Source organism: Cryptomeria japonica, chromosome 10, assembly GCF_030272615.1.
Source record: "Cryptomeria japonica chromosome 10, Sugi_1.0, whole genome shotgun sequence".
Classification (NCBI taxonomy): Eukaryota; Viridiplantae; Streptophyta; class Pinopsida; order Cupressales; family Cupressaceae; genus Cryptomeria; species Cryptomeria japonica.
The window spans coordinates 314,896,832-314,968,920 of NC_081414.1; the positions used below are offsets into that span (position 1 = coordinate 314,896,832).

Here is a 72,089-nt window from a genome sequence, read left to right on the forward strand (position 1 = left end):
CCCTCAATTGGAAAAGGCTAGCTTGATAATGCAACACTACCATCACACTAAGATACATCGGAAAGTTTTGTAAGATATCGGATGAACTTGTTTCCAAGTGAAAAATAAGAAGTCGGGGTGTTTCACGTTATCCACTTAGTTCCCAACCCAATAATTAGACTTGAATGTTTGAAAGTTGCTTAAAAGGTTACTAAAGAAATAAGTCCTTCTATATTCCATGATGTTTTCAAAAAAGGAAAAAGGAAAAGAAAATAAATGATCCTCTTAAAGCAACTAAACTTGGGTGTTTCAAGTAACCTCCACCAGGGCTATGGACGCCTGGCTGGCAGTGGAGCACTGCTTGATGGAAACCAGAGGTATCTCTGTCGAGTCTATGAACACCTGGCTGGTAGCAAAGTTATGCCCACGATGACCTTGCATGAAACACATTGGTTGATTTCACCTACATAGCTTGGGCCCAGTTTCCTTTGTTTATCTTCATTATTGAAAATGATGGAGTAATAAATCATGCGCACACACTTAAGAGTTAATCTTGTTCAGTTCTGGACTTGGTTGTTTGTTCATTAGTAAACTCATCTTTTGCTCTTATGCATCCTTTTGAATGATAGTAGACTTAAGCGTCAAGTTAACCAGATATTCTGAAGCTCTAAATTTCCTAGAGTCATTTTTTCCAGATAGTCGTCATTTCTTATGCCCTGCATACCTAACCCCCATTAGTTTCCTTGTGTTTAAAATATGGGTCCCTCTTTTGCTTTGCTTTGTTTTTAATTTTGTTTTAGTTTTGTCTGGCAACCTCGAAACCCCAGAACCCCAAAGTTTTGAGGTCTCCTTTGTTTGTTTTTGCTTTTCCCTACCCCAGAACCCCAGAGTCCCGAGGTAGGTCTCCTTTGTTTGTTGGTGCACAACCCCTGAACCCAGGATCCCTGGAGTTCTGAAGTTGTGCCTTGTTCTTTTTTTTTGTTGAAGCCTCAGAACTTTAGAGTCTCGAATTCCTAATTTCTTCGTGCCTTGGTCTTGTCTTTCACCTCGAAACCCCAGAGTCCTGAGGTTGTCTTGTCTTTCACCTCGAAACCCCAGAAACTCGAAGTCCCGAGGTTGTCCTGTCTTTCACCTCGAAACCCCGGAACCCCAAAGTCCCGAGGTTGTCTTGTCTTTCACCTCGGAACCCTGGAACCCCAAAGTCCCAAGGTCCTTTTTGTCTTTTACCTCGAAGCCTCAGATCCCTAGAGTCCCGAGGTCTTTTGCTTATTTTGTGTGTTTCTTTTATATCCACCCAAGAACCCCGGAGTCCTGAGGTGTATTTTCGGTGTTTGTTTTGCTTTGACCTCGGAACTCCGGAACCCTGGAGTCCCGAGGTCCTGTTTAAGGCATTCGTATGGAAGAGGTTCAGGGGGGTATAAATGAGGATGAACTTTTCAAAGCTCATTTGTGCATTCAACTTTCCAGAGCTCTTAGCTGCGACTTCCCGACTTTGTGCTTTCATCTTGCCAAGTTTTTCTTTCATGTTCTTCCATGATTTTCCTCACCAAGTTGGTGAATTCTTTCTTTTTCTTGTTGATTTCTACCTTAAATATTTTTTTTTGTGAGTTTCTTGTTTTTCCTTTTTGGTTTTTTTGTCTCGTTTTGGTTTTTCGTGTACCCTAGATTATCGACACCGGACCCCTGAAGTTTTCGGTTAGGTTGTTCTTCCCATCAACCTCGAAACCCCAGAGTCCCGAGGTCGATCCCATTCCTTGTGAATATTTACCTTAGAACCCTAGAGTTTCAGATTGGCTTTACGAAGAGCATACCCAGACCCCGAAACCCCGGAGTCCCAAGGTCCTCCTTTTGGTCGCTGTGTTTAAAACCTGGAACCCCAGAGTCCCTAAATTAACCTCATCTATCTACCCCAGAGTTCCAGACTCCATCCAGTTTACCCATCCCGGAACCTAGGAGTTATGGACTTTATGTTTCAAGCCTAGCTACCCCAGAGTTCCAACGTCACTTCTCTAAAAAGGAGTTATCTACCCCGGAACCCCGAAGTCCCGAGGTGAATGATGTTTTCAATATTTTGTGTGAGGGATTAATGCTTGGTTCTTTCTTGTAGGTTAAAGCGATTAGATGGACTCAACTCCCAACAAGAGAGGCAAAGAGATAGACAAATTTCTTGTAACAATGAAGTACCAATACTAGGGACAAGTCTATGTATCAAAACTAGATGATCAGATCAAATGGGTTACAGACACTGAGATAGGTCATATTGAAATTGAAGACATCATAACACATCTAGATAGGCCAAGGCAAAAGGCCCCATTGAGAAGAATCAAGAGATCAGGCCTAGTGGATGCCACCATCTTCTCCCAATCAGTCCAGGCCCCCGAGTTCATCATGACAATTGCACAATTCTATAAAGTAGATACCAAGAAATGCAAAGATGCACAGTGTAGGATGGTGATTGATTTATCCCTAGACATGTTAGGATTTGCATTTGGCATCCCCACAAGGGATGAAGTACTCCTTACCATCGAAGAAGAAGCCCTAGGAATGTGGAATAATAATGTGACCTCAAACAAGAGGCACATGAATGAAAACTGGCTGGAAGAGGAAAGAAAAATAGGGCTAAAGGCCACAAATGTATTAAGGGAAAATTTCAAGGAGCCATGGAGGGATTTAATCATCATCCTAAGCAAGGCCTTTGGCAAGCCTAATTGCAAGAATTTCCATCCTTGGATGTTCCATTTTATGACTACCATCCTCATAGGGAAGCAGTATTTTGACTGGGCCCAAATCCTCTTAGATAATATATGTAAACAGATGAATGAGGTGCACCAAACCAAGAAGTTATTTTTCACTTATTATGTCATCTAGGTGGTTGCTCGAGTAGGTAAGTTCCTAGGCTTACAGGTGGAAGGCCAGCTGGGAGACGAAGAAGGCCAGAAGAAATTTTGGGAATATTATTCCCAACTCCCTCTAACTAACGCAAAGGCACACTCCAAAAGAATCAATGATGCCTTCCTCTTCCCTGTGATCATTAAACTAAGAGGTGATATAGGGTATAGAATAAGCCTTGAAGCTATGGTAATCATCCAAGAATGGGCGTGCTCGTGTATTCAAAACCAACATTCCACATACATAAGGGTTAGTGGGTTTACAAGGAACCCGATGCTGCTGCCAAGATATTGCAATGACCACATCATTTTGCTGGAGTATATCAGACAATTGCTCAGCCTCAAATCCCTATTGTCATCAAAACATAAGATAGGGATAGATTTTTCAGTTTCTATCAGGTATTTTTCTTGTTCTAAAATCCAGGTGGCAAAGATGGTGGAGCAAGAGCTCGAAGATTTAAACCTAAAGGAATTTGATTATGCTAGGGAGTATTATGATCCCTATGGGAAACTTAAATTGACTATGCCTAAGGCATATGAGGGGCACAAGCCCATACTAGAGGATTTTTGGGCCAACCTCCAAGACAGTTTTGAGGTAAGAGAAAAGAATTATAACAGACTGTCAGTTCCTCAAATCAGAGATTTTGAAATAGAAACTAATCTCCCCAAAGACCTGAGGGATGATGGAGATATATTAGACACCATGTATAAAGAACAGGGAATTGATAAAAGGGCCCTCTATCCTATAAGATGGTCAAAACACGAAGATGTGAAGATAGACCAAGTAACCCAAGTAGTAATAAATAGAACTAGACAGTGGCACAACTTGAGAGTCAGGCCAAGTGCTTCAAAGGGGAAGCAGAAGGATTCCACCTCAAGGGTGCCCCAATCAAGGGGTTATAAGGAGTATGCTCACAAAATAAGATCGATCTCTAGGAAAAATACATCTACTGACCCAGATGAAGCAGTTGGGCCTGAAGAAAGCACTAATGAATTAATAACAAAGCTTCATGTGCAGATGAGAAAATCTGAATTATTGAAGAAAGTTGCAAACCTTGGAGTAATAGATGCACCCACTTAGCCTCCCCCAATAGCTGCAGCATAGTTCCCAGTTACCAATGCCCCTATGCCACCACCAGTTGATACAACCATGAAGCCGCCCAAGACTCAGGCATTTAGGCCTACCACTGAGACTGTAATTGTTTGAAATATTGAATCAGACTCTAATCAGGAAGAGGAACAGCCTAGGGAACAACAGTCACTTGGAGGGGAGAAAGAAAGAAGTGAGGTTGAAGATTTTTTGAATGAAAGATTAGTTTTAACCCCTCAGGACCAAGAAGACCTCCTTAAAGATATAGTTGTCGAACAAGGTATGAGAGAGACAGATAAGGAGGGAAGGACATTTGGAGAAGAGGTCACTGATAGGTTGGGAGAGTTGCACAAGCAACAACAACTGAATATTAACATTTCTCTCCAAACTAATCTAGCCTGCCAAGTTGCTTCTCCTTAGGGTCCTAAATATACAGAAGCAAAAGAGAAAGATGAAGCAGAAGAACAGGCTCATGTCCATATTGTAACTGTCGACATAATGTCACATGAAGGTGACAAGGATAAAGATGTACCACAATGGCTCGAATTCACCTTTGAGAGGAAGAAAAGGAAAGTAGTGCTACCTAAGGTTTCACTACAACATGCAATCATGAAGGAACCAAGGAAAGTCAAAAAACCTAAGACTATGCATCATCTGTCGAGAATGGGTTCTGGTGAAATGGTTGCGGATGTTGCAGTTCCACTACAAATAGAAGGTCAAGCCTCCCTGAAGTACCAGGTATCTCAAGTAAAATTGGGTAAGCAAACAAAGTGGGGGGAGTTGGATACTTTGGAACTAGCTACCAACCTCGTCAGGGGACAAATAGAGAAAGAAAATACCTCTCATGTTGAGGTCAAGGCATAGCTGGAGAAGTACAAGTAGCTACTAGTAGCTATTAGATACTTGCAGAAATGATAATCTACCTTCAACCTCATCACTCCCAGAGGTAGAGGTAAAAGCATTAATGGAGGTAAGACAAGTAGTTGCTACAACAAAGTCATGGGCCCAAATAAATGCCTTGAAAATTAGATTGTGTTTGCAAAATACTATGAAGGAGTATAAGGATGCATTACAGGTAGGAGGAGAATTAGCTTCTTCTTCTCAGCAATGGGAGTGGAAGCTCAATGTGTTTAGTAAACAATTCCAGATATTAAGTAAAGTTTTGCACCTAGGAGAGGAAGTAACAATAGAGGAAGACCTCTTGGGTGGTGATAGTTGTAAGAACTTGCAGTCTTACACATACATTTTGGAACTTAAGATAAAGATGCTTTTGCAGTATGTGAAAGATGTAGCAGACATCTGAGTTCCTCTCCTCAAGGTAGTTTTGAAATATGAGGATTTTGTAAAACATTTGCTCGGAGTTTTTGGATTAGGGATAACTGATATAGGGATTATGGAGGAAGAGCAAGTACTCAGTCAGTGGGATGCATATGAGGCTGAGCATTTGGGACCTCGGGCTCAGTTCAATGTCGCACTGATGGATAGATATACTTAATTACACAATGTCAAGAGGCAACAGAAACAATAGGGGAGTTGGAGAAGAAAAGGGAGAATGCAGAGGAAATTTTGAAAAAGTATAAATTCAGAATCAAGCATGTTGTTGATACTCCTGCTGAAGTAGTTGCATGCATCATTAATAATTATAAATCTTATAAAAATAAGTAGAAGATGAACCTATAGTTACTAAAAATAGAAGGACTTTTGAAGAGAGGTTTTGCATGACTTTTCCATTGGTACTCCAACTACAGCTCCAACTCATGTTCCAGTTTTGTACAAAATTTTGCATGACTACGAAAGCCTGGCTCATACAACATGCTCTTATTAGTGCTCACCTAACCTCCGTTTTGTAGTAGTTAACTGGAGTCTAGAGGCAGAAACTTGCAAGTTAACTGTGACCCGTAGCTTTTAAGTTCTTAATTTAGATTAGGTTTATTTCCTAGAAAGTAGGGTAGAAAACTCTATAAATTGAGAAGTTTGATTCATTTGTAAGGATCCACAAATTGATGATTTGAGGCCCACTTAGAAATTTTAGATTATTCTTTTAGATTGTTATGAACTTGAGTTATTTGTGTTATACATTCTTTGAAATTAATACAAGAAGCAGTTTATAGATTGCCTGATCTATGCATATGTTCTACGAGTTTATTCTTCGTAATCCATTAATGTCTATTGTCTAAAATTAGCAACGTGTTATGATCTTTCTTTTATTGCTTTATGATTCATGCTATGCACACAAGTGGTGTATGAGAATTACTGTGATAGGCAATATTATGCTGATATTCTTTCCATAAGTTTGCAAGATTGTTGACTTTGCAGATTTACTAGAGGTCCGTTGTTGAAAGCTGATTTAGATAATATTTGATAATCTTTTCGATTGCAGGGTAGTAATTAAGTAGTTCATTAAGTTGTCATTGAATTAGTTTCATTGTTATTTTCTTTTTTCCCTATCTCTCGCAATTTATTTCCAGAAGAATCTTGAAATCATAAAAATACAAAAAAAGGAAGTTAAGTTATTAACGATTAGTGGGATTTAGTTTTAACCAGCAGGTCCCTTAACAAGTACAACCACATCAACCATTGGGTTTCCCATCACCGTCGAGACCTAACCATAGAGACCTTGGAGTGATTAATTCCTCATAACTTATTGCTTTTCAGGAGAGGTGGTGAGTGTTCACATTGGCTACTTGACTATTGGCGAGTGTGTCAAAACAGTTATCAACAACACCCCTCAAGGTGTCCCTACACTTGAGTTGACGGAGATTCCAGGTTGTGGGCTGAAGTTACCACCATGAGAACATTGACCTTAGGATAAGAAAGTCTTTGATGTGTTTTCGATTGTGTTTAGACCCTTGAAAATTGGGCTGAATTTGGCCTCTGAACATACACATTGGTCATGTTAATTTTTAGAGTATCACTAGTTGTAACGACCATTGTGTCTTCTTGTTTGTGATGTTTGATCTAAATGGCTACAAAACATTTATGTATATGTGTTTAGATATATATGTATATATGTACATGTGTGTGTTTATGTGTGTGTATGCATGCATGTGTGTATGAGTACATGTGCGTATGTGTATGTATGTGTATGTGTATACATGTATGTTTGTATATGCATGTGCACGCATGTGTGTGCATATGTGTGTGTCTGTATATGTATATATGTGTATGTGTGTGTGTGTATGTATGCATGTGTGTGCGTGTGCATGTGTGTATGTGTGTATGTATGCGTGCATGTGTGTATGTGTGAGCATATATGTACACGAGTGCATATGTGTGTATGTATGTATGTGTATGCGCATGTACATGTGTATGTGAATGTGCAATTATATACATTTATGTATGTATATGTGTGTGAGTATGTGTGTATGTGTATGTATGTCTACATGTGTGAGTATGTGTGTATGTATGTATGTATGTATGTGTGTATGTGTGTGTATGTGTTTGTATGTATGTGTATGCATGTGTGTGTATGTATGTATGTGTATGTGTGTGAGTATGTGTGTATGTGTATGTGTGAGTATGTATGTGTATGTGTGTATGATTGTATGTGTGTGTGTATATATGTGTATGTGAGTGTATGAGTGTATGTGTATGTGTATGTGTATGTGTATGTGTATGTGTATGTGTATGTGTATGTGTATGTGTATGTGTATCTATGTATGTGTATGTATGCATGTGTGTATGTGTATGTGTGAGTATGTGTGTGTAAGTGTGTATGAGTGTATGTGTGTGTATGTATGTATGTATGTATGTATGTATGTATGTATGTGTGTGTGTGTATGTATGTGTGTGTGTGTGTATGTATGTGTGAATGTGTGTATGAGTGTATGTGTGTGAATGTATGTGTGAATGTCTGTGCATGTATGGGTGTGTATGTGTGTTTATGTACGTGCGTGTGTATGTATGTGTGTGTGTATGTGTGTGTGTATGTATGTATGTGTGCATGTGTGTATGTATGTGTGTGTGCATGTGTATCTATGTGTATGTGTGTGTGTGTATGTGTGAGTATGTGTGAGTATGTGTGTGTATGTGTGTATGAGTGTATGAGTGTATGTATGTTTGTGTGCATGTGTGTGTATGTGCGTATGAGTGTATGTCTATGTATGTATGTGTGAATGTGTGTATGTATGGGTGTATGTATGTATGTGTATGTGTGTGTATGTATGTGTGTATGTGTGTGTGTATGTGTATGTGTATGTGTATGTGTATGTGTATGTGTATGTGTATGTGTATGTGTATGTGTATGTGTATGTGTATGTGTATGTGTATGTGTATGTGTATGTATGTATGTGTGTATTGTGTATGTGTATGTGTATGTGTATGTGTATGTGTATGTGTCTGTGTATGTGTATGTGTATGTGTCTATGTATGTGTGTGTATATGTGTATGTGTATGTGTATGTGTATGTGTATGTGTATGTGTATGTGTATGTGTGTGTGTATGTGTGTATGTATGTGTGTATGTGTATGTGTATGTGTATGTGTATGTGTATGTGTATGTGTATGTGTATGTGTATGTGTATGTGTATGTATGTGTATATATTATGTATGTGTATGTGTATGTGTATATACTATGTATATGTGTATGTATGTGTATGTGTGTATAATGTGTATATATTGTGTATATGTGTGTATTTATGTGTATGCATGTGTATATACTATGTATATGTGTGTATTTATGTGTGTGTATGTGTATGTGAATGTATGTATTTATGTGTATGTATGGGTAATATATGTGTGTATGTGTGTGTGTGTATGTGTATGTGTATGTGTATGTGTATGTGTATGTATATGTGTATGTGTATGTGTATGTGTATGTGTATGTGTATCTGTATGTGTATCTGTATGTATGTGTGTATGTGTTTATGTATGTGTGTATGCGTATGTGTATGTGTATGTGTATGTGTATGTGTATGTATGTGTGTGTGTGTGTGCGTCTATGTATATGTGTATGTGTATGTGCGTCTATGTATATGCGTATGTGTATGTTTGTGTATATACTATGTATATGTGTATGTATGTGTGTGTGTGTGTCTGCATGTATGTTTATGTGTCTATTTATGTGTCTGCATGTATGTGTGTGTCTGCATGCATGTCTGTATATACTATGTATATGTGTATATTTATATTTAAAGCTAGGTCCAATTGACTTGACATATATGTGCATGTGGGCATGTGTATGTGTATGTGTATGTGTATGTGTATGTGTATGTGTATGTGTATGTGTATGTGTATGTGTATGTTTGTGTATATACTATGTATATGTGTATGTATGTATGTGTGTGTGTTTGCATGTAGGTTTATGTGTCTACATGTATGTGTGTGTCTGCATGTATGTATCTACATGTATGTTTCTGTGTCAGCATGTATGCATATGTGTGTGTGCCTGCATGTATGTATCTACATGTATGTTTCTATGTCGGCATGTATGTGTATGTGTCTGCATGTATGTGTGTATATATTGTGTATATGTGTATATTTATAAATAAAGTTGGGTCCAATTGACTTGACATATATGTGCATGTGAGAATGTGTATTTAGGGGTTTGCAGATTCTAATTGCTTCTTAATATCAGTTTGTTCTGGCCAATAAAAGGGCTAGATTACATAAGTATGATCGAATAAAAGAAATAAAAAAAAGCGATACAACACCTGCTCAAGATCAAGTTCCCATTGACAATGAAGTGACCCTGATTCAGGAAAGAGAAGTAACCGGTCCTAGTCAATCCAGGAATTTTTTCTTTAGTATGGCCAATCTGATGGAAATGGATGAAGACACTCTTTTTGATGAGATTTCAGCTAAGGATATGGTACCAGAAAGCACATTAAAATTACACTCCAAAAAAATTTGGGACGAATATTTTCAAGATAAATCTCTAATTGGAAGAGCACAATTGTTTGCAAAGTTTTTTAGGAGAAAATAAATGACCCCCGTTTTGGAGTTGATGGGTGTTTATAACAAGAAGAAATCATCAAAGGGATCAGTAAATTAGACAATGGTTGAAAATTTGCAAGAAGCTCTTAAATGTATCAAGAGCACAAGTCGAACTATTGATTTAAGTGTTGCATGGAGAGCATTAATGACTATGATTTCTAGTAAGAAATTATCACAGAGAAGACAAAATCAAGCAATTGCTCAATTATTGAATGTGTCTAGAAGAACTATCCAGAGATATATTTGGAAAAGAAACAGGTTGGATGAGAATATTGAAAAGAATTGGGTCAATATTTGCAGGGTTTCTCGAATAGATAGAATCGTTGAAGACGTAAGAAGACTTGTTATTGAATGTTGGACCAGTCACTCTCGTGTTTCTTCCAATATAAGAGACACTATACATATTAGAGATGGAGATGGTAAAAAAATTGCACATCCAAAATAGTTTATAGACACAACACAAATTGAAACAAGAATTTCCGGATTACGACCATGTTTTGTGCGTATCAATAAGGTATGTGAAACTTGTTGTTGTCTAAATCACTTTGAATTTCAACTACATCTCCAGTCATATAAAAAGGCAACGACAGAAAGTAATCCAAATGTACTCATCCCTACAAATACAACATAATTTGTGAAGTCTATTTTATGTGATAGATTAGAAGGTTAAGATGAATACAATGTATAATGTATAAAAAATACATGTGCTGACTGTGGAGATTTGAAGAAATTTGTACAAATTGACAATGTTGATCTTTCAATGTAAATTCTATGGAAAAGATTTGAATATGAAAAATACTAGACAAAGTCAGGAGTTGAATAGAAAAAAATTGTGTTAAAAGAGAGTGAATTGCCTTACAAAGAGTTCATGTGTACATTTCAGATTATGATATATCCACATATCCTACACTATCATGGTGCAAGATGGCAAGCAAAACAGTTTCGTATCTCAAAAAATTGCTTTCCTCTAGGTTGTATTCTTTCCATATTAGACTTCTCTAAGAACTATACGTTTAGTCCTCGCACAAAGATTCAAAGTCAATACTATCATTCTGAGCAGGTTGCAATTTTCGTACAAGTTTTGTATAGACATGCAGAGTTTTATGTGGATGGTCTAGAATCTGATGAAGATGAACGCATTATCATTAAGGAAGTTCATTTTTATATCAGTGATGATACTTGTCATGATAGGAGTTATGTAGCACATTGTTTTGAGATTTTTTTTTAAAATATCATATATCGTCGGATAAGTGCTTCACAACATTGGATTTGGTCTGATGGATGTGTTGGCAAGCATAATTAAGTTTTACTTAAGCCTTTTAATTATCTAGTATAATTAAGTTTTCTAAACTAATAAATATTATATTTGATTGTAACTTCACAGGACAATTTAAATCTGCAAAAGCATTCAATTGGTTGTCACAACAACATGCTAAACCTGATCTAAAGTTTTTGTGAAACTTTTTTGAGAGTGGACATGGAAAAGGAGAGCATGATGGAGCAGGAGCCTATGTGAAGTGTGCACTTCACCAACATGAACTTGGAGGTACATGTTCAACATTTATAGGAGAGCATGTATCTTATGGGTCAGAGTTAAATTGCTAAAATAAGTTAATGTGTAGGTAACAACATAAAAAATTCAAGTGAGATAGTAGAATGGTGCAAAATTCATTTTGGTGCTCGTGACATGATATACAACAAACACTATTTTTGGGAAGTTAAAGATATTGATGGATCCAATCCTTAGAATTGCTAAACAATTAATGGCATTAGAAAATTGCAACAAGTGATAACTACAGGACATAGAAAACCTCTTGTGATTCAAGTAAGAGAACGTACAACTTATTTTTCTACGAAATTGCATTGAAAATAAGTCACATCTACAGAAATTAACAAATCTCTTATGATTTGGGTAAGAGAAAAATCATGTTTTTGTGTTGACTGCATTGAAAACAATACAAATATTCAATAATGTCATAACATTAGAGATGGATTTGTTTCACAATGGAAGATGAAAAATTTATTCACAATGCCTCCTTATGAAGATAGTGACATTGTAGATATTCATGATCCTTTATATTCAACAGATTATGAACGTGTTACTGATTTAGTTGTGTCAGGTACAATTTATATTTTTAATTTAATTTGAGTTCATTTTACATTTGACCATACACTTTATAATTTAATTGTTTGTAATTTGTGGTGTATAGGTGATATTTTTGTCGTAGTTGCAGATCCTGACAATGTAGAAGACTATTACCTACTACGATGCACAAAACCAAAATGTAAATTATCAGAATCAGTGGAAGATGTTGATGGGCAACAATATCCCACTGGACCAGTCGTTGTTGAAGGTATTTATTATCAACAAACGAAGATAGATAACAACGATGTTACATTTACTGAATACATGCCCAACCAAAAAGTTTTGCAGTATAGTCACTTAGTTATAGCAACAAGACTACAATTTGAAACTTTACAAAAAAGAGGTCGTGGCCCCAAAAGTGGAGGTTGCCCATTGAAGATCATGAAAAGATATTAGAGATAGTAAAAGACAGAGAGGATCCAAAATTTATGTATGATGAACTTACTTAACTTTAGAATAAAAGGGGTAAAAACTTTATTGAAGATCAAGCACAAAAATTACAAGGAGGACTAGAGCCCCAAGGCCACAAAAAAAGCCCTAGGCCCAGACCAAGATCATCCAACATCATAACTATCCATGTCCTCAGCAAGAATCCTCCGCAAAACTTGATAGTAATCCGGGGAGAGATGCTCCCAACCTTCAATCTTCCAATCACTATCGTGTTCTGAAGCCCACTTAGCCAAACAATCAACTGCTCTATTCCATTCACGAGGAATGTGGATGAAGGACACCTGCTCCATTAAAGAACTAATCTAAAGAATCTAATGAACAGTCCTTGCCAGCTGCCAGTTAATCCCACTCACCTTCTGCTCAGTTAGCAACTTAACAATAATTTGTGAATCTGACTCACAAATAACCTTCCTACTACCCAACTCCCAAGCCCGCTCCAAGGCATAGAGAATAGCCAGTCCCTCCATATAATTATTGGAATGCCTCCCTTTATGCATTGAAAAGAAGAAAACCGCCTCTCCCATATAGTTCCTACCCACCCCACCAACCCCTGCAGGGCCTGGGTTACCCCTAGAGGAGCCATCGGTGTTAATCTTGATAATCTCATCCTGAGGGGGTCTCCACTTTCCCACCCTTTGGACCTTCTTCATAGCACATCTACCTCTTCTGACACAAGCGGAGACCAGAGACAACTCATGCCAGCCCAACCTACTCACAATATCTGCCTCATCTCTATGCAAAGGAAAATTCACCTCACATTTAGCTTCCACCGTCTCCCAAATCATAACCATGGTTCTATTCCACACTTGTTGCACTAACAGTCTAGCCTCACAAAAGATCCTTCTGTTTCTCTCCAGCCAAATCTACCAGAGTATGAAGATGGGCCCAATATACCAGACCGTCTGGAGGAAGGAAGACAAGATAGGGAGTCTGCCCAAACTGCTCCAAAATTCCACCAAAGAGTCAGCGTGAACACACGGACTCTTCCACACCCCCACCAGTAGTCCCAAATAAGCATAGAGAAGGGGCATCTGAAGAACAGATGTGAGGAGTCTTCCTCCCCATTACCACACAAAGCACAAATAGAAGGCCCCAAGAATCCCCGCTTGCAAATATTATCCCAAGTTAGGCATCTGTTCAAGGCCAGAGTCTAAGCGAAGCAGTTGCACTTCGGCCAAGAAAAACTGTTCCAAACCTGTTTCCACCAGTGCACCTCTCTTCCCTCCAATCTTCAGTTCAAGAGTTCCCTATACCCACTAGTCATAGTAAAGATTCCCTTAGGATTCAGAGACCAGGCAAGTCCATCCCTACCCTTGAGGGCACTACAATATCTACTCACCAGGATGTCTTGCAACTTAGCACACTCTTCCTCCATCCCAACAACCAGCCACTCACTAGGAGCCTTCCACCTTTCCAGCTCCAGCCGCCCACACTGGTAAACAGCCTTGAAGTCACTCACACTTGACCACCCTGCCTCCAAAAATCTCTGGCTAAGGTTCCCAAGATTAGGAAACTGGACAAGGATGGGGGGGTACCCATCCCAAGAGTTGTTCCAGAAAAGGACCTCTTCCCCCTCCTGCAGATCCAAAAGAGTCCCTCCTTAATGAGAGATGCCCCCTTCTTGAGAATAGACCAAATCATTGAGCCTTTTCCCTCAAGTGGATATATTGGAACCTCTTGTACGGGGATCCTCTGCATATATTTGTAGGCCAAAAGCTTAGCCCAACCACGATCCTACTCGACACACCACCTCCAATACAATATAGCTGCCAAGGCCTCCCCAAATAAGATAGCTTTCCTTAAACCAAGCCCCCCCGACTGCTTTGGGCTACACACCAGGTCCCAATTGACAAGACTCCATTTGGAGGAGATAGATTGCCTGCCCATAGGAACTACCTTGCCAAAGAGTCCAAACCCTTCAAGAACCACATAGGAGCCACTTGAAGCATAAAACGATAGATCAGAAGGGCCTGAACCACCGACTGAATCAGTTGCACCCTCCCAGTGAAGGATAACCATCTGTGAGTCCAATGTTCCACCTTCGAGTGAAATTTATCCAAGAGACCCTGCCATGACTCCCGAGGAGGGTTACCAGGAGAGATAGGAATACCAAGGTAAGTCAATGGCAAAGTACCCACTTGGAACCTCAAGATAAGAGCAATCCTCCTTTAAATAGCTCCAGGAGTGTTGAAGAAAAGAATAGATGACTTATCTTCATTGATCAACTGACCTGAGGCTGCCAAATAAACATCCAAAACCTTCCAAAGATTAGTAGCTTCTCTGATCCGAGCAAGCCCCATCAAGGTCATGTCATCAACAAACTACAGATGAGACTGAGGCTGCAAGTCATTACCCCAACTCCACCCCTAAATACTACCCAGACCCACATTATGCTTGATCAGCCTCCCCAAACCCTCAACCAGGAGAATGAATAAGTAAGGGGAGAGGGGTTCCCCCTGGCAGAGGCCCCTAGATGCACCAAACAGCTCAGTGTGATCACCATTGATTAGCACTGAGAAAGAGGTGGATGAAACACAACTCATAACCCATTGGATCCATTCCTCAGCAAAGCCAAAAGCCCTAAGGATCCTTTGGAGGAAGGACCAACGAACTCTATCGTAAGCCTTAGCCATATCCAACTTGATAAACATAGCTTTTTCCTTGGATGAAGCCATAGAATGAATGGTCTCCGTAGCAATGGCCACTCCATCCAAAATTTGATGCCCTTCCACAAACCCGCTCTGTTCCTCTGAGATAACTACCCCTAGACACTTCTTCAGCCTCTCTGCAATCAACTTAGGGATGATCTTGTAAATCACATTACTGAGAGACATAGGGTGGAATTGGCCTAACCTATCGGCCCCATCACACTTAGGGATTAGCGCAATGAAGATTGCATTCAAGGCCCGCAACATCTGTTTGTTCCTCTAGGACTCTTGGACTACCTCCAGTAAGTCCAATTTGATGATTTCCTAGAACTCTTGGAAGAATTCAACTGGGAACCCATCAGGTCCAGGAGCTTTTCCTTTCCTCATGTGAAAAACAATCCTCTCGAGTTCTTCCAACAAAATGGGGCCCATAAGCTGCTCATTCATTTCCCTAGTAACGAGAGGAGGAATGCAAGCAAGAACCTGGTTCTCCTCCACCAGTTCCCCTTGAGAATCCTCACTGAAGAGGGATCAGAAATACTAAAGAGCCTCCCTAGAAATCTCCTTCAAGGATAATAACATCTCACCTCTATCATTGACCAGAGTAGAAATGGAGTTTCCATGGTGTCTCGCTTTCACAAAATTGAAAAAGAAAGCAGTGTTCTTGTCACCCGCTTGAAGCCAATCATTACGAGCTCTCTGTTTCCAGTAAATTTCTTCCCTGAGTTCCCATTCCTCTAAAACCTTGAGAGCCCTGTCCTCCTTCCTAAGCAAGGCTTCAGACAAACCCCGCTCTTTGATTTCATTGGTGATGTTGTTTAACACTGTTTGGGCAACTTTCTTAGCATGAAAAATGTTCGCGAAACCCTACTTGTTCCACTATTTCAGCTGAAACTTGACAAACTGCAGTTGCTTGGAAAAAGTATACATAGCAATGCCAAAGGTCGGCCTCCCCTTCCTCCACCACTGCTCAACAAGATCATGCAGATCGAGATTCCATAGCCACATAAGCTAAAATTTGAAGGAAGGAGAGCGAGCAACCCGGGCAGAAGAAGAGACTAGCTTGATAGGCCAGTGGTCAGACCCTCTCCAATCAAGAATCTCAGAACTTGTGGACCACCCCCCACCGACCCAAGAACTAGAAACCAGGAATCTATCCAACCACTCAGCAATCCAATATTCTCCCATTCTCCTATTGTTCCAAGTGAACAAACCATTGCCAGGCTTAATGTCAACCAAATGCAACAAAGATATACTATCCCAAAAGAGAAAAGAAGAAGGATCCAACCACATGACACCCCCCTTCTTCTCACTCAACTCAATGATAGCATTGAAGTCTCCTGCCATAATCCAAGGATAAAAAGGGACCAGTCTTGGCATACAAGAAATATAGACCATAAGTTTTGCTTACCCTGAAAAATTGGTGGGGGCTAAGATATTAGTAAACAAGATAAGATCTTCGGTCTCAAGGCTAGAGGCAACCCCGGATAATGAAGATCTGGAAGCCACCCACCAGACAAGGCGGATATTTGAAGGATTCCAAAGACATGCCACCCCTCCGAAGGAGCCAGCTGCCCCAATACACTGACACTCGCCTCACCCCCAGAGCTTCGACACCAACCCCATCATACTCTCCACCGAGACTTTAGTTTCTTGCAAGAACAGGACATCAGGTGAATGATTCCTAATCAATTCCTGAACAACTTTTTGTCTAGGGCCATTGTTCAAGCCCCTCACATTCCATGAAAGCACAATCATTTAGGAGGGTTGGAAAAGTGAGAATCCAAAGTCTTTACAGACCCTGACTAAACCAAATTCTCTCCCATCAATTTGATTTTATCCAAGTCCTTCTTTCTGCCAACCTTGGAATTTTTCTCCGAAGCACTTTTCTTAATATCTTTCTGATGAAGACCCAGGTGAACATAAGACTTATTAGTTTTAGCTCCAACCGGTTCCAATTTCAGAGCAATTGGGGAACCCTCCCCCCCCCAACAAAATTCACCTCTGCAATAGGAGTAGGTCCCACCTCGGCCCCTACTATCTGCTCCATCTCCATTTGTTGACTTCCAATCCCTAGCAAGGCCTGGGTAAAATCCTCCATAACTCCTTCCGGACCCCCCCTCAAGCACCTTGGTCCAAAGAGGTTAACCCCGGATTCACTTCTTGTTGGTTGAGGTCATCCAATACTTCAAATCTGTTAAAGGTGTCCTCCTCCTGTCTCTCCTGAAGGTACCTCTTCTGGCCACGATTTCTGTTCCTTGTCTTAACTAAAACAAACCCATCAGCACCCACAACCTCGGCCGACATAGTAGCTTTTTGTTTATCAGCCTTATCTTGACTCTGGGCCAGTTGTTGAGGTTGGCCCACCACTGGTTTATATCTAGAGCACTTATGCTGTAAATGACCATACTCATGACACAAATGACAATGGAAGGGTAAGGTCTCATAGTCTAACGGCTGCACCCATGAGTAAGAGCCCGCATACATATCTATAGCATCTGGCAAAGGTTTACTGAGATCAATTTCAACACAGATGCATGCAAAGGTCATTACCTTTCTCCCTAGGGTTTGCGATGAAGATCCCACTAGCTTCCCAAGAAGAGCGGCCAACATACATAACACATCCTCCCGACAGCACTCCACTGGAAAACGTGGTAACCAAACCCACACAGGAACTCTATTTGGGAGTTCCTTCGAAGGGTTAAACTCCGCATGCCAAGGTTTGACGAACAGCCCCACCTGGTTGTAAAAATACGGGCCTCCTTCAAAAACCCTATTGTGATCCTCCATGCAGTTGAAAGTAACCATGAAATAGTTGTTTGCCAGTAGCATGATCTCCATCTCCCCATCCGGTGCCCAAGTCCTCTGCGCCCAGTTTTCCAGGAACTGCGAGGATACCCTCATTCCCAAAAATTTGCAATATAGCAAGTGTTTTGAGTAGTACTCAACGTCCTCAGCTATCATCTCAGCAGGAATAACCAGCTTCGACCTTTCACTGCATCTCTCCAGACACCCATTAACCTTCATAAGGTGAGAACTACCAACACTCCCAGCCCCTGGTTATGATGAAAAAAGATTATTGGTAAATGTCTTCATACTCTGAGGTAGGGGTTTTGAGCCCACCGCAGCATGAAAGTCCATGGCAGGAGCCGCCTGCGAAGCCTCGCCACCAGAACCCGACATCAAAACGCACAAATAATTAAAAGGCAAAAAAGGAGAGCCAAGGACCCCAACCCGAAGGGCCCCTAACGAATGCGCAGCCTCCAAGGCGCCACCCCTCCCAAGCAACTCCAAAGGGAGAGGCCCATCGAAACCCCCAAAGCCACGTGAGACCCACGAGATGCCCACGAATCGCAGCAGACCGGAGCCCTTCTCCCGCGCCACCCGAATGCCACCCGACGACCACCGCACCAGCCCACTCACCCCCAGCCGAATCCTACCCTCTGCACTTCCCTGACTCCCTGCACTGCCCACACCCGCCACACCTGCATAGTTGCCTCCCGCGAGCTAGGGCCTCGAAACCCTAGCTCTACCTCTCGCGATCTCCTGCACGCGCGTCATCCCCCATGAACTTACTTAACTTATTAGAACAAGTGAACTCGTATTTTTTTACCATGATACATGTCTATATATGCAAACATATATGTATACATGCATGTATATATATATGCATAGATATGTATGTACTATTTTTTTGGATTGTCATACATATGTACGTATGTGCATTCGAGCTATTTTTTAGATCATCATACATATGTACGTATGTACATTCAAGCTATTTTTTGGATCCTCATACATATGTACGTATGTACATTCGAGCTATTTTTTGGATCGCTATACATATGTACACATTTACATTTGAGTTGTTTTTTGCAACATATGTACACATATACATATACATCCGAGTTATTTTTTGCAATATATACATATGTACACATGTACATTTGAGTTATTTTTATTGATTTGATTTAATTTGATTAATTCATTTGATTGATTTGAATCACTTAATATATTTGAATTGAATTAATTAATTGATTTGAATTGAGTTGATTAATTGATTTGATTAATTGATTTGAATTGAGTTGATTAATTCATTTGATTGATTTGAATCACATAATACAATTGAATGGAATTAATTAATTGATTGATTTGAATTGAGTTGATTAATTCATTTAATTTAATTTGATTAATTCATTTGATTGATTTGAATCACTTAATATAATTGATTTAATTAATTGATTGGATTGATTTTTTTTAAGGTAAAAATGTATACTCATTTTATTATAGAGCAAAGGGTATGTGCAAGATCAAGGGGGGCCAAAAAGTGGCAATGGAGAAAAAAATGTGTTTTCAACCTTTCCAAACACACCAAAATCCGCTTTGACTTTTTCTTTGGGTTGAGCGAAATTTGAATTTGGTTTGGTAATACCAAACCAAATCGGATATCCGATTTGTGATGTCACCATTGTGATGTCACTATTGTGATATCATACTTTTCAAATCGGATATCCGATTTTATCAACATAAAAAATATAGTTTAGTAAAATGGTCATAACTTTTGTGTTTCTTATCGAAATTTTGATTTTTTACAGTCATTGGAAAGGTAATTCATATACTTATCAAATAGATGAGGTAGTTTGATGATATTATGGACCAAAAATTAATTATAATCATTTGAAGTTAGTCCTTCAATTTTAAAACTTTAAATACTCATAAATTTTGCATACAAAGTCTCATTTTTTTTCCTATCACCTCCTTTGCCTATCACTTGTCTATCTATACTTATATAATATAATTTATATATCTCTTTCTTCTCTACTTATGTCACTTATTTTCTCATTCCATGTAGATAAATAAATTCCCAAGTTACATGCATCTCTGCATATATCTCCATCTTTGTATTCATATCTCTCCCTCTCCCACTCCATCATTGTCACTCCTTATTTCTATATTTCTCTCTAATAATCTCTCTTCTCTCTATTTATCTCCCTCCTTTACCTTATACTACCTATACTTATATATTACTTGTCTCTATCACCTCCTTTCTCTCCCTATCTTGTCCCCTCTCTCTCTATATCCCTATAGATCTATCTTCATGTATATTTATATCTCATTATCTCTAAATCTCACTTATTCACTCCATCTCTCCCTCCATTTGTCTTACTCTCTCTATCACGTTCTATCCATATCTATCTCTATCTCCATCTTCACATCTCCATCTCTTTCCCTATCAATCTCTCTTTTTATATGTTCCTCTATCTTTATATATATTCCTCTATACATGATTAATCTACTTCTTTGTCTCTTCCTCTATCGCCCTCTTGAAGTATCTTTCCCTTTCTCTACTTTTATCTCTTTATTTACTCCATCTATATATATATATATATATATATTTCTCTCTCCCCACATCCTTCTCTATAGTGCCTTTATATATCTCTATATCTTCCTCTTTTTCTCTCTCCCTCTCTATCTATCCCTGTCTATAATCTCTATCTCTCTTTCTCACTCTCTTGCACTATCTATATATCTCTATCTATCGATATTTCTCTTCCTTTACATCTCTCTATCTCTTCCTTTTTTTAATCTCTCTCTTTACCCCTCTCTATCCATTTTTCTCCATCTCTTCATATATTTATCTTTGTCTTTACCTCTCTCTTTCTCCCTATCTATTCACCTCCCTCTCCCTTTATCTTCATTTTTTTATCTCTATCTTCCTCTCTCCTTTTCAATATCTAGATATGTCTACCTCTTTCTATCCATCCTTGTCCTTTAGTTTTTCTCTCTCTCACTTCATACTGCTTAATATCTATATCTCTATTTATGTCCTTGTCCTTTAGTTCTTTTCCCTCTCTTTAGTTCTTCATCTCTCTTCACCCTTATATCTCTCCTTATTTGAAAATTAGTATATATGGTCTCCTATCGGGTTATATCGTGTCCTAAGGGGTCATAGAACATCATATGACCCCTTAGGACACAATATGACCTCTAACGACACCATATGGTCTCCTAAGGGGTCATATGGTGTCATAAGGGGTCATAAAACACCATATGACCCCTTAAGACACAATAAGACCCCTAATGACACCATATGGTGTCCTAAGGGGTCATAAGACACCAAATGACCCCTTCGGATATCATACAACCCCTAATGACACAATGTGGCATCCTAAAGGGTCATATGGTGTCCTAAGGGGTCATATGACACCATATGACCCCTTAAGACACCATACCACCCACAGCACCATATAGTGTCCCAAGGGGTCATATGGTGTCTTAAGGGGTCAAAGAACGTCATATGACCAATTAGGACACAATACGACCCATGACAACACCTAAGGGGTCATATAGTGTCATAAGGGGTCACAAGACACCATATGACCCCTTATAACACCATACAATGCCTTACGACACCATATGGTGTCCTAAGGGGTCATATAACACCATATAACCCCTTAGGACACCATATGACCCCTTAGGTATCATTAGGGGTCATATGGTGTCAGGAGACACCATATGACCCCTAATGATACCTAAGGGGTCATATGGTGTCTTAAGGGGTTATATGATGTCCTAGGAACCTTTAGGACATAATATGACCCCTTAGCACACCATACAACCCTTAATGACACCATATGATGTCCTAAGGGGTCATAGGACACCATATGACCCGTTAGGACACAATATGACCCCTAACAACACCTAAGGGGTCATAGGACAACATATGACCCCTAAGCATACTATATGGTGTCTTAAGGGGTCATATTGTGTCCTAAGGGTTCATAGGAGACCATATGACTTGTAATGACACAAAATGACACCTAACGATACCTAAGGGGTCATATGGTGTTCTAAGGGGTCATAAGACACCATATGACCCCTTAGCACACCATACAACCCCTAATGACACCATATGGTGTCTTAAGGGGTCATATGACACAATATTACCCCTTAGGACATAATATGACCCCTAACGATGTCATATAGTGTCCCAATGGGTCATAGGACACCATATGACCCCTTAGGACACCATACAACATCATACCACCCTTTACGACACCATATGGTGTCCTAAGGCATCATATGGTATCCTAAGGGGTCATATAACACCATATGACCCCTTAGAACACAAGAAGACCCATAACGACACGATATGGTGTCCTAAAGGGTCATATGGTGTCATGAGACACCATATGACCCCTTAGGAAATAATATGACCCCTAACGATACCTAAGGGGTCATATGGTGTCCTAAGGGGTTATATGATGTCCTGGGAACCTTTAGGACACAATATGACCCCTTAGAACACCATACAGCCCCTAATGACACCATATGGTGTCTTAAGGGGTCGTCGAGAACCATATAACCCGTTAGGACACAATATAACCCCTAACAACACCTAAGGGGTCATATCATATCCTAAGGGGTCATATAACACCATATGACCCCTTATAACACAAGAAGACCCATAACAACATGATATGGTGTCCTAAGGGGTCATATGGTGTTAGGAGACACCATATGACCCGTTAGGACACAATATGACCCCTAACGATACTGAAGGGGTCATATGGTGTCCTAAGGGGTTATATGATGTCCTAGAAACCTTTAGGACACAATATGACCCCTTAGCACACCATACAACCCCTAACAACACCATATGGTGTCCTAAGGGGTCATAGGACACCATATGACCCGTTAGGACACAATATGACCCCTAACAACACCTAAGGGGTCATATTATGTCGTAAGGGGTCATAGGACACCATATGACCCCTAACGACACTATATGGTGTCTTAAGGGGTCATATTGTGTCCTAAGGGGTCATAGGACACCATATGACCCCTAATGACACAAAATGACACCTAACGATACCTAAGGGGTCATATGGTGTTCTAAGTGATCATAGGACACCATTTGACCCCTTAGCACACCATATGACCCCTAATGACACCATATGGTATCCTAAGGAGTCATATGGTGTCCTAAGGGGTCATAGAACACCATATGACCCCTTAGGACACCATACAATACATAATGATACTATATGGTGTCCTAAGGGGTCATAGGACACCATGTGACCCCTTAGAGGACCATACAACCCATAACAACATAATATGGTGTCTTAGAGGGTCATAGAACACCATATGACCCCTTAGAACACCATACGACCCATAACGACACCATGTGGTGTCTTAAGGGGTCATAGGACACCATTTGACCCCTTAGCACACCATATGACCCCTAATGACACCATATGGTGTCCTAAGGTGTCATAGAACACCATATGACCCCTTAGGATACCATATGATGCATAATGACATTATATGGTGTCCTAAGGAGTAATATGGTGTCCTAAGGGGTCATAGAACACCATATGACCCCTTAGGACACCATACAATGCATAATGACACTATATGGTGTCCTAAGGGGTCATAGGACACCATATGACCTCTTAGAGGACTATACAACCCATAACAACATAATATGGTGTCTTAGAGGGTAATAGAACACCATATGACCCCTTAGAATACCATAGGACCCATAACGACACCATGTGGTGTCTTAAGGGGTCATAAGACACAATATTACCCCTTAGGACATAATATGACCCCTAACAACGTCATATAGTGTCCCAAGGGGTCATAGGACACCATATGACCCCTTAGGACACCATACGACCCCTTGCGACACCATACCACCCTTTACGACACCATATGGTTTCCTAAGGGGTCATATGGTATCCTAACGGGTCATATAATACCATATAAGCCCTTAGAACACAAGAATACCCATAACCACATGATATGGTGTCCTAAGGGGTCATATGGTGTCATGAGACACCATATGAATCCTTAGGACACAATATGACCCCTAACAATACCTAAGGGGTCATATGGTGTCCTAAGGGGTTATATGATGTCCTAGGAACCTTTAGAACATAATATGACCCCTTAGCACACCATACAACCCCTAATGACACCATATGGTGTCCTAAGGGGTTTTAGGACACCATATAACCTGTTAGGACATAATATGACCCCTAACAACACCTAAGGGGTCATATTATGTCCTAAGGGGTCATAGGACACCATATGACCCCTAAGGACACTATATGGTGCACTAAGGGATCACATTATGTGCTAAGGGGTCATAGGACACCATATGACCCCTTAGCACTCCATACGACCCCTAACGACACCATATGGTGTCCTAAGGGGTCATATGGTGTCCTAAGGGGTCATAGGACACTATATGACTCCTTAGGAGACCATACGACCCATAACAACATAATATAATGTCCTAGAGGGTCATAGAACACCATATGACCCCTTAGAACACCATACGACCCATAACAACACCATGTGGTGTCCTAAGGGGTCATAAGACACAATATGACCCCTTAGGACATAATATGACCCCCAACGATGTTATATAGTGTCCTAAGGGGTCATACAAAACTATATGACCCCATAGAACACCATATGACCCCATAGAACACCATACGACCCTTTACGACACCATATGGTGTTCTAAAGCATCATATGGTATCCTAAGGGGTCACATAAAACCATATGACCCCTTCGAACACCATATGACCCCTTAGAACACAAGAAGACCCATAACGACACGATATGGTGTCCTAAGGGGTCATATGGTGTCATGAGACACCATATGACCCCTTAGGACACAATATGACCCCTAATGATATCTAAGGGGTCATATGGTGTCTTGAGAGGTTATATTATGTCCTAGGAATCTTTAGGACACAATATGACCCCTTAGCACACCATACAATCCCAAATGACACCATATGGTGTCCTAAGGGGTTGTAGGACACTATATGACCCGTTAGGACACAATATGACCCCTAACAACACCTAAGGGGTCATAGGACATCATATGACCCCTAACGACACAAAATAATGCCTAACAATACCTAAGGGGTCATATGGTGTTATAAAGGGTCATAGGACACCATATGACCCCTTAGCACACCATACGACCCTTAATGACACCATATGGTGTCCTAAGGGGTCATAGAACACCATATGACCCCTTAGGAAACCATACGACGCATAATGAAACCATATGGTGTCCTAAGTGGTCATAAGACACCATATGACCCCTTAGGAGACCATACAACCCATACCAACATAAAAATGGTGTCCTAAGGGGTCATAGAATACCATATGACCCCTTAGAACACCATATGACCCATAGAGACACCTTGTGGTGTTCTAAGGGGTCATAAGACACAATATGACCCCTAACGACGTCATATAGTGTCCTAAGGGGTCATAGGATATCGTATGACCCCTTAGGACACAATACGACTCCTTAGGACATAAAATAAACCCTAATGACACCTAAGGGGTCATAGGACACCATATGACACATAACAACACCAAATGGTATCCTAAGGGGTCATATGGTGTCCTAAGGTGTCATAGGACACTATACGACCCATAGCACCATATAATCTCCAAGCATATGGTGTCCTAAGGGGTCATACGACACCATATGACCCATTAGGACACAATAAGACCCCTGATGACACCTAATGGGTCATATAGTGTCCTAAGGGTTCATAGGACACCATATGACCCCTTAGGACACCATACGACTCCTTGCGACACCATATGGTGTCCCAAGGTATCGTATGGTATCCTAAGGGGTCATATAATGTCCTAAGGGGTCATATGGTGTCCTAAGGGGTTATAGAACACCATATGACCCCTTAGGACACCATAAGACCCATAACAACACCATATGAGGTCCTAAGGGGTCATATGGTGTCCTAAAGGGTCATGGGACACCATATGACCTCTTAGGACATAGTATGAGCCCTAACAAAACCTAATGGATCATATGGTGTCTAAGGGGTCATACGATGTCTTGTGACCCATTAGGACACAATATGACCCCTTAGCACACCATACAACCCCCAATGACACCATATGACCCGTTCGGACACAATATGACCCCTAACAATACCTAAGGGGTCATATGGTGTCCTAAGGGGTCATAGGATACCATATGACCCCTTAACACACCATACGACCCCTAATGACACCATATAATGTCCTAAAGGCTCATAGAACACCATAAGAATTATAACAACATCATATGGTGTCCTAACAGTTCATGAGACACCATATGACCCTTTAGGACACCATATTCTCTCTCACATTATTTGTTTTCCTCAATTACCCTTGATCACCTCTGTCCTTCTATGGGTTTATAGATACTTCCCTCTCCCCCTCTACCCACCCCCTAATTACTCTCTATGTCTCTCTTCACCTCTGTCCCCATCTCTCTTCTCTCTTTGTTGATACTTTCCCCTCTCCCCCTCTCCTCCTACCCCCTAATAATCTCAAACTCTCCCTCTCATTCTCTCTTCACCCCAATCACCCCCTCTCTCTCTCTCTCTTCGCCTTCCACCTAATTACCTATAGCTCTCTCTCTCACACTCTCTCTTCCCCCCAATTAATCTCTCCTTCTCACCTCTCTCCCCCTCTCTTTTTTTTGATACTTCCCTATGCCTCTCCTTGTCCCCTCTGAATTTTGTTGCTAGAGATGAGAAGGAAATGCAGAGAGACTAGTCTAGATCTTAGGGAAGAGAGAGTGACATAGAGGAGAAAATTATGAAGAGGTAGAATATAAGCACATTGTAGAGCTTGAGAGATTTAATGAGGTATTCATTGATAGTTAGAGATATAGGTCTAGAGAGAGATGTATAAATATGGACAAAAGAGAGGGAGGAAGAAACAAATAGGTGGAGTGATAGGTTTAGGAGAGAGAGGTGGATAAAGGAAAAAACATAGATAACATGGTTTATCAAAATTTATCGAACTCAATAAAATTCATAAATTTTCTATTATTAATTAATTACTTATTTAGTTTATTTTGAGATGATTGTTACAAAAATTCATGCAATAGGGAAATCATATGAAAAAGTCACAAGTTTTTTATGTTTTAAAAATAAAGGATGAATTTAAATGAATTATAATTATTTTTTAAAACAAATAATTGAAAATTTACCTATTCCATATCATAGAGCTCTTAATTGCCTTTCCAACGCCTGTAAAAAATCAAAATTTCGATATAAAACGCAAAAGTTATGCCCAATTACTAAAATATATATATTTTTTTTTTCAAAAATCGGATATCCAATTTTATCGGATATCCAATTTTAAAACATGATTTTTTCCCTCCATATTTTGGTTCGGGTTTGCTTTGGGATTTGGCTTGGAAGTGACAAGCTTGGAAAGTCAACTGAAAAAACGTGTTTTTCAGTATTCCTTGATTTTCCAAACTTTACACTGGTGGCTGACGACTTTTTTTATAGCCAAAATTGATAAAATGAAAAGGGTTTTTAAAGGACATTCTTAGCTTTCCAACAATATAAGGCTTGTCTTATTTCAACTTTAATAAATAATTATTATTTATTTTCTAATTGAATTCTAACAAAAGTCCCGATTGATAGACTGATTGAAAAATACTCATAACTTTCAAACCGCATAACATTTTTTGAATCTGAAACATGCGTCACATCCTATGCTTCATCTACTATAGGGAAAAATTAAAAAAAATTAAATTTCATATGGTTTTGACCAAGTTAAGGTGGTCAGACGTGGGAGTTTCTGAATTTATGAAAAGTTGTAGTAGAAAATTCATAAATAATTATTTACTTTATAAAAAATTATAAAAAAATATGTATCACATCCGGACATGAGTCTAATACTGATATTATAATTCTTATAAAAAAATATCATGATTTGATTGTGATTAGGGTGGTCAGACATACACCTACTTCTTATCTTTTTCCTGAAATTTTTGTACCACTGAATTGAAATTTGAAATTTTCATCAAATAGGATTTTTTTTTTCAAAAAACAACTAGTAGCTTAGAAACTACATTCAATTTTCTATAGATTCTCTTCTTTTACATATTTTAAAAATAATGTTCATAACTTATTCAAGTTTTCATGTCAAGTTGCATAACTCTGATTTTTTGAAATTTCATTGCCACTTAAGGGTCTGTTTTGGCACACCATGATCCTGCACATACCCCAAAGAGAGTATACATTGAAACCTAAGGCCGTAGCTCGAGAGGCAAACCTAAGACCTACTCATACAATAGGATGGACATCAACCATACCCTTACAATCACTTAATTAAATGATTAAAATTTGTTGGATTGATTAATTCATTGGATTGATTGATTCATTGGATTGATTCGAATCACTTAATTGAATTGATTTAATTTTATTGATTCATTGGTTTGATTTGAATTGATTTGATCAAATTGATTTGAATTTCCATTGGATTGATTAAAATCACTTAATTAATTGATTTGAATCACTTAATTGAATTGAATTAATTAATTGATTTTATTTAAGTTGATTAATTCATTTGGTTGATTTGAATCACTTAATACAATTGAATTGAATTAATTGATTGATTTGAATTGAGTTGATTGATTGCTTTGAATCACTCAATACAATTGAATTGAATTGATTCATTGGTTTGATTTGAATTGATTTGAATTTTTATTGGATTGATTAGAATCACTTAATTGATTTAATTCAACTAAATAGATCAAAAGAACAATTAACAATTCAACTAACTAATTAATCGATCAATTGATTTAATTAATTAATTAATTCAAGTAACTAAATCAAACCAATAACTAACAATTCAACTAACTAGTTGATTTAATAATTAAATTTATTAAATCATCAACCCAACTAACTAATATCAAGATTTATCATCTACAATAATGTATCATCAATTCTATATGTAGCTTGAACTAATTATAAAAATATAATATGGGCTCATAAACACATGTAATAAACAAAAAAGTAATCTCATCAAACAAGTGTCAGGTACAAGTGTCTCATATGTACATATAATTTCATCAAACAAGTGTCAGATACATATAAGTGAAAAAAGTACATGCACTCTACATATAATATCATCAAATGCACAAGAAAGTACATGCACATGTTTAGCACACATATATATACGAGCACATGCAAATATTATCTAACTATAAGTATGGAAAATTTACTTTAACATAAGTACATGCAAAATTTACTTGGTCTGATCCACCATGTGCACCAAATCCACTATTTAAAAATAATTAAATAATATGACCTTACAGAAAAAAAAAAACAAAAAAAAAAACAATGTGCACCTGACTGTGACCATGTGTAGGAGTAGAAGAAGGCTGCAAATCTCCTAATGTCTCCAATTTAGTAGGACGCTATAAATAATTCAAAATTCAAATTGTGTTAATAATTTTGAAGTTGAAATCCACTATTTAAAATCAAATAAATGATATGACCTTACAGAAAAAATAATGTGTACCTCACGAGACTCGAAGACTCTCCCAATCCTGCTGATCTCAAATGAATGGAAGGACATGTCGTCAATATCTAGATCCAGCGATGCATCCTCTAAACCGTGACCGAGCATACTGGTAAAGTGACCATGAGCTCGAGCATGAGGTATAAAAGTCACAGGCCATAACAGTGTAGGTCGTGGTGGCTTAGGTGTCAGATCAACTAGTGTAGGCCGAGGAGGAGGTGTGGGATCAACATCGGTATGTGGTCGAGCGGTTGTAGGGTGCACTAGAACTCGCTCCTCTCTGCCCATATCACCCTGAGACACTCTACCACCATCGTCTCCATGTACAAGTCATCTCACTTGTGCCGGTACATCCTCGAGTGAGATCCCAAGAAGCGAAGAAAGAGTTGTATATGAATCCAATAAGTCATTGGACAACAATGCACTCATCCGTTGTATAGGATCAACCTTTGTCAATCATGCAACATCAAGTGCAGATGGTATATCCACACAGGCATAAGGATCAGTGCCACTGCTAGATGTCGCATCTATAGCCCGCATAATGGTAGTCCGTGACCGTAAGAGATATCTCCCAACACGATCAGATGTCATATGGCTGACCTGACTAGCAATCTTTGTAATGCTCAAGTAGATATCTCGCTTGGCATCATCAACTGCTGCATCGACTACCTGTGATAACTCCAAACATTTTGGTAGAACCAAAAGGTTTGGACCAACTAATGCTCGTTTATTAACGAGTGCCGATGCATCAGGCCATCTATATTTATCACTGAGACTCCCTCTGCCTTGTCCAATATTCACTGCTATTCTAGTATAATCAACATCTAGGCCCATATGAAACTCTGCAAACAATTGTTTGTAGAAATAAAGTGGCAACTCCTCCTTTTGTGGCCACATATGATGAGCTTCCAACCGTCTAGGATATATGAATGGGGCAACAATCGGATTAGTGAATCTGATAACTAAATAGCCCCTAATCTTCTTTTGTCTCATACCCTGATAATCAAGGAACATGGTATGGACCTGTGTGGAAGATACATCTTTGTTCACAGTGTCCCATTTCATCGTGCCAATCACACTACGAGAAATGGATATATAGAAGGAATCAACATACATATCATCATAAGGATTATATGTCTGAATAGTGTCAATCATACAAAACAACTGATCCCTAATAGTCTGTGCCCTTTCCTTATTTGGTTGGGCGATGGCGACAAGTAACGTGGAATCAAGATGATCTAGTGCCTGTTGTAAGGCAATAATGGTCTCGGCAAAAAGTTGTGCCCTGCACTGACTATCAGTGGAGGGCACTGCACGAGACTGTCTAGATGTCTGGTTGATGCCCTCATGATGAACACTAGCATCTGATGTATGATCATCCATGTGGAAAATATATGTATGTGTAATAAAAACAAATATTTTAAATTAAAATTAACTATTCAAAACTATTTTTAAATAATTCAAACTAATTCTGAAAACTATTTTAAACTAATTCAAACATATTTGAAAATGATACAATTCGAAGTAATTGAAACATTTGATACAAATTAATTTAATGAAACATTAAAATTAAATACATGTACATACACATACATATACACATACATGTACACATACACACACATACATACTGTACAGGTACATACATACATACACATGTGCACATATAAACACACACACACACACACACACACACACACACACACACACACACACACACACACACACACACACACACACACACACACACACACATGCATGCATGCATACATATTGTACACACATACGTGCACGCATACAAGCATACATGTACACACATACATACACCCACACATGTGCGTGTATGCATGTGTATGTGCACATATGTGTATTGCATGCATGTGTATGTGTATGTGTGTATGTGAGTGTATGTGTATGTGTGTATGTGAGTGTATGTGTATGTGAGTGTGTGTGTGTGAATGTATGTGTGTATGTGTGCATGTATGTAGGCATGCACGTGTGTATGTATGCATGTGTGTATATATGTGTGTATGTGCATGTATGTGTACATGTATGTAAGTATGCATGCATGTGCATGTGTATGTGTGTATGGACCGTGTATGTGTGTACATACACACACACACATACATACATGTGTACACACACACACACACATACATACATACATACATACATACATACATGTGTACACACACACACACATACATACATACATTTGTACACACACATACACCCACATATACATATACACGGTCCATACACACATACACATACACATGCATGCATAGGTACATACATGTACACATACACACATACATGCACATACACACATATATACACAAATACATACATATACTCGTGCATACATATACACGTACATATATACATACACATGGACATGCACACACACATACACATGCACAAACATGTACATCTATGTATGCATGTGTATGTATATTTGTATGTATACATGCATGTGAGTCTAGGTGTGGGTGGGTGTGTAGGTGTAGGTCTCTGTGTTTATGTCTTTCTATGAGTAGGATGATTTATTTTTTAATATGTAGTGTATTGATTATAATTTTTTATAGTTTATATGTAAGGGTAATGAGAATTTTTTTTTTTTTTTAATTTAATAGGTATATGTGCATATTTTTTTAAAACATTTTTCTAATGTTTGGATTTTAAATTTTTTCAAAAAATTAATAAACTACAAAATAAAAAAATTATAACAATAAATATATTAATTTTTTAAATTATAAATACAAAACAAAAAAAGCAAAAAAAATGAACCTACTTGGAAAACTGGGGGCTAGGAATAAGCTCCTTAGGTAGTCCGGCCATACTCCCAAAGCTCCTCAAGGTGCAAATGAGGGGGGTCGGCCAAATTTTTGGTTTATAAAACCAATAGTCCGGTCGGACTCTTACAACCACAAAGGCGCCAAATAGGCATCACATAGTGCCACGCGGTGCCAGGTGGCCCCCGAGTAGTCTAACCGGACTACCTCTTGTTGGCCCAAAGTGTGCCACAGATTTGTGCTTTGGCCCATATATGAAATTAAAACCAAGAGGTACTCTTTGGGACAATATGTGAAGAAAAAAGTAAAAGATTAATATTACCATTCATTAAAAGAAAAAACATGTTTACAAATGAGGAACACCCTATAATTAAAATCTAAAGGGAGGAATCAATCTTAAACATTGATAAAACAGAGTAAGATAAGGACCAAAATAACTAGCATGTCACTCATAAAAAATAGACATCTCTTTTACTTAAGTTTCCCTATACTGCTCATATGGTTGAGGGAGGGGGGGTTTGTGGTTTACATTAAATATTGAAGGAAGCCACACCAAAATATAACTAAATAACATGGGGGTATCTAGGTTAAACATGAGTTAGTTGGCAATGATTCCACTTTAAATATGAGGTAGACATTTTTGGTATATCACTAAATTTAAATCCTCTATTCTACCAAAGTTTGAAAGATTATCATGAAATGGTTTAATAACGTATATCTCTAATTTATTAGACTAACTACAATATTCCATGTAATAATGCTTGTCTAGTGTAAAACATCATTTTGATTTTTTCATGTATTCATGAAATGGGATTTTTTTTGTCTACATTGAATAAAGCTTTGAAATTTATCTACAACGATAAAAAGACATGCAACCACAATTAATGCAAGTTCACAATATATTAATAACTCCTAGTCACATGATTCAACCAATGATACCATAAGGAGTTATCCTCCTCCAACCACACCTCATATTGATCTTGAAGATGATTGGGCTTCTCTCAACTCTACACAACCATGTGGTAAATAACTCAAAGTGGACAATAAAGATCATAACATTTGCCTTGTCAAGTATATAGATCCTACTACACATGGTTACTCACCACTATTAACTTTATAAATATAATATTTCAAGTGGAGATGTTATATCAAAGGGTATTGATAACTTCAATTATGATTTATCTCCGTCTAAACTAGTTAGATCCAATATGATAAAGGATTGTTATTCTATAAAAAAATGATATACATGAAAATACATAGGTTCTAAATAATAAGAGATATTAGAACCTACTCAAATGAGGCAAAAATAAGACATCAAGGGTATGCTCTATTCTCATACAAGAGATAAGAACATGAGAGGAAGGTTAAAGAACATTTCCAACTAGATTGCATGATTAATATTAATATTAGTTTAGAATTAGTACATCTCAAGTTCATTTACAAGGACTTGCATGATCACATTGTATACAAAACACTTAAAATGGAAAATTTCAACAGTTTTGGATGAACTATATGTCAAAATTACTTCAACAATATGGATAATTATCCATGCAAACTTAACAAGCCATTCTAAGGATACCTAAAGATATTGTTGTTAAAAAAGGCTATAAAAATGGATCTAAAAATAACATTCATGGTTAAAGAAGAATTACAAAAGATGTTAAAGGCTAATTTCAACAAACCAATTGTTTATCTCGCACAGGTTTAAAATCTGGTATTACTAGTTGAACCCAACGGGAATGCCCACATATGTACTAAATTTTAGCCTAAATAGCGCATCACTTAGATATGACTTCCCATAGACCAATATTGATATGATTATAGATTCTACTACTAGGAATGAGATGATATCATTCATGGATGGCTTTATAGGATATAATTTGATTATTAATAATCCTCAATACTAACATAAGACTACTTTCAATATTCTTTAGGAAAAAATTGTTACATTTCCATTCCCTTCCATTAAAGAATGTTGGTGTCACCTATTAGTGGGCCATTCAAACCTCATTTTCCATGATTTAATGAAAAACATCTTAAAAGACTATAGATGACATCTTAGGAAAATCCAAGAAACAAACTAACCATCTTTAAGACTTAATAAATGTTATTACAAGATTGTAAAAGTCCCAAAATTACATATCTAGTGTAGATAGTGGTAATTTATTAGGTCTCATTATTTATGGATGAGGCATTGAGGTTGACATTAAGAAAAAATATGTTATTATTGATATGCCTCCTAAATATATTTTACAACTTTGTAGCCTCTAAGGGAAAATACAAGTCATTCAACACTTTATTGCACAATTAGTCGATCATACATTGCCTTGCACCACCAACAACAAATCTATTAATATATAAGGTGATTCACAAATAGTATCTTAACAACTTACAAGAAGTTAAAAACTAAAGAAGATAAACTTATCCAACACCATAATTTAGCTATGCACTTATTTAACTATTTTGAATCATGGATGATTGATTTTATTTTTAGAAAGGATAATATACATGTTGATGTTATGTTGTGGGTAGTGTTGTACAATCAATAAGCATGATGGTGAAAGTCCTCACTTTACCTTTTCTACAAATTGTGAGAGCCTAATGTACAATATAATTCCTTATTGATATGTTCCATACTGAACATATGCATCCAAAAATCAACTAACAAATGCATGATTATAATTAGAGTTCTTTACACATATGGTTATAATTGTCTATTCCCTAATTATCTTAATGATGGTGAAGAATCAATGACCTTAAAGAATCCCATGGGGGCATACTTTATGAGCATGTTAGTGACAAATTGTCAATTTGAAAACTATTATGATGTATTATTATTTGAGGAAAATGGAAAAAGGTTCACATAATTTTATCCAAAATAGTGTAACAGGCAAAATGCATATCAACCTAAAGCATGCATCTACCCATGATGGCATTGTTAAGCATCAACATAGTTTTTTGTACTACACATGTAACACAACTTGCTTCATTCCCTTTGCCTTTGATCGAACCCTTGGATCAAACTACTATTTTTTGTCCATGTTGGAAGACATAAAAAAATGTAAATGCCTTGATCATGATATCATACTTTGTTTAAAATGAATTAGGATTTGTCCTTTAATACCAACATGTAATTATTTAAATATTTCATATTCAAATCGATGGATCAATAACTAGTAGATGGCTTGGGCAAGGTTTAAATTTGATTTTGGACTTAAAACCATAGCTATAGCTCTAAGCTATGTTTAGGCTTGCACCTATGTATTTGCGTTGAAGTATGCAATGAATAATCTAAAAATTGTGTTGATGTAATTACCAACACCACTGCAAAGGTGTGATGAGGTAGAGGTAACCAATAAGGTAGGGATAATCGATAAGATATAGATAATTGATATCTAACCACCAACTATAAATTTTAAATGCACTATGCAATTCTTAAATAGTATGTAACTAATATCTAATATCATACTTTGTTTAAAATGATTTAGGATTTATCCTTTAATAGCAACGTGCAATTATTTAAATATTTTATATTCAAATCGATGGATCAATAACTAGTAGTTGGCTTGGGGAAGGCTTAAATTTGATGTTGGACTTAAAACCATAGCTGTAGTTCTAAGCTATGTTTAGGCTTGTGCCTATGAATTTGAGCTGAAGTATGGAATGGATAATCTAAAGATTGTGTTGGTGTAATTACCAACACCACCACAAAGGTGTGATGAGGTAGAGATAACCAACAAGGTAGAGATAACCGATAAGATGGAGATAATCGGTATCTAACCACCAACTACAGATATTAAATGCACTATGCAATTCTTAAATAGTATGTAACTAATATCTAATAAAGTGTTATGTCGGCTACCTAAGTAAAATTTAAGTCTATATAAATGAGATAAAACCACATTTACTTCAAGATAACAAGATAACTCCAAAATTAATAATAATTAAAATATACTTTTCAGCCTTACAATTATAGATCGAAAGTTTCAATTAATCATTTTGTTTTTAACTTTTTTATTTATTTTTGTGACTAATCCATACCATATCAATTTCCAATACCCTTTCCAAATCCTTGACCCAAAACCTTTATTTACCAAATGACTTGACAAGATCCACCAAAGTAGATCCAAATCTTCACCAAATTGCTTTGATATTTCTGCAGGCGGTTACCCCGCCCGAAAAGGAAGGTACAAGCTAACCCTGATAGGGTCATTGCTTTCCAGCTAACTCTCATTGGAACCTGCAAAAGAAGAGCCTTTAATATGACCCCAACCTGAAACACTTTTCGATGAAAAAAAACACATTTCACCTCATTTCATGGTGCGGGTCCCAATATCATGATAAAACAATCCTTTCAACGGTCCTCTCATGACTCCCTTCATGCTGCCTGCCCCTTTTAAAAGCCCCTCATCTATGCCCATTAAAATAAGCCACGGGGAAGCAATTATTCCTTCCATATAAGTTGTTGGATTCAACCTAGGATAAAATCTCATACCCACTCTGAAAATTAGTACTGGGTATTCCTGAGAATAGCTCCGCATTTACACTATGCCGATGCTGAGATTTATCTTCTGTTGGCTCCTCCTGGCCTTCTTAGGATGTTTCTCAGATGTTTGCTGTAAGTACTTTTTTTTATATTGCTCAGATATGTTCTGGTTTCCCGTGTGTTTACAATTCTTGCAGTTTCTTGTAATGATACTATGGTTTTCGGAGGATGTTCTCATGTATAGTTGCGTCTAATTTTATTGGGTTTTCTTGGTTTCCAAGAAATGGTGCTGCACATGAACATAAGAAGTTTATATCCCCTTGATTTGTCTTACTTTTCTTAAGTATCTTCCATAATGCTTCTGATAACATTGTTATTAACGACCCCTGCACGAGAATTGACTTGCATAATGAATCTATGCTCTGATGTCTTCCTACCAGTGTTTCTGTAATTTTTGCTGGGTTTGTTTTAAAGTCCAGACTTTAACTCGTGTTACAATATCCTGCTATTTTCTTAGGCTCTTTTATGGATACTGTCCTTATTTCGCTGGATAAATTGGGTTCTTATTACAATTTACAGTGTGTTTCTCACAGTTTATGACATCTCTGCCTAAAGAACCTGTCACCTGGGCATAGCATCCTTTGTTCACAGATGTTGCATTATCACAAAGACCACTTATATCGTTATCATATATTTGACTCTAGCTCTGAGTGTGTTGCTGAGTTCCAACCTATGCCTGTGATACCTTGGACCATTATTATTCTTTACTACAAGTTTGACCCTTCCATCTGGATGTCCTGTCATCATCACCATAATTTTGACCCCTTCATGTGTTGGGCATCATTACCAAAGTTTGACATCTCTCTCAACTCAATCCCTGCATTTTAGTATACAATTGCAGCAGAGATGTGAAAGCTGAAGACTCAGGATCCTAACACAGATATGTTATGGGTTGGTTCTGGTTACATGTTTGCAAGAGTCTTAAGCATAGCTGTATACCTTAATGGATCTTTGCTTTGGGGTGTTATACTCTTCATTCCTTGCAACTTTGCACCAGAGCTACTGGGTTTTGTTTCAGATGTCTATGGTTTCCTTGTTTTGAATAAAAAAATGAACTAATTAAAGGTTGCAGAGCATAACCCATGGCATGCCATAGATTTCCTGCCTCAAGCTTTGTATCTATTACTCATTGGCTATCCCTTAGTTGAGATGAGATCATTGCTATAATAGAGCAAACTTACAGGATAAGCTTCAATGGTTCTTCTTAGTGCTCTGCAAGTTATTGTTTACAGTTTGAGTTTACCTTATATGTATCCTACTTGAATTTCACTACTTTAAAAAGTTACTCTTCCCTTTCCTTGGTATTGTGCAGATACAATGAAGTATAAGATTGGGGTCAACTATGGGCAACTTGGCAACGACCTGCCCTCTCCACAGGAGGTAGTCCCCATGCTCCAGAAAATGAATGTCGGCATGGTGAAACTCTATGATGCAAATCCAGAAATTCTCAAGGCCCTCTCGAACACTGGTATCAAGGTCTCTGTGATGGTTAGAAATGAGGACATAGCCAATGTCTCAAGCAACCAGTCATTTGCAAACAACTGGGTTAAGCGCAATGTTATTTACTTCTACCCTGGAACCAGAATTATTACTGTACTGGTAGGGAATGAGATTTTATCAGACTACGGCCACAATCAAACATGGTATCAGCTAGTACCTGCAATGCGCAAAATCAGGCAAGCCCTGCTTAGGTATAATCTGCACCATATCAGGGTAGGTACCCCTTCCGCCATGGATGTGCTCAACACTTCATTTCCTCCATCAGCTGGGGTTTTTAGGAATGATATTGCTGAATCTATTATGAAACCAATGCTGAAGTTTCTGAATCGAACCAAATCCTCATTTTTTGTTGATGTATACCCTTATTTTCCCTGGTCTTCTGACCCCAAGAACATTACCCTTGATTATGCAAGCTTTGATGATGATGCGAAGAATTACACCGATCCCAGTGGCCTTGTGTATACCAACTTGTTGGATCAGCAACTTGATGCAGTAATAGCTGCAATGAGCAAGCTGGGCTATGGAGACATTAGGCTGACAATAGCTGAAACTGGATGGCCTAATGCTGGCGACCTTAACCAGTTGGGGGCTAACATTTTTAATGCAGCTCATTATAACCGGAGACTTGTGAGAAGAATGCTTGCAGATCCTCCCCTTGGAACCCCTAGCAGGCCAAATCAATTCATCCCAGTGTTTATTTTTTCAGTTTTTAATGAGAATCAGAAGTCTGGCCCAGGGACTGAGAGGCATTGGGGTTTATTATACCCAAATGGATCAAGGGTTTATGAAATTGATCTCACAGGAAAGCTTACGGATTCTCAGTACATGGCTCTTCCTCCTCCACCCCCACCTTATAGGGGTAAATTATGGTGTGTGGTTGATCTTAAAGCAAATATGTCGGCTTTGCCAGATGCCATTACATATGCTTGTTCTCAGGGTAACAACACCTGCATTGATATCCAACCAGGAAAGCCTTGTTATCAGCCTAGTTCGGTTGTTAGACATGCATCCTATGCTTTCAATAGCTATTGGCAGCAATTCAAGAACTCAGGGGCCAGCTGTTATTTCAATGGAGCTGCAACAATGGTCACAAAGAACCCTAGTAAGTAAAAGTTGTCTTTTCTTTAATTTTTTTGTTGTGACCCAGCCCAGTGCCCAACCTACCTTATTTTGGTCTTATTTTTTACTGCCAAATTGAGGTCAGGAAAGGAAAGGCCGAGCTGACATGTTTTTGTTTGGCATGCACCTGCTTTACTTTATATGCAGTAAATGTATGCTTTTTTTTTTTCAAATCTCAAGTTTAAGGATAAGCTTATTTGCTGCCAAAGCCTTGCTTTCACCTTGTAGGATGTCTGGTATTGGCAGTCTCAGTCCTTATACAAAGATTACAAAGATGTTATGTTCTCTGCTACTAATTCCTTTATTTTTCCTATTGGCAGGTTATGGTTCTTGCAGATACCCATATAACTAACTCTCACTATGTGGTGGGATTTGGATGGATGAAGACATTCTCATCTCAGATTTCGGTTTTTTGCCGGCAGCTTTATTTGAAGCTCCATCTGTTACATTTGTTATAGAAGTGTTGCTGTTTACTAATTTTCTGGTTTTAAAGCCAGCTGCCCTCTGCTTTGGTGGATGATGTTTGGCATCCTTGTAATAGTTAATTGGCAATATATAAATAAATTTGTTACAGAATTTGCACTGTGTATATCATTTGAAAGTTATTATCTTTTTCATCAAATCAAAACTCCAAATGACTCTGCATCGTGCTGATTCTGGAAGCTATCTCTGTACTCTTGAACAAACCCAGAATTTTTTTTTTTGGGTCCCTCGCAGAACGGTCGGTTTGAGCTTTAACTATTTCCAAGTAGATGTAGCATATCTATGTGAAGACTTGATGCCACCTCAATATCACCTATTGTCTTTAATGGAATATTGTACCAGATCTTTTCTGAATAAACTAATCTACCTAGAAGTTCTCGTCCAACGTTTATGGTGAGCTGCATCACTTTCGTAAGGAAGGAATTATAGACCAACGGTTGGAATTGACAATTGAACACTTTAAGGAAACCCTGTTAATCTCACATATATATATATATGTATGAATGAAAGAAAGATACAAAATTTTCATAAAACTTACCAATCATCCAACCACCTTCACAACCTATTAGGTCTAAAGGGTTATCATCATGCAAAACCTAACAATCTTTTATAAATTTTAGTCTAAAGGGTTATCATCATGCAAAACCTAACAATCTTTTATAAATTTTAGTCTAAAGGGTTATCATCATGCAAAACCTAACAATCTTTTATGTAAATTTTAGTCTAAAAGATTTATCATTATGCAAAAGTTAATTCAAAGCCAAAAATTGAATTAAATGTGATTCAAAGAATTGAATGCGGCTGATCACATGAAATCACACAAACTCTGATTAAAAAAAAAAAGAAGCAAAGGCAAATAAATAATTTGAAGTCTCTAGAAAAATATATCTTGCATATCTTGTGGACGCATCAAAATTGTATCACACAAAACCTTCTATTTCTAAAAAGAGTTAATGCTAATAAAGAAAAAAATACTTCAATAGTAGGATAACATATGGTCATCATAAATGATCACCAAAAGAGAAGGCTAATGGATTTTGACAATTTTTTGTTTTTGTTTTGTTTTATTGATAGAGAACACGTGACATGTTTGTCAAAATCTAAAATGATTGTAAAAGTTCAACTATGCAATTAGTTTGTTAGTCTCTATGATGCACTATTATACCACACAAGACCTTCAATCTTAAAGTGAGAAGGTCCATGTTGACAAATTAAAAATTGTTGCAATGGTAGGAAGACACTCGATGTTGCCCTCAAAATCCAAAATGGTTGTAAAAGTTCAACTATGCAATAAAAAGGGGAATTAGTCTCTGTGTTGCACCTCCTTGTTGCTCACTCAATATTTGAAATTTTAGTCCAAAGTAATTGGAATCAATTCTTTGAATCATGAGATCCAATGGTGTCTCATCTTCGAGATAGATAATTGATTGATTAGTTGTGAACGTATTGGCCACATTGATTAATTGTGATCTCTCTACAAAAGATGCAACTAATGTGACTAGTAGTGACAATGATATCACTCATTGAGCTATCAAAATATGACCAATCCTCAATGTGGCTCATAGGATTATCATGCATTAATCATCTTCAAGGCAACCTCTCACCATCATTTGAAATCTATTAGCCACTCATTATACTCAATCTCCAAAGCATCAACATTAACTGCAATTAGCATTACTCAAGTGTGGCCACAACACAAACACACATTGAATATAATACAAACAACCATTAACATGAGTTACATAAACACATCCACAATTCAAAAACTAGTGTCACAACACCAATATGTAGGACCATGTAGACAATCATTAATTGATCACCAACATAAGATACATCAAGATAGCATTTCTATCGACATAAAAATTAGAACTAATGAGTTTTCCATAAAACCATCTAAATGGATGCAATCTATCTAAACAAGTTGATACATGGGTTAGGTGCTTGAGTGGCCCGATGTCACAAAATAATAGTAGGTTATGTTTTGAAAAAAATATCATTCTTCTCTAGTGTTGGTTGATTTATTTAGAAGGTTTTCAGTAGGCATGCACTTTTTTAGAAGGTTGATATAAGAATGCTTCAGGTTTCTCTTAGGTTATTGACCTATCTATAATTGTACTATAGATCATCTACATATAATAATATGAAAAGCTACTACAAGTACTTTGAAAGCTACAACAAGTGCTATTTAGATGTTGTAAGTGATATGGTAACATATTACATACCTCTAGAGATGTGTTCTAAGCTAGGTTGATTTGTTCATATAATTGCCAATGCTTTCAATAATATAATCAAATCAAATGGATGTGTCCACGATCTCATGTGACATACAAGTGACCGTTTTCTTCTTAAATGGGCTTGTTCCTTTATCTTTTTGTCATTAGCTGCACTTGATCTCTCTTATGTCTATCTCATTTTTTTGAAGTAACAATCATTCTTGTTCTTTTGGGTGAATGTTTTCGAGTTTCATTGTTTGCTAGGAATTGTTGGAGTTGGACGGTAGTGATTAGAGTCCAAGAGGACATCTTGGTTTGTTTAGACAATCATTTGGAATTTGATGGCGGGTAGTTTCAATCAAGATAATAAGGTAACAATTATGCTGAAATTATTAGAAAAGTATGCTGAAATTATTTCAGATAGGTTGCCACCCATGATAAACATTAGCCACCATATGGATTTAATTATTATATCAAATTTATTGAACAAAACAATATATAAGACGATACATATGGAGATTTTGAGGTGAAGAAACAAACTCGAGAATTGTTGGACTAATGTTTGATAAGAGAAAATTTGAGTCCACTAGCACCCAAGTAAAAGAATACAACATGTACATATTTTCATGAGCCTACAGTAAAATAACCATAACATATAGATTTTTGTTGTAACAAATGGACAATCTGATGTTATGAGTGGAGCTAAGTACCATAAAATAAAAGGAGTTTCCAGCTTACAAAATCCAGTCTTGGACCTCTTGGAACATAGCTTCTATATAAAATAAAATAACCAAATCAATCCTGATACTTGACATTTATGCTTTTGAACAGAGAAGTGCAAATAAAAACGACATACTGAGGCAAGAATCAGTACCAAAGGTTGGTCACATTGTTACCATTCTCTCTTCTCGATGGAGCAGATCTGCAAATTTCTCCTTCTCACCCTTGAGAAAAATGCCCTTTTTTAAAAATATATCAACTCCCACATCGTTCTGAAGCTCTAGGAGTGCTTCACTAGGCCTTTTCAAATATGCAAGTAAATGTTAAAAAATAGCAATTTACTTCTCATCAAGATTATCAAGATTACTAGGATAGGGAGGTACTTGGAGACTTTAGAGATGACAATTTATTACGTTTTTTTTTTTTGAATTATAAGTAATAAATTAAAAAAATAAATATTATGTAAAATTTGCATTTATTATAATAAATTAAAAAAGGTAATATAAATATGTTTGAAATCTTAATTTAAATATTATTAATATAAATAAAAAATATATTAAAATTTATATATTAAATAATAAATGTATTACAATTAAAAATTTAATTTCAATATTTTCAAATGTTAAAATTTTAATATTGAATAAAAAATAAAATAAAATAAAAAGAAATTATTTAAAATACAATTTATAAAGATATTAAATTTTATTTAAAAAGAACTTAAAGTAAAATCAAAGCTAAACTTTTTGTCAACAATGATAGGTCAGAACTTTGAGCAAGCCTATAGAGAGCCCACCACTTTGTGACTAAGGTTGTAACAGTTAGATGTTTGGCCACCATTGGGCTATGTGTTTGTGCTTTTGTTTGCATTTTTGTTTGGTTGCCTACATTTTTGTTTGTGTTGTTTTTGTGCCCTCATTTTCACCTTTCAACAATGACATTACATTTTTTTCCTACCATTTACCCTAATCTCTAGCCAGAGACTTATGTTGTTTCACAGAAAACTTCACGAGACGTCGAGAGATGTCGTTCGCTTGAACCCTACACATTCTACCAGTTCCAAAGTCATTTTGGGGATGAGAGCCATGCCCCAATCCTATGGATGCATCCTAGGAGTTTAGAGATGCATCTTCCAACAACACTGCTTCTCATTAATTCAATCCAAATGTTAAGGAAATTAACAAAGTACATAGTAAATCTGTAAATACATTGCATCATAGCCTTATAAGCTTTACAAACACTCCAAAAACTGATATAAACTAATATAAACCAGTCACAATAACAAAGATAAATTACAAGCCAAAACACTTCTTCATCTCATGAATCTTGCTGCATACTAGCTTCTTAACCTTCAACATCCAATAAGAATAAACAAGGCTTTAAATATTTAAGCCTAAAATCTACCCATAATCATATTTATCCATCTTGAAACATGCAATTTCTTCAAAGATTTTTTTATATTTCCCCTCAAACAACCCAAAAATCTAAAAATGGGAACTATAAAAAGAATATCGAAACTTGTTTTTTAACCACCATAGATACCAAAACTTGAGGTTTGGTAACCCAAAAAATCCATGCCCAAACAAGGGAAAGGCATCTTCCCAACTTAGAAATTACCTTCAAAGCTTCTGGATGCTTTGTCATCTCAACCTCCAAACCTTCCAAGAATATCAATCCACTCTGTCATCAACTCCACTCAACAGGACCCCAAAATAAAAATTGCCCCATAACTCATTCTTGGGTACCCATTTTTTAACATTTACCATTAAGGAAAGTATCTGTGAGTCAAGGCAAGTTGCAACTCCTATTTCCCACATGCCTAAAAAAGAATGTGTCAAATTTGACAAAGAATATGCCAAATTTAAATTTGAATCTCCTATCTAGAATGGATGCTCTTGCATCAATATTTGATCACGATCCTTAGATATCCCATTTATTGCCTTGGGTTGGATATGTGGGTATATATTTGACCTAGGTTATTTTTGCAATCATGGATTTGAATCTTGAACATTTAAAATTAAGATTCAATTTAAATCCCACTAAATTCTTCCTACTAGCTAATCATTTTTGCAATCATGGGTTTGAACCTTAAACTTTTATAATTAAGATTAATTTTAATACCACTAACTCCTTCCCATTAGCCATTATGAGTTTATTTAGTGCATATTTGTGTTGGCATGTGTACTATATTATGTTTGTGCACATTCATTAACTCATTTGAGATCATGTGGGAATGTAAAATGATCTTCTAAGTCAAGGATATTAAAGGACAACCCATTCTACATTATAGTTAAAATACATCTATATAACATTATGCCCAAAACTCACTTATCACAAAGCCAATTCTAGCATATTTCTCCCAATTTTTTTTGATCGGTAATAATTATGATTTTATTGATATATTTAAAAAAGTATACATTGCATATAAACAAATTGTTTGATAAATCAAACTCCAACCACCAACACCCCTACCTATCTGCCATTGCAACTACTTCCCTTTTGATCATACTGGCATTCTCAAGAAAATTGCCAAGATTACAAAATCCAAACTTCGAAGACACCAAAAAATGTCCCTGACTTCTTCTGCAAAACCTGCAAATATACATCTCGAAACCCACCAAGCACCATACCTACACAAGACTACATTGTATACACTAAAAACATATAGCAGTGAAGAAAAAACTATAATCGATGTACAAAGATATACATGAAAAGAAAGTATAATTATTTTTTACCATACAAAAAAACACCTTCAGACACAAGCCCACCATGTATAAAACTAGGGCACATTTAGGGAAACACCACTCGACCCTTCCCCAATGCCGTCGCTACCACCTCCACATAATACAACACTTGCATGCTCACATGACATCATTTGCACTTTTTCCCTACGCTTTTCTGAGACCTTCCTCTTGCCTTTCCCTTGAATTCTTGACTTCACATCACCTTCAGTTGCAAAATTTCTCACCAAAGTGCCTCGAGCCTCCAAAATTCCTTTTCTCTCAAATTTTTTTTGAGAGAGTCCCAAGCGATATTTGCCTCTTCTCATCATTCATCTCTGTCCAGGCCAAAGGGCCATCGAATATATGGGACCAATTCACGTAACTCATGAATTCCATCGATGTCCAGTCCTTCTCCAGCATCAAAACCAACTCCCGACATTGCCATTGCCAAGAGCTCCATCAGGCCACCCAACTAGTCATCTTCCACACATTGTCTCATAACCTCCACCAACACATCTTTCCTCTCACCCAATTCCAAACCCCATGCTAGAACCATGGTCACTACACCGACATTAGTTATGTACTTGTGCATGGTCTTGAGGAAGCAATCCATCCTCCAACAACATCGTCACAATTTGGATGAAAGCGACATCGCCATGTTTGAAAATGCACCTCAAATGTTTCTCTGAGATATCCTCCACAAACACCAACTATTGGTGAGAGGTATGCAAAGTAAAGGTGGCCTCCATACATGTCAGCTTCACACAATGCCAACAACCAATACTGCCAAAACGGGCCCAAGGCCTTATAAATAATTGAATGTTTGTCCCATCCTTACCTTCTCCCATCACAACAAATGAGTGGTATTAATTATACTCTTGTACATCGCCTGCCACATCGACCTCCTCCAGATTTTGAAAATCTTCAAAGTGTGTTTTGTGTACTTCAACAAATGATGTTGCCCACTTGGATAATTATTGGTGTAATTAATTATTCATGTTGGATGCTATTACACCTTACTTAAGTTTACTTAGGATAATGCATTTCATAGTAGTTTGGGTAAGAGACACTTGGGTGTTTGTGCCACATTGGGATAGTGTGTGTAGGAGAATTTACACCTTTTATGGTGTGATCTTGTTACTACTCTATCATATCCACTTATTGTGGAGTGATCCACCTTCGATGTGCGATCCACCTCATGTGGAATATTTTTCTCTTAAAATTTGAAGCCAAAGCTAATTTGGATTCTTGTATATGGCCAATACCAATTTGGCCCCCATCGCTTCATTCATTTTCTACCAATTTCTCAAACTTGCCCCCCTTGTTGTTTTGATTTACAATTTTTTTCCCACACCAATAGGGGGATTTTATCCTCATTCTGAGCTCCATTCCAAAAAAAATTTCTCATTTTTTGTTCTGTGACCTTCAAAACTTTTGCAAGAATCTTCATGCACATCTTTGAGAATAAAGGGATGACATAAATAGTATACTTTAGCATAAGAATCCGACCTGCGGAGGTTAACCAATGGCTCTTCCATCCACCCATTCTCTGAAGACAACAATCAACTAAATTTTTCCAAATTGAAGATCTGCTGGCCCCACCGAAAAGAGGGATGCCCAAATATTTTCTAGGAAGGCCCCCAGTCTTCCTCTCCAAAATGCAAAAAATTTCAACCTATTTTTGAAGAGGAGTGTTGAAAAAATATATATCAGGTTTTCTCCAATTAATCAATTGTCCATATCATTTTCTATAAGTATCCAAATATCTCTTCATAATTAGAGCTTCTTATAGAGATGCCTCCCCAAGCAATAAGGAAACATCAGCAAATTGAAGGTGAGAAACAACTCTAACCCCCTGCACCACTTTAACACCTTTCCATAGTCCATCGTTCCTTTTCTTTGAAATCAAACAACCTGGAGCCTCCATCGTAATGATTAATAGGAAGGGGGAAAGAGGGTCACCTAGTCTTAGACCTCTTGAAGATTCAAAGAACCCTTGAGGGCTCCCATTGACCAAAACAAACAACCTTGGAGTGCAAACACAACTCTTGACCCATCTAATCCATTCACGACTAAAACCAAACTTCTGCAAAACTTTGAAAAGAATTTTTCATCTCATCTTGTCATAATATTTCTTGATATCCAATTTTACAATCATTCTATCTGTCCCAACCACCTTGATAGAGTGATTCACTTAATGGGCGATAATAATACCTTCTACAATGGATCGATTAAGAGAGAAACCACTTTGTTCTTCATAAATATTAAATTTCAAAACACCCTTCAATCTATTAGCAATGAATTTCGAGATGATTTTGTACACTGTATTACACAAAAATATGGGCTGAAAATCATCAAAGGAAACCACCTTATTTTTCTTGGGAATAAGAGCAATAAAAGTATTGTTGAAATCCTTTAGAACAAATCCTTTAGCTTGAGATTCCTCAACTGCCTGCAACAAATCATTAGCAAAAATATTCTAAAACTTTTGAAAGAAAGCAGCAGGAAAGCCATCAGGGCCTGGAGCTTTATCACCGCCCAGACCAAAAAATGCACATTTGACCACTTCCATCGATACTTTATCCATTAACCATCTAATCTAGTCCTTTGTCAAAAAAATTAGGTATAACCTCTAGTATGTTCCCATCCACCTCTGTCTGTGGGTTGGCCTCAGTCAATAGTTGTAAAAAATGTTGAACTGCAACATCCTGTATACCTTTCTGATTCGAGACCATAACCCCCTCCAGATTTTGGATCGAAAAGATCCTATTTCTCGTTCGTCTTACTTTGAGAAAGCTATGGAAAAACTTTGTAATCCTATCTCCATCCTTTGACCATGTTTCATGGGACTTTTGTCACCAGAACACTTCCTCTCTTGCCAAGACTTCAAGATAGTCACGATGAAGCCATTTCTCCTCCTCCAAGTCTACATCTGACATTCCATTTTGAATAACCTGATTATGAAGCACTTCCAACTCCCTTTCAATGAGAAGTTTCTCTGTAAAAATATTTTTGAAATTTTATCTATTCCATTCTTTAAGATTTTCTTTTAAATACTGGAGCTTTTTATGAAAGATAAATTCAAAATTACCTTGCCACTTAGGCACATTCAACCACCATTCAACAATCCGCTCTTTGAAATGAGCATCTCTAAACCACATAAGTTCAAATTTGAAAGGACATCTAACATGGGCAAAATCATCGTGAATAATGAAGCTTATCAGATAATGATCTAATCCATGAATGGGTAAAACATAAACTTCAATGAGCCATGACTGCACCAACCAATTTCTGGCTAAAAAGAATCTATCAAGCTTTTCCACTATATTAGAAAACCTCACCCTTCTATTTGTCCAAGTAAAAGCACTGGATTTGAAATTCACCTTGACCATCCCATTCTCTAGAATCAAATCACTAAAATCTTGCTGAACTTGACTATACTAGTTTGACCCACCTCTTTTATCAATAGAGGTTAGAGTAGCATTAAAATCACCCCATAGAATACTCACTTCATCACCCAAAGAAGAAAGAATTCCAGTCAATTGAGCCCAAATATTTCTTTTGCAAGCAGTGCTTACCAGACCATAAATATTAAAAAGTTCAAAAGAATAATGAAGAGTTTTAGAAAGAACCCTCACCCATTGCTAATGGTTCTCCTGTCTGACTAGAACAATATCCACTGTAGCGTCATTCCACAAAATCCCCAAACCGCTTGATGCACCCTCTACTTCCATAAACACACTGCTCCACCTCTGAAACCTTAATTTAAAGGTCCGAATTTCTAAATATTTTAATTTAGTCTCCTGAAGCAATAAAATTTTTGGCCGCGCTTGATCAAGACATCTCTTGATCAACCGCTATTTTTCAAGGTTATTGCATCCCCTGCCATACGAAAGGAACCTCATTGCCTCCGAGAAGAGACATAGCCTCTTCCCAATCTTTGTTTTGTTTGTCCCTTCGCACTTCTAGCTATTTCCAATTGGACTCTAGTGGATTTAGGACCATGAGACTTATTCTCACCTATTTTAGGTTTCTCTAGTCTAGACTCAGTTTTATTGAGGGATCAAATTTCTAGATTACCAATACAAGCTTGCATATCCAAGTCATTTAGGTCACCCCCTTCTTCATCCTTTTTTGAACACTCCAAACCATCACTCTTTGGAGAATCCAAATCCTTGATATCTTTATCATTGAAATGCAGGGCCTGAATTGGGGAGATCTGATAATACAATGATGAACAGTGAGTACCAAATCGGTATTGAGAGGGGGGGGGGGGGTGAATCAGTATAGATTAAAAAAAACTTTTCCTGAACCGGTTTGACTGTAAACAGCGAACTTGACTGGCAATCACTAACACCGGTCATAAACCAAATTACTACCAGTTAAACACAATGAGATTGTGAAAGATATAAACCGGAAACACTTATCTTACCACACAACCTACACCCTCATTTCCACATTATCCTTGTGCATAAACATGTAATCTATCATCAAAAATATAATAACATGCTAGATCAACATGATTCACCGCTTGACTAGAAAACAACAAAGCATCACATGAAAAGGACATCATACATGACACACATATTTTTCACGTGGAAACCCATCTGGGAAAAACCACGGTGGGGATGGATACCCACAAGCTATTTTTGAACTCTTTAGAAGTCCGCTCTGTTAGGAGCCTAGTTCGGTTAAAGACTGTTACAACAGGTTTTGTTAAGAACCGATCCTGTTAGGGATCACCCGGTTAAGGGATGGCTAGAATACCCGGTTAAGGGTTAAACCCTGTTAGAGGTTACCTTGTTAGAGGATTTCATGAACCCAATGGCTTTGAGTCACCCTGTTAAAGGATTTACAGCAAGCTGGTTAAAGCTACCCTGTTAAGGGATTTTCTAACTGTTGAAGTGGTTAGAGATCGACAGGTATTAAAATGATTTGGTAATAGCACTTCAATGCCAATGCAGATCCGCTTTAGTTCCTTTCTTCTGCATACACACTCTGCAGGTATCAACCCTCTTATTTGGTCTGGTAACAATCACGTGTATTTGCTCTTAGATACACACACAACATTTGCCAACAACTTCAACATGAAACACAACATCGACCTTATAGGAAACATATATGTTGGTAACATAAACCCTAAACCCTAAACATTTAGGTTGAGCAATTCAGTCGGTTCAATCCTGACCATTGAACACTTTGCATTTGAATACAACGGTCTTGAATAGATCTCAAGACATTCTCCATCAGTCGTTCTTCGCTGCTTTTGGAGGCGATAACCCATCATGCGTTCTCCACCATTTACAAGGACTTCGCTCATTCCCGAGGGAGATAGGATCAATCCCCTTCATGCAAGATCCTTCACGCGCACAAGACTGATGTGGCAACACGATCCGATCTCCATTACACTGCTAACTCATCACACAATGCCATCGGTTGAATCACACAGGCTCGAAACACTTCAACCGAAAACCCTGAAGCTGAGACTACCAACTAGTAGTCATACCATATTAAACCGCTTCACCTTTAGCACATATACCGGTTCTCATCATTCTACTGGTTCACTTTTCCAGTTTCTTAACTTCAATAAACCTGTTCACTCTTCATCATATTACCGATTCACTCTTCAACATATTACCGGTTCTCTTTTAGCATATTACTGGTTCTCTCTTGAGCATATTACCAATTCTTTCTTGAGCATATTGACATCAATGACAACACAATATCATCATGTCAACATATTCTGCATATATGCCAACAATCTCCCCCTTTGGCATTGATGGCAATATACAAAGAATACAAAGATATCTCTCTTTCTGCATCATATCTTCTCCTTAATACTGCAGATATCTTCTTCGCTTCACATCTTCTCCCCCTTTGACAACAATGCCAAAGTGGAGGCACAAGTTTCCCTGTTCCACTATGTTGCTCCCCCTGAGAAGTAGCATCCTTCAACACATCAATCCTGAAAAGGTATATCAAAGTAAGATCTGACTGATGTGGAGCACACACCTTTAGATTACTTCTTGAAGGGGCAACACCCCTAATTCACCTCTTAGATAGGTAAAAGTAGCCTTCGGTAGAGGCTTGGTGAATATGTCTGCTAACTGCTCTTTACTGGAAACATGTTCCAATACTACCTCTTTGTTCTGGACCTTTTCCCTCAAGAAATGATACTTGAGTTCAAAGTGCTTGGTTCTAGCATGTAAAACTGGATTCTTGGAATTGTTAATTGCACTTGTATTGTCACAAAGTATACTTACCGGTTCAGATACAGGAACTTTGAAGCCATTCAATACATGCTTCATCCAAATAGTCTGGGTGCAGTTCATAAAAGCTGCAGCATACTCTGCCTCTACTGTAGACTGAGAGATACAACTCTGCTTTTTACTCATCCATGAGACCAGTCTACCACCGAGAAAGAATGCACCACCGGTTGTGCTCTTCCAGTCATCCACTTTACCAGCGCAATCAGCATCTGTGAACACTTTTAGATTGAAATCATCATTGTATGGATACCATAATCCATAGTCAATAGTTCCCTTTAGATATCTAAGAATCTGCTTGACTGTTACCAAGTGGGATTCTCTTGGGCTTTGCTGAAACCGAGCGGTAATACCTACTGCATGTGCAATGTCCAATCTTCTATGCACTACATAATGCAACTTACCAATCATTGATCGGTATTCCTTCTCATTTACCAATGCTGAGTCATCCTCTTTTGATAGTTTACAACCAGTCACCATTGGTGTACCAACCGGTTTGCTGTCTTCCATGCCAAAGGTCTTCAACACCTCTTTGACATACTTGGACTAAGTAATAAAGATTCCATCTTTCATTTGCTGAATCTGCAGTCCAATGAAGAACTTAATCTCCCCTATGAGTGACATCTCAAACTCTTTTTTCATCTCATCTGCAAAGCCATGACTCATCTTGTCATCTCCTCCAAAGATTATGTCATCAACAAATACTTCACAAACCAGAATTTGATCTCCTTCTGATTTCAAGTAGATATTGCTATCTTCACTTGTTCTTTCAAATCCAATCTTCACAAGATGGGAGTGCAAGCATTCATACCATGCTCTAGGTGCTTGCTTCAGTCCATACAAGGCTTTATGTAGCCTACACACCATGTCACTATCTTCTGATAGGGCAAACCCATCTGGTTGCTCTATATATACCTCCTCTTCAATTATTCCATTCAGGAATGCAAATTTTACATCCATTTGGTATACCTTGAATCCTTTAAAAGCTGCATATGTAAGAAGCATACAAACTCCTTCCAATCTTACTACTGGAGAAAAGGTTTCTCCATAGTCTTCCCCTTCTTCTTGGGCATATCCTTTACACACTAGTTTGGCCTTGTTCCTTACCACTGTGCCATCCTCATTCAACTTATTTCGGAAGACCCATTTGGTTCCAATGACATTTTTATGCTCCGGTCTGGGTACCAAAGACCATGTACCATTCTTCTCTATCTGGTCAAGTTCTTCTTCCATTGTCTTGATCCAGTCTTCATCTTTATGTGCCTCGTTGAATGATTTAGGCTCAAATTCAGAGATCATACATGAGCTTTCTCTAACCTTTCTTCTTGTAAGAATTCTTGCATCTTTGTCTCCTATGATTTTCTTTGGATCATGATTGAGTTTGACATACCTAGGTATATTCTTAACAGATTCCTCTTGCTTTTCTTCTACATCCTCATCTTCATCAGCATCAACATCCACCGGTGTAGGAGCACAATTACTGGTACTAGGCTGATTTGCAACCGGTTCCCAGAAGGTTACTACAGGTTCATCTCCTACATGCTCTCTGCCAATTTCCTCAGGTTTCTTAGAGTTTTCATCAACCCTAACATTGATTCTTTCAACAATTCTCTGAGTCCTATTGTTAAAACATTTGAGAGCTTTTCTCTTTGTGGAATACCCTAGGAATATTCCCTCATCACATTTAGCATCAAACTTGCTCTGATATTCACTCCTCTTGATATAACATTTACTTCCAAATACTCTAAAGTAGCTTACCACTGGTGTCTTACCGGTCTAGTACTCATAAGGAGTCTTATCCTTTCCTTTCTTGATGAATACCCGATTCATTATGTAGACTATAGTGCTCACCGCTTCTCTCTAAAAGGTGTGAGCAACCTTTCCTTGGATTAGCATGGTTCTAGCCGCTTCAACCTCCATCTGGTTGTTTCTCTCTCCAAAGCCATTCTGTTGTGGAGTCTGGGGTGGCAGACAATTGCCTCTTGGTGCCATTCTCTTCACAATATTTGTTGAATTCATCGAAAGTGAATTCTCCTCCTTGATCAGTTCTAAGGCATTTGATTCTTCTACCGCTTTCCTTTTCTACCAGTGCTCTGAAAGCTTTGAACTTTCCAAACGCTTCAGACTTATCCTTCAAGAATGTGACCCACATCATTCTTGAGCAATCATTTGTAAGAATCATAAAACACCTATCTCCCTGCACACTCCTAGTTTTCATAGGACCACACAAATCAGTATGCACAACATCAAGTAAATTGTCTGCAGTGAAAGATTTACCTTTGAAGGTTGAGGAAGACATTTTCCCCATTTGACACTCTCTGCACAAAGGATTTTTCGATTTGCTCAACACCGGCAATCCTCTGACTACCTTGATCTTACTGGCCTTCATAATGTTATCAAAGTTTACATGGCAGAGTCTCCTATGCCATATCCAGCTATCATCAAACCTAGCCATAAGACACGTACTTATACTTGCATTAAGCTGAAATAGGTTACCTTTGGTCTGCATACCGGTGGCCATCAGTTCACCAGTCTTTCCTTTGATTTTGCACATTCCATTTTTGAATTCCAGAGTGCGTCCACTATCATTCAGCTGGGCAACACTCAATAGGTTGTGTCTGAGACCTTCCACCCAATACACATTGTCAGCACTGCTCTTTCCATTCAGAGAGATGGATCCTTTTCCTTTGACCATACATGGTGCATCATTACCAAAACGAACCACACCACCATCATATTCTTCCAGAGAAAGAAACTTACTCCGGTCACCAGTCATATGGTGAGAACAACCACTGTCAATAATCCACTCATTGGAATTATCAAAGCGGGAGACAAGAGCCTTCTTGTCTGACATATCTTCCTTGACTGCTACAAACACATTATTCTCATTTTCTTCATCTTCTGACTCCTCATCAGTGACACCTTCATCAACTGCTACAAAATAGTTTCTCTAGTTTCCTCCTTTGAACTTCTTGAACTTTTCCGGTTTGTCCTTGCTATCACCATTAGGATAGTTTACAACAATGTGTCCTATCTAGTTACAAGAGAAGCATTTCAAAGGAAGCTTACCTATGTATTTACTGGTTCCCTTAGGAAGTCTCTTGGCAAGAAGAGCTTCAAATTCCATCAAGATCTCCTCATCATCCATTTCTCTACTCTGTCTTGGTTCACCACTGGTACTAGCTTCTTTTCCTTTTCTAGATGGCGCATCAGATGCTCTAAAGGCTGATTCAGTCTTCTAAACACTGCCATCAAAACTATTTAGCTCATAGGCTGTCAACTTTGCAATGATGGACTCTAGGGATACCTTAGTCTTGTCTATTGACCTCAACTCCTGAATAGCAACAACCCTTATTGCATAGACCGGTAATAAGGATCTCAAAACTTTGCTAACAACAGTGGAATCTTCCATTTTACCACATGCACTCTTGATATCTCAAACAACAGTTTTTATTCTTATTCGTTGAATGGTCTCTCCTTCAACCATCTGCATGTCTTCAAACTTTCCCCTAAGGCTTTCTTCCTTAGCTTGTTTTACATGCTCATCACCGCCATAGATATTTTCAAGAGTATCCCATACTTCCTTGGGATTTTCTTTATCCTGGACATCAATAAACTCAATGTCAGATAAGCTACTGATTAGGGCTTCCATGACTTGCCCATTCTCCTGGATCTCTCTCTTTTGATCATCGGTGAGAGTATCGGTAGGAATAAAATAAGCATTCTCAACATAGCTCCAGTGTTGAGCACCCATGCTTCTGATGTAGATCTTCATTCTGTCCTTCCATATTTTGAAATTATCTCTGTAGTCACATAAATCTGTCCACTTAATTAAATGAATATTTAGTATTTATTTGATTATTTAACCATCAATCAATAATTAATTAAATTAATATATTTAATTAATTCATCTTAACCCTCTTCTCCTATTAATTAAATAAATTATTCAATTTATTTGATTTAATTCACTTAACCAAATTCAGACCATTAATTAAATAAATAAATCATATTTATTTAATTAAATATTCTCTCACATTTAAATAAATTAATATTTATTTAAATCCCCCAAAATCCCACCTCTCACATTTAAATAAATTAACATTTATTTAAATCACCTTTATCCTCTACCCACTTGCATTTTCCTACAAATGCAAGTTGCACAACTATTTTAAATAAATCATTTATTTAAATCACCTTTATCCTCCACCCACTTGCATTTTCCTACAAATGCAAGTTGCACAACTATTTTAAATAAATTATTTATTTAAAATCCTATTTATCTTCACCCACTTGCATTTTCCTACAAATGCAAGTTGCACAACTATTTTAAATAAATTATTTATTTAAAATCCTATTTATCCTCACCCACTTGAAACCTTTAATGGTTTCCCTTAAAGTCTTCAAAACTTGATGGCTTTAAAGTTTTCAAACTTGATGGCTTCCTTCTATAGTCTTCTTAAGCCTTTAATGGCTTCCCTTAAAGTCTTCTTAAGACTTTAATTGCTTCCCTTAAAGTCTTCAAGCCTTTAATGGTTTCCCTCAAAGTCTTCAAGCATTTTAATGCTTTATCTTCCTTTTTCTCATTTAAATAAATTAATATTTATTTGAATATTTATCCAAATGCAAATTACACCATTTAATTGAAATAAATGATTTTATTTTAATTGAAAATACCAAAATTTCTCCCACTTGCATTTTCCTACAAAATCCACTTGCATGCTTAAACGCCTTCTAGATTCTTTTAAACCCTTCCTAATTAACCTAATCCATCCCCTAAATATTGTCACATTCCTAAGCAAATTGAAGTCACTTCTCAAAGACTCCAAAGTCTTTGAAAAGCAATTAATGCTTTGTGTGTTCAACAAATTAACCTCTAAAGTCTTCCAAACCACTTATGGCTCTTACATGACCATTAATGGTTAATTCCACTTGCACCCATGGTTAAGGACTTTGACCCCTAACTTGACCCTCATGTAACCCATGTGTCTCTTCAAAGCATTTATTTCTTTGACTAGGGTAACCATCATGTCCCCTCAAGCATTTAATGCTCCTTATCTCTCCTCTCAAGCCTCCTCATGGTGACACTTGTCAACATGGGATTGGGTTGAAAGTCTCACATGGATTGAATATCTTTCAATCCTAACCCTTGTTAAGATTACTCAATCTTAACCCTTCATTTCCCCATTTCTTCTATAAATAGAACCCTTCTCCTCAAGCAAGAAAAGGAAGCATTAGAGTATTGTTGTTATACTGGCATTAGCATAGAGCTTTCTCATAGCATCACTATCTACACTTGCATAGCATTTGCTTATCATATTCAACTATCTTGAATCTCCATATGGCATCCATGGCTAGTGCTAAAAGCTGAGAGCTACACTCATTTGGGACTTGGAGAGGAGAGGAACAAGGGAGGAGCAACTATGAGCATCTTGATTAGCATTTGGAGGAGTATAGTTTATCTATTCTATGTTTGTATGCTTTCTATTTCATGCTTAATATCTCTCTTGATATGCCTGTTTAGGATAATATTTTGTTGCTAACACTAACGTTTGTTTCTTGTGCTCTTGTGTGTGTTGTCATCAAACAGATTTTCTAATCCTTTTTGCAGAGCATCAATCTCTATTGAACTTTGGACCATCCCTCTTCATCATTACAATAGGATCTTTCCCTCAAGCGGTTAAGCTTACAACACAAAGGACCTGGAGGACGCTCTGATACCAATTGATAATACAATGGTGAACAATGAGTACCAAACCAGTACTGAGGGGGGGGGTGTGAATCAGTATAGATAAAAAAAAACTTTTCCTGAACCGGTTTGACTGTAAGCAGTGAACTTGACTGGCAATCACTAACATCGGTCATAAACCAAATTACTACTGGTTAAACACAATGAGATTGTGAAAGATATAAACTGGAAACACTTATCTTACCACACAACCTACACCCTCATTTCCACATTATCCTTGTGCATAAACAGGTAATCTATCATCAAAAATATAATAACATGCTAGATTAGCATGATTCACCGCTTGACAGAAAACAACAAAGCATCACATGAAAAGGACATCGCACATGACACACATATTTTTCACGTGGAAACCCAACTGGGAAAAACCACGTTGGGGATGAATACCCACAAGCTTTTTTTGAACTCTTTAGAAGTCTGCTCTGTTAGGAGCCTAGTCCGGTTAAAGACTGTTACAACAGGTTCTGTAAAGAACCGATCCTGTTAGGGATCACCTGGTTAAGGGATGGCTAGAATACCCGGTTAAGGGTTAAACCCTATTAGAGGTTACCTTGTTAGAGGATTTCATGAACCCAATGGCTTTGAGTTACCCTGTTAAAGGATTTACAACAAGCTAGTTAAAGCTACCATGCTAAGGGATTTTCCAATTGTTGAAGTGGTTAGAGATCAATAGGTATTACAATGATCTGGTAATAGCACTTCAATGCCAATGCAGATCCGCTTGAGTTCCTTTCTTCTGCATACACACTCTGCAGGTATCAACCCTCTTATTTGGTCTGGCAAGAATCACGTGTCTTTTCTCTTAGATACACACACAACATTTGCCAACAACTTCAACATGAAACACAACATCGACCTTATAGGAAACAGATAGGTCGGTAACATAAACCCTAAACCCTAAACATTTAGGTTGAGCAATTCAATCGGTTCAATCTTGACCATTGAACACTTTGCATTTGAATACAACGGGCTTGAATAGATCTCAAGACATTCTCCATTGTTCGTTCTTCGCCGCTTCTTGGAGGCAATAACCCATCACGCGTTCTCCACCGTTTACAGGGACTTCACTCATTCCCAAGGTAGATAGGATCAATACCCTTCATGCAAGATCCTTCACGCGCATGAGGCCGATGTGGCAACATGATATGATCTCCATTACATTGCTAACTCATCACACAATGCCATCGGTTGAATCACATAGGCTCGAAACACTTCAACTGGAAACCCTGAAGCTGAGACTACCAACCGGTAGTCATACCATATTAAACCGCTTCACCTTTCGCACATATACCGGTTCTCATCATTCTACCGGTTCACTTTGCCAGTTTCTTAACTTCAACAAACCCGTTCACTCTTCATCATATTACCGGTTCACTCTTCAACATATTACCGGTTCTCTTTCAACATATTACAGGTTCTCTCTTGAGCATATTATCGGTTCTCTCTTAAGCATATTGACATCAATGATAACACAATATCGTCATGTCAACATATTCTGCACATATGCCAACAAGATCTGTATTTCTTTGAAAACACCATCATCATACATATCAACGTCCTCATCCACCTCCTCCACATTGATATGAGTAGCATGTCAACTAAAGAGACGATAATTGATGGATCCAGACTTGTATCTTGATAATGAGACTCATTAGTAATGTTTTTAAAACCAAAGCCTACTTGTTCCTCCTTCTACCCACTCAGAATGCAATCCTCTCCCATACCTTCCTCTGAAACCCACTGATTACCCCTAGCATCATTGTGCGACACTATTCCTACCAAACCTTTTGCCTCCTCTAATATTGGATCCTCTGATAGTATGTTTGAGGCCTTTTGAAGCCTGATACCATTATCAAATTTTAGAGAGGCCTTGATTTCCAGAATCCCTAAAAACCTTCGTGTCAGTATCCAAATTCAACTCCCTTGTATGCAACTCACAATTATTACCATCAACTCTATTCTGTTGTAGAGAATTTACCCCATCATTCTCAACGTCAAAGGAGATGTCATCCTCACCTACATTTGCATTTCCTTATTGGGGGGCGGGGAATTCGTATTGCCTGCATCTAGATAACTTTATCCTCTATTAGTTTAATAAGAAGGTCTTGCAGGGTGTTATTATCCAACCCTTTGCCCTTGGGGTTCTTGCAACATTCTGCATTTGTATTCCCTTCACTTTTACAAACTGAACATACCTATGTGAGATATTCAACCTCGATGGGTTGACGTCACACACCCTCACCTGATTTCAGCTCAATATATTGCGGGAGGGGATGATTAGATTTCCATTGGATACAAATTCTGGCATACATATTGTATTTGTTAACCTCCAAGGCTTCATACGCTTTCAAAAAGACTCCCAATTTATCTCCAATCATTTTGAGAGTCTACAAGTCCCAATATTCCCGAGGGAGATTATACAACATTATCCAAAGCGATACACAATCAATCTCCACCATTTTGGGATCAAAATTGGCCTTCCAATCCTTGATGTAAAACCCTTTACCCCCCTTAAGGAAAGGGCCACTATTCAAAACCCATTCCTTGTCTTTTTCACTTGGGAAAATGACAAGATAAAACCCATTTGGGAGTGTTTTTAGAACACACGCTTCTCCCTAATGCGTATCAACCTTGGACCAAACCCTAGAGAAAGTAGGTCAATCCCCATTCCATTTCATAAAAAAGCCCTATCTTTCAATAGTTGAACTAACACCTTTCACTCCGGGTTTTCAATGAAAAGAGAAACCACAAGTGAATGATCCCCATTTTTGCATACCTTTTTTGTCGTTGGCTCACTTTGTTGCACCTTCATCCACCAAAACTTTTTTTCAACCATTTTGAAATCGACTCTTGGCCTCAAGTGTATTGCTGCAGTTGCTATAGAACCCTAGTTCTTTTGATCAAGTTCTCGACCTCGAGTGAATACATATCTATGATCATAATGGGTTCTCATGTATTGGCTTTCCTGACCCTGCCATGCCCTAAAAGGGGGATGCCATTCTCGATTATGATAGCCTTCAATCCTTTGCCCTTTGTAATGCCAAACCTATTGCAAATGGCCATCGCGCCTAAACCCTAGCTTCACCATTCACTTCTGAAATGGACATTGTTTTTTATTTCTTCCAGATTTTACTTCTTAGATATATTTTAAATTATTATTTTTTCCCTTAAACAAAGTTAAGATTTAAGGCTTACTAACCACAAAATTACATATTTTCGAATAAAACAAAAGCTACAAGGTAGTGAAGTTCTTGCCAAAAATTGGAAGAATAGTTTTTATTTTGTTTGAATTGTAGTAAAATGAGAAATAATTATTTTTGAACTGTACAAAAGAATTATTTTTGTACATCCTTTCTAACAACTTGAAATGCACTTGTCCAAACCACTTTTCAAATGAGAATCAAAAGGATAACTTAGTCTGTACATCCTATGTCTAAGGATGCAAGCTAGGCAAGCTTGTCTAATATGACCATTCAACTTAATATTCTAATTTTTTTTATTTAAGTAATCGTCTTCTAGGTTCAAAAATAGATATTATTCCTTTTAATCTATATTTTTAATATTATTGCATCCAATGGTTACAAATCTCTACTCAATCTAGCACTCTTTGAATCCCTAGTTGCTTCCCAAGATACCGACATTTTTCCACAATAGACAAATATATATAGTCAAATTCACTCCACCAATAGAAGATTATCTACAATTATCTTAGATAAGTACCTTATATCTCTTAATGAATTGCTATATCACAAAAAAAATATTGTTTCCCCTTGAGTCATCTATAACATTACACCTGCTTTGCTTTACTCTAATCCTCCCCTGTCAAGTGTGTCTTTATGGGCCTCAACTTCAATCCAAAACCCTCTAAGGATATAATTTTGTTTCTACAATTGTCAATATTTATGAGAAATTTTCACAACATGATTTAGTTTTCTTGATTTAAGGTTTCATGTACTAATTTACGATTGCAAATAGGTATGTAGGAGATGCTAATATACAAACATTGCAACCAAAGAAAGGAAAAAGTTGATGGCTTGTGCATTGTCTCATATATGAACAACTAAGACAAAAACACAAAGCTAAAATACTTACATTGTTAAAATAACATGAAACACAATTCAATAGGTTTGAAATGCAAAATGCTATATGAAATACAATTCAACAAATTTGAACTCACTTGTACATCAACCTTAGTCTTAAAGAAAGCAAACCATATCATAAATGACATTGTATTCATAATTGACATAAAACTAGAAAAAAAAAATACACAAACAAAATTGTACCACCAATAACCATTACAACTAGAATAATTGGATTCATAGGATCAAGGCCAGATACATTACAAGAGATGAGAATGGTAAACTAATCAAAGCATCCTAAAAAAACTCCCCTGGGTACCAATAACAAGGTAGGAGCATTTAGTCTTTGCAATAACTAGTACTCAAAACTTGCAATCTCAATGCAATTGAGATAGAGGGGGTCTCTATGGTTATCATCCATGACATTCTAATAGCTACTAGTATATTATAATCTAAAAATTTATAATGTTGTTTATTGAAATTATTAAGACCAACTATTCTATTAGCTACTTGCATATTGTAATCTCATCCATACTAAAATTTGTTCAACTTGTATCATGAACATGTCTATGATCCCAACGCTAACACACAAATAACCAAAGATCGACTATCTAATCTCTAAATCCATCAAAATCAACATACAATTTGTAAGAACCTAATGAGATGCATATCGTGTTTTAAATTGTAATATGAATTTGATTCCAGGTCTTTCAAATGTTCTTTCCAAATATCATGAAACAATTGAATTGTATTGCTATATAATATCTAATTTAATTTATAACAATTATACCAATAACAATCTCATAAGTTTTAATTTTTAGTTTGTTTTTATTTTGATTTGTAACTTTTTATTAAATAAATATTTTTTTTAAAGATAAAAACATATTTAATTCTAACATAGAATTAAATTTCAACTTTTATTAAGTTATTGAATTTTAAATATATCTAACATTTTCTAATTATATACTCACATATGGATGTAAAATATCCGTCAATAAAAACTAAAAGCATTTAATTTGATGTGTTTGTGACACATAAATGCATGATAAGAATAAGAATGAATAAAAATAAAATATAATAATATAATAATAATGTAGTCTTAATAGATTTTTTTGTTTTGGTCAAGAGTTTAATAAAATTATAATAATTTTTAATAGAAATATGAACAAATATGATATTTTCCCAATACTTTACATATATTCTTTTAAAAATAGATATACTAATTATATATTGACACAATTTTATAAAAGAAAATTATTTCATGAAAACATAAATATATAAAAGAAACTATAACCATATCTATCACATCATGTTCTCAAATGGAAAATAGGGCGAATATGCAAAATAAAATGAGAGCAAAAGCCTCTCTCGAAGTTGTTGTCCTTCCAATGACAGATTGCACACAACTTCAAGATCGATATAAGAAACCTATTTTTAACACCTCTAAAAATTCTTGTAAACCTGAAATAAGCGTTCCTGGTTAAATGTAAAGAAAATATACTTAAACACACGTTATAATTGAGCAATACCATTTCAATATCATTGATTAAGCGTACATGTATGTCTATTGTGTTAATCTTTTCAATTGAACATCCAATTGTGAAAATATTTTTGTTTTGAGATTTAATGCTTTAAAAACACAAAGATCATGTCTACTACATTAATATTTTAACATGATGTACAACTCAAAATATTTGTCAAAGCTAGACCATTTTGATATTTAAAGATCCGAAGCCACACGAATTTAAATGTTGGTTGTTTTTACTTCACTAATCGATCAGGGGTTCATTGATTAATAGAGTATTTTGAGCAAACAAGATTTTTACAGTGAAGTGATACTATTTAAAGGAAAAGTAAAGGCGGAAAGAGGTGAAAGCATAGGACATTTGTCTAAATTTGAAAATTAGGTTTGCACCTAAGTTTTAGCAATCTCAGATATAAGCACTGGCATAAGAAAAGCAAGAGTGGAAAGAGGTGAAAGCATAGGACATCTGTCGAAAATTTCAAATAAGGTTTGTGTCTAAGTTTTTACAATCTCAGATTTAATTATTGACCGTTTCAACTTCACCAACATACCAAAAATCCATTGACTAAATGTAAACAAACAATTGTTTTTTAAGCTAGATATAGCCGTTTCTTCATGGTATGAATTTTTTTTTAGAGTGAAGCTTAACTCTATCGTGACGTATTCTACATAGAGACGTGTGGTCATTTGTCTCTTGAACAGATGGTTGTTTAGATTTTTCTCGTCCTTGTGGAAGTTAATACAATAGACGTTACAGCATTGTGGATTCCTTTGGGAACACCCTTTCCTTGTCGTTCAACAACCGTACTTGTGTTTTTCCTAAACGCAGCTGCCACGTGTCAGACGCTCGTAGTAGCTTTTTTTTTTGGTGGTATTTATTGAACGGATGTCTCCGAAGAGACTTTTTGTGGTATTTAGATAGTGGATGGCTATATCGTACATTATTTTGGGGGATAAGGATTGTGGAGTCCTATAGTATTTATATTATGTCAATATGATAATTATGTTGACTTTAACAATTGTATAGTAAAAAAATATTAAATAGTGAATATAGTAAAATATTAAAAACTGGCATATATTATTAAATAAAATGATGAATATATTTTTAAATTATTGTATAATTAAATATATAATAAATAATTTAGTATTATTTTATATTTTAGTATATGTAAGCTTGATGTATTTAATATATAAAAGAATAACTAAATTTATAAATTAATGTATGTTGTAAATATATAATATTTATCACTATTAAAATAAAATAAAATATATAGAATAGTAAAAATAGTAAATAAAAATAATTAAAAATTTGACAACTTAAAAATTAAATGTATGATTATTTAATTTAATTTTTATAATTAAATGATATATAATATTTTTGAAACAAGTGTTACATAGTGATGAGTATTTGTTTTTGTAACATTATAATAATAATATTTGTCTATTTGACACTAGATTGATGGGTTATGACATATAGATTCAATGAAATAGATTATTGGAATATTATAAATAAAATTGAGTGACGTTGGCTTCAAATTTGTTTTGTCGCAAGCACAAGAGCAATTAATTCTCTCCATTAAAAACAATATTTTAAAAAATTGATGAACTTTTAGAAAATAATTGTAGAGTGGTATCACAACAAAAACCTTTAAATTATTATTAGGAATAGGGTCTCAAATAAAAATATTAGATGAATGAAATATGAGAAGTTTGGAACCTAAGATAATATGATATTATTCGTTGTATTTTAACTATTTTTTTATTAATTTTATTTTTAATTTGTTTTAATTTTTTAATAGTTCTAACCACAATTCTTGCCTTAGTCCTCATTCTAATCCTAATCCTAATTATAATGCTTTAGGATTGTACTAATTAACAAGTGCCACATAGTAGGTAATAAAAATATTTTTGTAATTCTTAATTAGTATAATTTAGAATTATTGTCATTTTTAAATTATATTATTTTAAATATATTTTTGTAATATTAATTATAACTCTCACTTCAATAAAATAATATCAATAATTATAATATAATACAAACATTATAGTGAAAATATATATTTTTCTTAAGAATATAATTCTAGTTTAATTAAAAAATCTATATAATAATAAAATTAATCTTGAACTTAATTATTAGTTTAAGATTATAAATTATTTTAATTATATTTATGTAATATTAATTATATTTGATCTTAATAAAATAACTATTAATAATTATAAAATTACATCATATAAACATTAAAGTGAAAATAAGTCTTTTTAATGATTAATGAAAAATATTTAAATTTATGAGTAAATATTATAAAATTATATTGTATATATTAAAATGATTAAGAAGATATTGCTAAAAATAGTGGGAAGATGGGACTGCGATTTTCGGCGACTGCATATCTCGAGGTTTGCAAACTTCCAATTTGGATGTAAGCGGACTATTCGAGGCAACCTTACTGACGTGGATACCTCAGCATCTCTATGGAGGGGTTAAATCTCCTCCACCTGGTTTGGAATCCTCTCTCTGTTGCTCTGTTTTTTGATTTTCTTTAAACTCTACAAGTTTATTATGTGGGTTTCATTTAATTCTAAACGCCCTCACCTACCTTGTCGCTCGTGCGACTTTAACCTTGGTTCCCTATGGAACTAGAGTCGGATGGCGGTGCCATTAATGGCCCTAAATCCGCAACTCAAACTAAACCCCCTCTGAAGAAATCCTTCGTCGAAACCGTCGCCCCGCCTGCAAATGGAATCAACCCTTGCGCGCGATTTCTTAAGGCTTCTGGCAATGAACGACCCGGTGAGGAAGGTAAGTGCCCTAGCACTACTTCGGATTCCTTCTGCATCTCGCCAAATAATGAAATGATGAATGAAATTACTTCGGAAAAGGCTAGGTTAAGTAATACGACCATTTTCTTTGCGTGTGTTGATATTGAGAAATGTCCACCTAGGAAATTCTTAGATGATTGGTTTCATAATCTCTAAAATTTAAAGCTAGGGCTTAAGATATCATTCTGCAGACAAATTCAAAAGGGTCTATACCTTATCTTTTTTAACAGTCATGAGGCTCAAAGTGAGGCATTAAAGCGTCAATACTGGAGAGTTGGGAGTACATCCTTTTGTGCCCTAGCATGGTCTCTGGAGGCGGTTGGTGAAGAGGTTCTCGCACTCTCCTCCCCCAGATGGGTCATCCTTAATGATGTCCCTCCCTTTATTTGGTGTTTTCTTCCCCAATTAATGGAGCCTTTTGGAAAAACAATCCGCATTGATGAGACGACCCACCTGGTACCTAACTTGGATGCCAGAATGCTTGTATCAATTAAGCTAGGGATTGATATCCCACTATCTCTAACCCTAAACATCAATGGAGAAACCTTTGTCTGCCCTATTGAAATGCTTGGAGGCTTAAATGTCTACTTTCTCTACAAGAAAGAAGGGCATCTTCGAAAAAATTGCCCTATCATTAATCGCAGAAAACAAAAACCCAACACTAATTTAACCGATGCATCCTCAAACCCTAAAACCAATATTAATCAAGATTCGGCCACCCCACTCTCTGTTAACAAAGAAGCTATTGTACCCATCGCCAATCCGATAGAATTAATACCCATGCATATTGACCACATGCCCCTTGTCTCTGAACCCCTCGGCCCTGCCTCAGACTCCCCAAATGGTCCTACAGAATCGCCCTCTAACTGTTTTCAGTTGGTCACCTCTAGAAAGCGAAGGAGGAAAATTAACAACTTAAACGCCCCGATTCAAATCCAACCTAGTATCCCAACTAGCAGCCAATTGTCAGTCAATTGCGAGTACCCCCTCCCTGCAAATAATAGCTCACCCACTACCCCTCAAGCCCTGGCTAACTCTGTAGTTAAAAAAATGGTTAAAAATCTTGAGAACCCTAGTCGAAGTGTTGATGATGCTAGCACCAGTGATAACCCTGCAAGATTGATGCTCAGGTCTGGAACTCCCAAGAACTTGGACTCCTCATCACTTGCAGGGCTTACCCCTGAGGTTAACATCACCAACCCCTCGACAGCATCTATGCTCAAAGAGATAGAGGAAAATCATGCTATTGAAGTAATCTATGCCAATAAGGGTCTAGATGAAATCAGGTCTAGCACGATGCTCCTTGGCTTTCCAGACTCCCAGATGTTTGGGTCCGACACGGGAGGAAATGCAGTTTCTAGGACTGAACCATCCGAAGTTAGTGAAGATGAGGATGACCTTATGAAAGGATCCTCCTTGGTTAAGAAGAAAGGTAGGCCTATGGGCTCCAAGAATAAGAAGAAATCTGAAGATCCATGCGGTCTCCCTAGTTGACCCTCTTAATCCTCCTCTCTAATGAAATACATTTCTTGGAATATTAGAGGCCTCGAGTCACTTGATAGGAAGTTTGTCATCAAAAGTTCTTTGAGCTCCCACAAGAACTTAGATTTTTTGATGCTGCAAGAACTTAAATCCATGGGGTTCCATCTTGATAGTTCACTTGACTTTATATGGAGAGACGCAATCAAAATTTGCACCAAGCACCCGAAAGGAAAGGGGGGAGTTGGCCTTCTTATTGCCCCTAAGTGGGAAAGCAACATTAGGGATAAAGGGATCTCCTCATGTAATAGAGCAGCCTGGGCTACCCTAGATATTAGGGGCTCCTGCTTTGGCGTATGTTCCATATATGCACCTAATGACTACAAGGAAAGAGTGTCCCTTTGGAATTGGTTGGCATCCCTCCCAAGTATCCCCTGGATTGTGGCTAGAGAATTCAATATGACTGAGCATCAAGATGACAAGGCTGGGGGACTTCCTTTTGAATGGAAGAATTCAGAAAAACCTCACTGGGACAAATTTAAACAAAACTTACAGCTATTTGACCCCCTTGAGGGCACTAAAACTGCTGCCTCTGACCTATGGTACACCTAGTGCAACTTTCAGCAAGGCCCCAATCGCATCTACTCCAGACTAGACAAATTTTATGTTAATAATGACTTCTTCTCCTTCTCCCCTAACCACTTGGGGAATGCGGTTGTTGTTCTACCTGTTACCCTTTCTGACCATTTTCCTATCCTAGCAGTCATTAACACTAGAAACGCCATCCCTAACAACAACTTCTGTAGTAAGAAATTTATTCTCAACACTTCCCTGCTTAAAGATAGAGATGTCCTAGGTGCCATTAAGGTGGTCAGGCTTTTCAACCTTCAGCCTCAGCTTCCCCAATCCTGCACCCTTAGATGGACTAGGAATGTCTCCTTCTGGCAGAAAATTCTCCAAACTATTGGCCAAAAGAAAGCCAAGGACTCTAGAGCCATGGAAAAAAATCTCACCCATCGCCTCCACTCCTTAGAACAAGATATCCAAACTCAACCCTCTTCCCCTACCTTGGCTAAGCTTGTCTCTAAAGCCAGAGATATCCTCAGAAAACACCAGCAGGTCAAAATCAGGGGAGCCTTCATTAGAGCCCATAACCACTGGCTCCAATTTAGAGATAAAGGCTCCAAAATCTTCTTTAACCTTCTTAAGCAGAAGCTGAATAGAGAAAAAATTGATAGAATAACTGCAAACAACAAGGAACTCCTGGATCTCAATGATATCAAAGAGGCCTTCGCAATGTTATATAGGAATCTCTTTACCTCAGAAGACAATGAAGCCTCGAAAGAGGCTCGACATAAACGTAGTACCATCATCCCTAAAAGAATCTCTAAGGATGATGCTCTCCTCCTTAGAGCCAGGATCTCTATACAAGAAATTTCCGATGCCATTAAGGCTCTCAAGGATAATAAGGCCCCAGGCTCCGATGGACTCCCTGCGGAATTATACAAAGCCAATCTTGAATGGGTCACAAATGACCTCTATGACATATACAATGAAGCTCTTGACAATGACACCCTGGGGGAATTCATAAATAAAGGTATTGTTAAACTCATCCCTAAAGAAGGGGACAAAGCACTCATTAAAAACTAGAGACCAATCACCCTCCTTAACGTCTCCTATAAAATTCTAGCCAAAGCCTTAGCTTACCGCCTTGAAAAGATTCGTCCCAAATTCATTTGCTCTACCCAAACTGGATTCATTTAAGGCAAGTATATATTGGAAAACCTTGTCACGAGCTGGGAATCCATGGAATGGGCCAAAACATCTAACTAGGACTCTGCCATGTTCCTTGTTGACTTTGAAAAAGCCTATGACAAGGTCGAGTGGGACTTCATCCTCATGATGCTCCAAGCTTTTGGCTTCCCTAACGAATTCTGCGACTATGTCCGAATTCTCCTCAAAGATGCTTCCACCCTAATTGAAGTTAATGGCACTCTATCCCAACCTATTCCTCTCTCTAGATCCATTAGGCAGGGCTGCCCTCTTGCCCCTGCTTTGTTTGTTATTGCCTCAGATGCCCTATTCTATATCCTTAGAGATGACACTCTATTTCCTAACGTCCATGGTATCAGGATGTCGGATGAATATGAACTGCTCAATATCCAGTTTACCGATGATACCTCTCTCTTTCTGGAGCTCTCTAGGCATAACAGCGATTCCTTCAATCTAAAACTTGACACCTTTGGTAAAGCCTCTAGAGCCCGGATCTCCAACTCCAAATCTATCCTACTTGGATGGAAAGATGAACCACCAGACTGGCTACAACAGTTTAGATACTCATGGGGAGGACCCAACACAATAGTCAGGTATCTCAGTATCCCCTTCTCTATATCTCCCTCTCTTTGAGACATGTGGACCTGGGTCAAAGGGAAAATAGATAGAAAACTAAACAAATGGAATAATAGGATCCTCTCCCTAGCCAGTAGGATTCAAGTATGTCAAAAAATCCTCTCCTCGTACAACATCTACTACTCTTCGGTTTGGATGTTTAACGACTACCAAATTTTTGAAATCCAAAAGGCTATCAAACGCTTCCTCTGGTCTGATGGTAAAGGCAAAACAAAGGCCCATGCGATGAAATGGGCCTGGTGCCACTTAGACAAAAAGCTTGGAGGCTTAGTCCTTAAGGATCTAAAGATGCAAGGAATCTCCCTCACTGCCAAATGGATATTCCATGCACTAGAAGGGCAAGAACCTTGGAAGATTCTTGTCAGAAACAACATTCAAAATGGCTTCCCCAAGGTTGCCAAATCATGGAAAGCCCTCCCATTCAGTGATATAGTTGTTGGTAGTTTCTCTGTGTCTATCCAAGGCACCTGGGTCTTTAAGTCCTTCTGGAAAGCCTGGGAGCATGTGCGTAGACTTATTGGCAATTCTAACATTGACTGTGATAACACTCTCCATGGTGAAAGGTTGATATGGTGGAACCTCTACCATAACTCTAAGCCTCTGGCCTTAACCCAAGGCTGCTCTGCTAGATTCTGGCATAATAAGGGGATCAAGTATCTTATGGATATCCTGGAAAATGACAACCTCATCACCTGGGAGGACCTCAGTAGTAAGTATAATCTCCTTGCTTCGCATAAGTGGACCTACAATATGATTAGGAATGCATGTAAGACCCCCAACCTTCCTAGAAACACTCATGTCGATGCCCACAGGTACCTCTCATTCCTATGGAAGGATGGCTCCCCCCTCCCCAAAATTTAAGCCAAGGTTATTTACAACCTTCTTAACCAGGACACCTCAGTGATCGATCATGTTAATACCTTGTGGAATGTTGACCACAGCCCCACCTCCTAGCATAAAATCTTTGAGAAGCTCTCGAAATTGCCCATCCCCACTAAGATTAAGTGTTTCAGATGGCAGCTCTTATTGGATAGATTGCCTATAAGGAATAACGTGGCTGTATATGATCTCTGCTCTATTTGCATTAAGCCTGAGTCCACTTGGCACATCTTCCTTGACTGCCCTTTTGCTAGGGAGATCTGGCTAATGTTTGGAATATCTATTACCGAACATGTCTTTACTTATGATATAGTTACTGGTTTCATCCATCATCTTAAAAAGGATGCTAACTTATTTTGGCAAATTTTGTCTTCTTTTATCCTTTGGTTTATTTGGAAACTCGGAAATGAGAAGTTCCAAGGTAATGCTAGGGAACTTACTAGTTTTAAAAAAAAACTCACACATTACAAAATTGATGTACAGGTTTGCTTCCTGATGAATGTTGAACGAAACAAGCTCCTGTGGTTCCTCAAAGAAGGCCGAGCCACCATGTTTATCTACGAAATGCAAGATGGGTATGAATGGGCCAGGATCGCAGAGAATCAAACCGTCTTTGAGAGTGCAGTAAAGAAACTGATTAAGGAGCTTCAAGATACTAGAGTCCCCCCCTTCAACAGGATAGACATGTGCCTACAGATCATGGAAAGGAAGGAGGTGGTCTGGATGGAAGGACCACAGGGTTGGACCACATGGCTGGAGGACCAGGATGAAATCCTCCACTAGTACCTTATGACAACAAACACATCTTTATTTACTCCTTAGTCTCTCCTTATTCCGAGTCTTTTTTTGTAGTGCACTATATATGCTACTCGTTTAAGTCTTTTTGGTTTCACTGCTTAACGGTTGAGGCCCTGCCTCCCCTGAACTCAGTTGTATAAAACCTTTTTTGGTCTCTTGATCTCTAATATAAAAAAAAATGATCAAAAAGAAAATTACGATTTTCAAAAAGTATTGACAAAAATAGAATGATTTCAAAAAAAATTATACAAAAGTATAATTGTAAACATACATACTTAAGTTTTTTTAAATAGAAATATTTGTTGTGTAATGCTTGTAATGAGATAATTTAAGTATTTATTCAAATTTAATTTAATTTAATTTAAATGGTGTGAATCAAATTCGTATAGAATAGTTAATCAATTTTATTACAAAAAGTTACTTAAAATAAAATTTATTTTTTAAATATAAAAAAATATTTTAAAAAGCCTATAAAATCTATCATC

At 37.3% G+C, this 72,089-nt stretch overlaps 1 protein-coding gene across 1 annotated transcript; it reads left to right on the forward strand.

Annotated features, from left to right (window-relative positions):
* The first annotated feature begins 36,649 nt into the window (after nucleotides 1–36,649).
* LOC131041758 (probable glucan endo-1,3-beta-glucosidase A6) lies at nucleotides 36,650–40,056 on the forward strand. Its single transcript, XM_057974957.2, has 3 exons — nucleotides 36,650–36,920; nucleotides 38,161–39,450; nucleotides 39,788–40,056. Exons 1-3 carry the CDS (start codon nucleotides 36,851–36,853, stop codon nucleotides 39,817–39,819), a joined length of 1,392 nt encoding a protein of 463 aa, XP_057830940.2. The 5' UTR covers nucleotides 36,650–36,850; the 3' UTR covers nucleotides 39,820–40,056.
* Nucleotides 40,057–72,089: the final 32,033 nt, after the last annotated feature.

Coding starts and splice junctions, on each gene's coding strand:
- LOC131041758 (XM_057974957.2), top strand. CDS start 36,851: ATGCCGATGCTGAGATTTATCTTCTGTTGGCTCCTCCTGGCCTTCTTA. Junction 36,921..38,160: donor ATGTTTCTCAGATGTTTGCT/GTAAGTACTTTT, acceptor GGTATTGTGCAG/ATACAATGAAGTATAAGATT. Junction 39,451..39,787: donor AATGGTCACAAAGAACCCTA/GTAAGTAAAAGT, acceptor TCCTATTGGCAG/GTTATGGTTCTTGCAGATAC.